Source organism: Manis pentadactyla, chromosome 9, assembly GCF_030020395.1.
Source record: "Manis pentadactyla isolate mManPen7 chromosome 9, mManPen7.hap1, whole genome shotgun sequence".
Lineage (NCBI taxonomy): Eukaryota > Metazoa > Chordata > Mammalia > Pholidota > Manidae > Manis > Manis pentadactyla.
In genome coordinates, this window is record NC_080027.1 from 72,712,062 (window position 1) to 72,784,150 (window position 72,089).

Below are 72,089 nucleotides of genomic sequence, written 5' to 3' on the forward strand. Positions count from 1 at the left end.
ATATTCCTGGAAACAAAGCCATAGCCTCCTCTTACAGTGTCTCTCTTGGGGAACCAGTAATGTGAACCTTAATTCGCCTCAATTACAAACCCCAATATTAATGATCTTCCTTAAGGGTTGTTCAGATCTCCCAGCTTTAATAGAAAAAAAAAAAAAAAACAGCCCAATGTGAGGATTAACCATTTCCTGCTGCTTAGATGTGGTGAACTCTAGACTATGAGTGAGGATACCTGGATTTGAGTCCGGGCTTTGCCACTCAGGCGGTCCTTTGTCTCTTTGTAAACAAGAGGATTGGATTCTAGGCTCCTCCTGTTCTATGATCTTTTGACTCTCAAAATCCTTTCAACTCTGTTTAGTCATAGCAAGTTAAATCATAGCAGCTCCCATCACTGCATGCCTACAATGTGCCACGCAGATTGAATACCTTAAATTTATTATCTTATTTGATTCTCACTACAAACTTATGAGGTGAAGACTATTATTATCCACATCTTACAGAATCAGAGAGATTCATATATAGTGATAATAAAGCCACAGCCATGAATCCTCTCCCCAGATTAGTCACTGACTGTTCCCCTAACCTAATGAATATACTCCAAACAGGGTCCAGGAGTAGTAATGACTATCCACCTACATTGGATTGTCAGCATCGCCCTCCACCAACTAAATGAGGATAAACAATGGGTGGGAGTAGTCAGGGGAATGGTCTCCCTCTGAAGAAGAGGGGAAAAGACATTAAATTGCAAAGCAGGTACTTTATACCCATGGTCTAGTTTATAATCTTTACAGCAACCGGATGAGGTAAGCTTGTTAGTCTCATTATATGGATAAAGAAAATGAGGTTCAGAGAGGTTAAGTAACTAGCATACACTTATCACCACTGGTCAGCAGCAAAGCTGTAATCTGAACATGTTTTGTTTCACTTCTTCTATCATACTGCATGGGGACAATTGTTTGTGAAAAGAGATTTCAGGCTTGAGCAACCATCCACAGATTTAGACCAGAGATTTCAGGACTTGAGTAACCATACACAGATTTATTAAGGCCAAGGCTGTGTCAAGTGACAATGAAATAACCGGTCAGGGCAGTGAAAAGGAAGAAAAAGTATTTCTTTAAGAAGTCAGTCCTTTCTCAACACTGGTTAAGCTGAGACCTCCTGGATCTGAGGCCCAACCCCAGCCCTGCAGGAGGTCTTCCCGGGCAAGTGTTGTTCTCCCTCATGAGAGAGGAAATCAAGGGCATGTCACTGATCGTACTGGGGACTGACTTTAGGTCAGGCACCAAGGAGGCTTTAGACTAGGCATGTGGGAGGAAGTACAGACTATGGTGTGAGGCAGGGACAAGGCCTGCACAAAGCAAGCCATCACCAAAACAGAAAGAATCAGACTGTTGTTTTATTTCTATTTTGACCCCATCTTTGAAGACCAGATGCTAAAGGAGAACCACACAGCTGGGCCTTTCTGGCCAAAGGGCATCATTGAGTACAAAGAGACATGTTGCCCAGACTCTCTTGGGACGTGACCACACACCCACCACCCTGAGTAGCCCACAGTGGTATGCTGTAGACTGGCTCTCTGGAAAACCAACAAAAGCAGTCCTGCTTTGTAGCATTGCAATTTCCATGTTATAAGCATTTCCAATTCAAGCTATTAAGGTTTTAACAACTGGCTTGCAAAATTTCCTAAATATTTAACAAAGACAGTAGAAGTCATTGCTATACACCACTGGGTAGCCAGCTCTGTAAGTACAGCGTATTGAGAAAGCAAGAGGGTCTTTTGGACAATGGCCCATTGCCCTCCTTCCCCACTATGACTCCAGGTATGCTAGGATATTCCCTGTCCCTTTCTTACACCCTATTCTGCCTGGAATGTTCTTCCCTTTCTCTTCCTTCTGAGAAACTCCTATGTATCCTTCAAGACCAGGCTGAAAAATATCCAGGCTGTTAAACATTCCTAGCTTAATCAAGCTCTTTCTTGATTTTTTGCCCATGTTTGTATGATTTGATGTTTATATGCTTCTCCTACTAGACTGGGAGGAGAGGACCCCTCTTTGGGGAGAGGACCATACTCGCTTCATCTGTGAACTAGGAGTCAGACACATAAATAAATGAAGTCACAAACTATTGCTGATTTCAAGATAGGCAGTGAATGACATCACTACTTAACCGAATTTACGTGTCTGTGTGTCCAGAAGGTCCATAACAGCAGTTCTAATGGTAGTGATTGAGCAGCAGTGGCTGGTAGGGTATGTCTCTTCCCTGGCTATGGGCAGGAACTGGTCACTGCAGGGGACAGAGCTCCTTCTGGCCAGCCCCAGCTCTGAAGGGGACTCACCCAGGTGGGAAGGGCTTTCTTTGCCTGCTTGACACCCAGACCACTACAGTTGGCTTCAAACTTTTTAGAAATCAAAAAAAAAAGTGTGTGTGTGTGTGTGTGTGTGTGTGAGATTTTAAGTGCAGAAGATGATCCTTCTCTTGTTACCCTCAAACCTATGAGCATTCCACAGGGATGGACTGCAGGTAGGGAGCATGTCCTCTGGGATGTCCCCTCTGCGATATCCCCTCAGAACTGCCATGAGAACCGAACTATCAAAGGGAAGGGCTTGACTGACTCTATCAAACTGGGGATTTATGACGTGCAAGAGGGAAGTGGGTTGGAAAGGAGGAGAGTGAGAAAGGGTGGAGAACCTGAGTGACTGGGGAGAGCAGTAATGTTCTCTGTGCAAACGGGCAATAAAAGCTGATAATGGCAATGACAAAATTAAGACAACGAAAACACTGCTCTGAAGATTTATAGACCAGCTAACACAGAGCTAAATCAGCAATAACCTGGGCTGATAAACAGCTATAGGGCATCAGCCACATAAACACCAGGCCACTTCAAAGCTTCCGTGTATACTATGAAGACACTGCTTTGTTGACACTGCACTGTCTCCATGCCCCCAGGCACCAGGAGTGGAGCCTGACTCGTGGAGGGAGGTTGTGCAGGGTTGACGCTGACAAGGAGGTTTTTCAGAAAGACAAGTTATTCTTGACTGGATGCAGATGGCCCAGTGAAAAATGAAATCTGCCAGCAGAGGCTGCCTTTATCAGCTGTAGAAGTTCAGCAGGAACAAGACTTCCCCATCCCAGGCTCGTCTGAACGAGCCTCCGGTTTCAGCACCATATCAAAGACTGTCCTAATGAGTTCTTCTGACGGGTTGAAGCCTCCACATATCTGCTTCCAGGAGTGCAACCTGGCAGTCTGGGGAATGGTACCGAACTCGCCTGGTGTTTGCATTCTTCCCACTGAGCTGGGGGAAGGCTTTCGGCAGGGAAGGGCTGTCAGACTCACCAGGACTGAATGCCCTGCCTACACTGAGCCATCTTGCCACTGTCCTGAGCATCTCTTATTAACTTTCAGCTGTAGGGATAGTGGGGGTTGGGAAAGGCCAAGAGATTTCCCACGTGTGTGAAGCCAGAGTGATACCCAGATACCCAGTAGGCGTCTACAATATCAAAGACAAAACACCAAGAGCTGGTGTTTATTAACTTCCTATTATGTGCCAAGTACCACTCTAGGCGATTTGCCTCATTTAACCTATACCGCTATCCTTTGAGGTCAGTGTTATATTCCCACCTTATAGATGAGTAAACTGAGGGTTAAGTCAACCTGTCCAGAGTCCTGGGCTGGTCAGTGGCAGATCTGGGAATGAAAACAAGTATCATCTATTCACAGAGCTTGTGTCCTAAAGGGACAAGTGTGAAGGAAAATAGGCAAAAATGAAACAAAATGTTTAGATTTGGCAGTAGGTGGGCAGACTTTTCAGTTTCATCCAGGTTTAGTGGCATCAAGAGATGACCATAATTTGAGAGATGAAGCTACCATTATGAATTAAAACACACACACACACACATACACACATACACACGCATGCACGCACGCACACACACACACACACTATAAAGTAATTTCAGAAGTTTTTAAGCACTGCTGCTTTTGGTTCCATGAGCCACTGTTCTGCATATCTGGCTACCTACCCAAGAAATGGAGCCAGCCACTTAGGAGGCAAGGTGTCTCTAGGGACCCAGATTGGCCTGCAAACTGAGACCCAAAGATTTTCCAATTTCTTATTGCTATCGCACTTGACGGCACACTCCAGGTTAAAAAAGATATGCCTGTGCCAAGCCGTCTGAATACTTTCTTCCTCTCATTTGAGAAGTTGAAACCATCTGAAAGCATCTTGTTGGGTTCACAAGGACCTTTATAAGAAGAATGCTACAGGACACCTGGGCACAACATCTGATGAGGGTGGGTCCCAGCCAGTCCCTCCTGCCAGGAGCCTCCTCTCTGAGATGACTGATTGGAGGGGAAGTGGCCTTGTATTCCTAGTCCCTTCATCCTCCTGGCTTGGGCAGTCAGACTGAAGACAGACAATTGTGCAACAAAAGGAGTTTGGCAGTGACTGACTTCCAGCTCTGGCCAGCTTCTCCCAGTGCCACCCACCTCTCCTCTGCAGTGAGATGGGACCATGGCTTGCTGGTGGGAGTGGTCCTGTGCCTGGGGGACTCTGCCTCAATCCTTTTAGAATGGCTTTGCCTACTCCACACACAGCCAGAGACCTGGCTGCCTGTGACTGAGGGTGTGTAGGCCCAGCACCTGCAGCCTCCCTGCATCTGGACAGCCCCAGGAGAGCAGCTTTGTTACCTGAGTGGAGGCTCTAAGGTTCAGAAGGTGCTTGCGCCTCCCGGGTGTGAGGGCCAGAGACCATGCTCTTAGCGGCCGAGTCGCACTGTTGGGATGTGGTCCCCCCACAGCCTGTGTCAACGATCCTCATCCTTTGCTCTGCCCTTTCTAGGCTGTCCCCAACAGAGATGAACACAGGGACCAGCCAGGGGCTGCACTGGCAGAAAGAAACCTTGTACCTTGCCTCTGGTGGTGGAACATGACTAGACACTTGGTTGGGGGGCTGGGGAGGAGAGAAGGCGGGGTGGTCTTTCAAAATTCACAGCTTTTCAGCTGCTTCTCTAGGATCCCCTGCTAGAATGGCAGTGGCTTGTCTCTGCACGGCAGCATCGAGTCCTCCCCAGAACATGCTCTGTGTTGCCTACCCAGTGAATTCAAGGACACTTCATCAGGAGGAAGTCGGTGGAAAGAGGTAAACTGCCTCAGTCAGCCTGCCGCTGATGAAGGCAGATGCTCACCCATGCAGCCCCTCTCCGTGTTCTCCCCAGAGATCTCCATGAACCCTGACCAGGGGAGCTGGGGCCGAGGTTTGCTGGGGTCAGGGCTAGAAGGAAGGCTGTGCCTGCACTGAGTGATAAAGGCCACTGACTTGGGTCATATTTTTAGACCTCACACAAATTGGGACAAGAGACACCCATAATAAGTCTGCCTTGTTTGGATGGTAAGGGTCCCGAGACATCTTAGAAAAGTGGAGGCTGCCTGCTGGGATGAGGTGACAGTCCTATTCATGGGACACATCACATGATTCCGCCTACCCTGCCATCACTAGACATGGACAGCTTCTGCCTTAGCCGGCACCCTCTGACACTGAGCTCCTTGGGAAAGCAGGATGCTGCTCTTGAAAAGTAATCATTGACCTTGAACTTTTAAATGTGTTTCTCAATTTTCCCCTTTTATCCCTGTCCGGCTAACATTCTGCTATGTCATTTCTTAAGTTCCGGTATTTAATAGAAAATACTGAATGGAAACATATTTTATAAACAGGCTCTACAGCTAGATATGAGGAGAGCAAACATTTCTCCAGTCATGCCAGTTATGCCAGTCCTTTCTCTGGCACTTGACAAACGTTGCCAGCATCCTAGCAAGTGGGCAAGGTGCTGCTATTGCTCCTCTGGTTTGTGGGGCCAACAGACCCTGGGACAGGGGCATCAGTATAGTACAATGCAGGGGTGGAGCATGCAGATTTTGAGTCACAGTTGGGTTAGAATTTCAACTTTGCCATGTATGAGCTGTATGATCCTGTGTGAGGTACTTTGTAGTGCTTCAGTTTCATCTGTAAAATGGGAATGTTCTCAATAAGAGAATGCATGTAAGTGGCACCAGGTTGCATACAAAAGTCCCATAAATGGTGCCCATTATTATCACTTACATGTTGCTCTTGCATCTACCCCACTTAGGAGAGCCCCGGCTGTGTGTTAACAGAGCTGGTGCAGGTTCGCACAGGGGTCAGGCCCTCAGACAGGAGCCCCCTCTTCCTGTCGGACCTCCAGAACACCCATACTCTATCCTTCATCTGTCTTCATCTGTCCCATCTTTCTTCCCAGAGTTGTCCCTCTTGGTCCATCCCTCCTTCCTTTTTCTCCTGGAGTCCAAATGCCTCCCCAGTGGCCCTCAGGATTCCCATCAGCAGGCAATCCTTCTCACCAGCATCATTGTCACCAGCACTCCTGGGACACTGCAACGGGGAAAAGCAACCTGTCTCAGCCAACCCACCCTCTACATTCATCTCAGCTCCATCCCCCAGACCATCCTTCAATCCTCCCCTGCACCATAAAAATCTCTCATTATCTCTTACACTCACAGTAGCTGATTTGGTGTGCCTTTGCTGCTGACATCCCAGATCTGTCTGAGGCTTCCCCTCATGCCTGGCTGACTGTCAGTCTGCATCTAGAGGCCCTGCTTTGGCAGAGTGCTGGTCCTAGGGGTGTGTGCTCATCTCCAGCAGTGTCTCTGAAACCCACCCTCATTCAGGAGGACCTGACTGCCTATAGCTGTCTGCTGGCTGGTCTGCTGGGCTTCCAGCCCCCCAAGAGATCACCCTCTTCATAGGCTGTCTTGCTCTCTCTTCCTTCTCAAGGCCAGTCTGAGAACTAACAGAACCATTGGAAAATGGAGAAAAGCCCAGGAACCTCCATAAAGCAGCTGCTTTCTCAGTGTGAGACATCAGACCAGGTGTGGTCATCCTCATCATAATCATTCAAATTTATTAAATTTTGAACAGATTTCAATCACTTGATAAATGGTCACTAGAAGCAGACCTGAATTTAAAAGGCCAAGACCTTCATATTTTCTTATAGATTTGTTTTCCTTACTGTGGCTTTTACGCATTTACCTTATTGAAAAGTTCTTATAAGCCACCCTGCCTGCTATGAGGCTTTGAAGAAAAATAGCCCCAGTTGAGGACCCCCTCTCTATTCACACCCCCTCTCCCCGACAGACCTGCTAGTCCATGACCAGAGTTGCAGTCCTCCTGCAGGGAGGACAGGGCTCCAGCCCACTGCCTTTGCCCTCTGGTACCCAAGAGAGCTAAGTAAGTCATTCCCAGTAGGAGGAAGACGGGCATTCCTGCCTACCAGCGAGGCTGCTGGCTCCCAGGGAATAAATCCTCTCCGAAGCCGTAAGATTTCAGTTTGTGGGTGCCAGGGAGGTAGAGGCCTGTTGTAGACGCAAAGTGAGTGAGATGCAAGGATGGGATACGCAGGTGTGACCATGCACCACACTTCATCACTGCTGGGGAGGCCCCTCTGCGTGTGGTAAGTTCCTAACAGAGGATGAGTAAACCGTCTGAAAACAAAACTCCTCGTGGATGAATTTGCCTGGGCTAACACATGCAATTCTTGTGATCACATTCAGCAGAATGTCTTGACCCACTATCCCATGGACCTCTGCAGCAAAGCCCAGGGCCATCTGCACTGGCTGTGGTCTCTGGGCTAGAAAGGTTCAGAGCAGTCCCCAGATTGTCAGGGGCAAATCTCACCAGTTACCTTTCAGTGAGTATTTATTGAGTACACCCTTTAGGTCCTTGCTATGTGAAGTGCGATCCACAGCCCAGCATGGTGAGAATCACCCAGGAGCTTGTTAGAAATGCACGGTCTCGGGTCCTGCCCCAGACCTTCCCATTACAACTATGTGCTTAAACAATGCCTCAGGTGAGGTCTACAGACATTAAAAGTTGAGTGGGCGTGACAGAGGTAACGAACACAGGGAAGGGAGATCTGCTCCTTTCCTCTAGAATCTCACACTCTGGTTGGGAAGATACAGTTTGTAGATATGAAACAATGAAGCAGATTCAAGTCCACATCATCAAGCAGGATTTGGTAAGCAACTCAGATTCAGAACATGAAGACCAAGGCCTGCCTCAGCCACTTACCATCCCTGAGCCTCACCTTCCCCATCTGAACAAGTGAAAATAACATTTGTCTTGTCAACTTTACAGATTGTCCTCATTCTGCTGAATGTCCTCTGATGGGAAAGCACTACTACAGTGTAAAATACTATTTCACGTCACGTTCTTTGAGTGCTACAGAAGTTCAGAAATGAGAGGGCTAGGGATGACTTGGAATGGACTAGGAAGATCCAGCAAGTGGGATGGGAGGAGGCACTACAGTAAAGCAAGATGGAAAAATGCACATTTTGACAATTGCACCTAATACAGCCTCTAGTGTGGACTACACAAGGCTCCCACCAACCAACTTTTACCTTGACAAGCTCATGGTCAACACCATGGGTCTCAGAAACAACACACTCAATGCCACCAGCTTTACAAAAGACACAAAGCAAGCAGATGTGATCTTTGTGGGAAGGCTGGCAAAAGGCCTATTTATTGCTGCAAACCTTAACCCTGGTTTGGGACAGACATAAAAGGATTTGTCTGACACTTTGCAGAGTTGACCTGTGAAGTTGGCTAGACACTGTAAGAGGATACCTGGGGGAATGGGAGGTGAAGGAAATTAGCAGGTGAGTTCTTAGGTAATGATTTTCCTAGAGAATGCTTATTAAGCCTTTGCTATGTACCAGATGATTTCTTTCATTCTTTTCCTTTTTATCATTTAATCCTCACTATGACCCTGTCAGGCAAGGGACTCTTTTGTCCCCTATTCACCCATGAGAAAACTGGGGATTTAGGATTTGAACCCAGGTCAGTCTGCTTCCAAAGTCCATGGCCTTAGCTGCAAGCAAATTGTCAGGGTTGTGTGAGAATCTCTGGTCTTCCTCGTACTCCTGAAACAATGTGGCTTTGCTTTTGTTGTGAAATCTGGCTCACTCTGACTCGCTGACGTTTGCCATGCTTGTCCTGAGCTTCTCCAGAGAAATGCTGTCTTCTGGCAGGAAAAGATAAAAACGGCTGATACAAATGAGTCACTGCACTCACTATAATTAACAGTGATTCAAGAGCCAGATGCAAAACTAAGAGGGGCCTCAAGACCTGACTTTTAGGCTGCCCAAACTTTTAGCTGCACTTCGGTACAGAAAAGAGCCTCTGTGGCTGACCTTCCATCTGCTCGAGATACGTTTTAAATGAAGAAATGAACCTGGAATGTGTGCAAACTCCAAGATAAGGGAGCTAAGAGAGGTGGCACCAAATTAATCTCCTTATTTACAATTGAAAAACCATACACCAGAACCAGAAAGAGAGTTTATAGTTTATAGATAATGTAGATCTTTGCTTTCACCTTTGGCTGCCCTGGAAAGTCTAAGCAGTTTTCAACCTGCGGAGCTGATTTATAAGCTACTACAGTTGTAAATTCCGTTGCACTAGGTGTTCAGCCTATGCCCTCCTGATTGCAGTGTATACCTGTGAACTTTTCAACAAAAACCAGTTACCACTACTCCTTTTATTCTCTTTTGCTAACCTGGAATAAGAAGTGATACAATGAAAGCCTGATTAAAATAAACCCTACAACACAATACCCATGATACTATCCACAAACGCATCTGACCAGCACAGGGACACTCACTTTAGGATGCGAGGCAAAGGCAGCACTCACTGGCTGCTTCTGGGACAGGCAACTGCCCTCTGAGGTTTGACAGAGAGAAACAAACTGTGGTGAGGACCTGGACAGACTTAACTAGTGGCCACTGATGCCTGTGGCATCTTCTTACCTGTTTAAGAGAGGTTTGACTGTCCCTAAGATTTGAACACAACACAAGCTGATAGAATCTTGCCATTTTCCTTTTGAATAGACTTTAATTGAGAGCGAAGTGAAAAATGCAGGTTACATTTTTAGTGTTATCATCAGTACATTTGTAAGATCAACACCAAAACAGTGATGCATCTAACATTTATACATTTCCTAATCTTAGCTGGCAAAGAGCAAATCATTATCAGGCATATATATATATACACAATAATTTCAAGCAACAGTAAATAATGAACTCCCTCCCTTAAAAAGAAAAGGGAAAACAAAACACACACACACACCCAACCACCTTTAAACAATGGATTTCCTCACACTAGTAAGTCCTTTTATTTTTTTCTTCACATATACTATTAGACCCAAAGTTACTTAAGTTATTTAAGAACAGTCTTATCGATGAAGATCCCGGACCAGCCCCTATTTTTAGAGTCACTTTAATTTTTACAACTTAAAGCCACATCACCAGTGTGGTCTGTACACCATAGACTACAGTACTTAGTCATTAAGTACCGCATCCTTAGAAACATCTCAAATGATAAAATGAATTCCACTCCCTTTGTGTGAGGTGATATGTACATCTCTGAGGATGCATCTGATTACAATTCAAAAAAGGAAGAAAATAAACACAAAACCCAAATCACAGATCTTCAAGCACACTTTCTTAAGAGCATTGTGCTAATCTTAACATTTAATGAACCCAGTGGTAAGTTTCTTCTAGATTTCTCTACACAGGAACTGGTTAGTTCTGATTCTTTCTTCAGCTGCTTGAAATGCACAAGTTTTAAATGCAAAAGTTGCCTGGGAGCGCTACATCCTGCCTTCCAGGTTAGCCGCCTGCCTAACCCACAGAATGCCGGACAGGATCACCCCCAGTGTCTTGCTCTCTGATTTATTTCTTGCTGTTGCTGTTAGTAAATGGGAACCATGACAAAGTTTACATTAGCAGACACATACACATGCCCTGGCCTATAAATATTCCATGATGGAAAATGATACAGTGACTCCATTCCTAATGAAAACGAGCATACAAAGAGGAGCAGAGGGTTGGGGGACAGTATCAACAATGACTCTTCTTACAGTGGAAAATCCAGACCAAATGGTGCCGGGCTTTTAACTAACTGGACATTGTGGCCACTTCTCCAGGGCCTTGTAAGCCAACTAAAAGCAGAGCCCAACTTCTCCGGGCAAGCCTGGTAGGATCCAGTAGTGCAGGCATCTTGTCTTGGAAGCTGGATTTAGAAGATCAACTGCCATTTCCTTCTTAGAGAGGTGAGTGCAGAGGAATTTTAAAGTCAGATTTGAAAGGAGTTCACACACTGCCTGGTCTGGGACACAGACCTGTCCCCGGCTCGGACCCCTCAAAGAGCCAGCTGGAGTTTGCTCATGTTTCTCTGGTGCATGTTGTGATGGCGGACTAACTCGTCTGACCGGGCAAACTTTTTCTGACAACTGGGCCACCGACAGCTGAAGGGCTTTTCACCTGTTGACACAATTGCCAGTCAGAGACGAATGCAGCAGAAAGAATGGGAGCAAGTTCAACTCTCCAGGGCCCGAGTTACATTATCACAAGGCACCCATGCAGGTTCCCTCCCGTTCTTTCCCTAAGATAACAAGTCAGGCTTGTTTCACAGGCAGCCTTGAAATGGCAGCACCTCTGGGGTCTTAAGGATTAAAATGATATCAAAATTATAAAGTAATTATTAAGTCAGTAGACTTGAGAAATGGGAGAGAGGGAATGAGTATAGTTCATGGAAATGTCTGGTCAATTCCTATTTAATTAAGGGTGAAAAAACATTTGTTTCAACCTCTACTGTCAGGCTCTTTCATGAGCTGTGTAAATGTTTCCCGTTTGCTGTCTAAGTTGGGAATCTAGCTGAACTGGGCTACAAGGCCTCAGGACCATCCCTAGATATAACTGGTTGATTGCCGTCCAGTAGTAGAACTATGATTGTAGCTGCAGTATTTCTGTTTGCATAGATATTCTGGATGGGCTGGGTACTTTTAAATAAGTCACCGATACCAGTTTGTATGGTATATGCTCCTTTTACCTTAACGTGTTACTCAGTGCATAATCCCTGTTATGCAGAAAATTCTAGTTGAGGCATGGTTTTGAGATTTTTAATAAGCTTGCCAAAAGATCAAGGCTTCTCCATCTAAGGAGACCTCGGAAGTTCCTGCCAAGACTCACTCTGGATAGGGAAGATAATTCACATTTATTAAATGCCTAATACAAGCCACACCTTGTGCTGGCATCATAGTGTAGATTATTTCATGTATCCCTTACAGCAGCCCTGTAAGGGAAGCATTATTATTCCCACTCTACAGATGAGGCTGAACCTCTGGCAAAGGCAGACCCAAGCAGGCCTGAAGCCCAGCTCCATCTGATGCCACAGCCTGTGCACTTTGCTGGATCACTTCTCCTAGGCCTGGCCATCATGGAAACACAGTTTCTTCCTAAGGAAAAATAATGCAGGAGTGGGACTGGCAGTATCCTGAGAAGATCCCCCAGGTCTTCTCAGGATACTGCTGGTGCCACCTTTGCCTTCTCTTTGAACTACTGGTGAGGATAAGCACTGAGAAATGTCCCAGGGGAGGTAATGTCTCAAGGCCAGAATTGAGGGCTGACCAAACACAGCAAAAAACAGTGTGCCGATGACATATGTCACTTTGCACATATGCAGATATGCAGAGGGTGGGGAGTGAGGGGGGCACAAGATGACAACTTTTTCCCACCCAATTATGAACTCAGGACCAAGACAGTGAAGCAGCCCCAAAGGCACCTGAGTAGAGGGGACTGGCTGCCCATCCTGCCAACTCTTGGGCGCCTGTGCTGACTCAGTCTGTGATGCAGCCTGCTTGGGCTGAGAACCTGGGACTGCGCAGTCGCTCAGGACCTCATGTTTTCCTTCTTCCCCACTGGCTGTTCCTCTGCTCTTCCTGATCTGGGCCCCACCCCTCCACCCCCGCATCCAGCCATGCGGTCAAAGGCCATCTCCTAATGGACAAATCCCAAGCTTTCTCTTGTTGGCCATCTCCTCAGTCTCTCAATGGTGTTCAATTTTGCTGACTTTGGCTGTTGTTGATTTTCTACGCTCCCTGGGCTGTGTGGTGAAACCCTGTTCTTTCTCCAACATAGAAGGTGGTGGGATATAGTGGGCTGGGTACAGACAGAATTGGGTTTGCTATTTATGAGCTCGGGGAGTTCAAAACAGTGATTTCATCACATTGTGCTCCATCTCCTCATCTGTAAAATGGGGATAAAACATGCCTACCCTACTCTTCTTACAGGGATGTTAAAGATAAACTGAGATAACCTAAATCCTGGTCCGACTTCCAAAGCTAGAAAAAACACAACAAAGATGGGTGCTATTTTCATTATGAATCACACCAGTCTTGTGGAGAAGCATAAACTTTCAGCAGCCAGTGTGAATAAATGTCTTATTCCCCTCTCTAGACTAATATGAAGGAAGTAATATCCATACACTGATAGAAGTCTGGCAGAAAACATGACGGCTACTGGGACATTAACTTTCAGCAGAGAAAGGATTCAGTTCTCTCAAAATAGTGTCAGGAAACATGATTTCTCAGAAGAATAAATGTTTGGCTTGTTAGAATTTCTGTTTTTCTGTAAGGTTGATTATCATACCAAACTGAGTGATAAAAATGGGATGCAACAAATTGGGGATAGTAGGGACCTAGCTTATCTCTTTGCTTCATTCTGGACACTCACAGAAAGAGTTCCTTTCACAAATCTCTTCTGCTCTGTATTCACCCACCCACCCCACCCCTTTTCAAACAGTGCATCACTATCACTTAAGATAGTAATATGCACTGTTCTCCCTCTTGACTGAATCTAGGCATGCTTAGAACTTTTACACTAGTCTTTTCCAAACTTTCCCATTGCAAACAACTTCATCCAACAGTAGTTTTAAAAAATAATGAAAAAATAAATGTGAAGAAAAGTTTACGCACTTGTTTTACCTGTATGAGTCCTGGTGTGGGTCTTCAGGTGGTCAGACCGGGAGAATTTTCGCTGACAAGTTTTACACTGGAATGGTTTCACACCTAAACGGACAGAGAAGGTCTAGCCGCAACCCCAACAACGTGGGGACATAGCGAGGCTCACAGGCCTGCATCCCGGCAGCCCAAGAAGCCAGGCATTTCCAGACACACCTGCAGTGTTTGCCTCACCCTCAGATTTCCCCACTACTCCAGGCCCAGAACAAACCATCTGATTCTGCACAGCAACTCTTGAAGATTTGCTTCTGTCTTGGGAACAACTATTCCTTAACCACAAAATGTCAAACTTCTCAGCTGTGTCTGAGACCAAAAAAGTGAATCACACACAAGAAATAGAATCTCGATCTCTATCACCCATATTCTTTACTGATGCTCAGTGTATCATCAGCAAATTGCTAGTAGGATCCCGTTGTTCTGTGGTTTGCCAGAGAAATGTGGGATGTTTTGCTTTTCCTTAAGAGAAGGAAAATCCCCAGAGATTAAGGGGAAAAAAAATTGTTGGAAAAACTAAACAATTAGCTAACCCTTTCACATCCATATTCAGTAACAAAGAGAAACACAAAACCAGCCGTCACCCGAAGGAACACACTGCCAGCAAGGAGAAGTGAGCCTACAAACCTGTATGTCTCCTTTGGTGTCTTTTGAGCTGGTCTGAACGAGAAAACCTTCGCTCACAGTCCTTGAAGTCACACTGGTATGGTTTCTCACCTTCGGGAAGATACATACTCCATTTGAAAATGATATAGGAAATGGGGATCTCATTAAAGGCAACCACTCCTACTTTGGGGATGGAAGGGATCCCAAAATGCCCAAAAGGCACTTCAGTGGAACTGGTTAGGATGGTGCTGCCAATTGTAGGGTGAGGTTAAAGGCCAGCCTATATGTAGGCTCATGGACTTGGGGTACAGGATGGGGGGCTAGGTGACTGAGGATGGTCCCTCACCTGCCAGGCAGAAGTGAATGACAACTCATGTTACATTAGAGTTACAGCATTTCTGCCACTTGGAGCACTGGGTGAGGTGCCATCTCCTTATTGTGAAATAAGGCCAAAAATCTGACTACTTCAAAGGTTTTATGAACAGATTAAATCAGACCATCCATCTCAAGGGCTTAGCCCAGTGCCTAGTATAGAGGCAGTGCTCAAAAAATACTGGCAGAGAATCTTTAGACAAATAATAAACTAAAGAGGTCTGAACTCACAGACTGAGTCTGAGGTAGAATTCTGGGATGGGTATGCCTTGGAGCCAGCCCCATGAAATAGTGTTTTATGTTTTATGGCCCAAAGATTTGGTGTTCTTTGCTACTGACTTCTCATTCCTGAATCGAGCATAAACAGCTCCATGCTTATGAGACACTCAAGTTAAACCCAGAGCCAAAGCGTTTACAAAGTTCTTGGTATCCCTTTATCTAAGAGAAGTCAGTAGTGGGATTGCACAACCTCCTGTCTCAGAATGAGGAAGCCCCAGCCCTGTCCTCTCTAGGGAAAGTTCAGCCAAACACTGGGAACTGAGCCCTCTAAATGCACTGAGTGACTTCAGGCCTTCCCACCTTCTTATAAGAATCCTGAGTCACCAGCATTCTGAGAGGGAAGGCAAGCTGTCCCAGATCAGTTGGTCTTTCCGATGCAGGGCAGTCCCTAGTTGCCTTCCCAGCCTCATAACCTCCTCTCTTTCCCCAGTTAATCTGTATTCCTGCTGTACAGAGCTCACCATTCTCGAAATCTGCTTGGCACTTTGCTCACACTACATACCCTTCATTCCTATCTCTACATTCCTACCCAGCAAAATGTCTATTGCATGTGCCTCACAAATGCTGCTTCCTCTGCGTGCCCTTGTTGGACACTTTCTGTTTGGAGTGAAAGCCCTTCCTTCCCTCAGTACAGAACTTAGTACAGAACATCTAATGTGGTGCGCTATGTCCAGGTCTACCTTCTTCCATGGGCTAGAGAATCCTGAGATGAGCCAGTCCTTAGCTTTATATTTATATCCAGCCCGTGCCTTACACTTTGCCTTTCTACTCCTTCTCATCCTTTACCTCCTCTGCTTGACCTCACCAACACTTTGATGGTGAACCCAAGCCCTCCCTCCCTCAAGAAACTTTTGGGGATGACCCTAGCTCAAATCAGCACCTCTGAACAATGTTTCTCAGCTCCTTCAGCCTCTATTTAGTACATTATCACATACTCTCTTAATCCCTTTTCATTTGTGTGTATCCTCGCTCCAAAACAGACCATATCCTCTTTGGGAAGGGGCTTATGACCTGGAGTTAAAAAGCATGAATTAGAATTCTGCTTCCACTATATCCTACCCACCTGGTAATTGTTTTGTGGGTGAGGATGAAATGAAATAATGACACACAGGAAGTATTTAATACAAAAATACTTAATATAATAGTCGGTACTATTATTATAAATCATTATGAAAAGATTGCATTCATTCATTCATTCAAGAAGGGGGTCACAGGATAGTCAAAACCCAACCTGTTCTCCTTCTTTTCTGCAAGGAAGAGCTTCTTTAAGGCTCCAAGAGGCCCAGGGGTCTTGGCTGTCTTGTCCACTGTTTTCCTCACACAGATATGCAACCTCACTGCTGTCTAAGTGCCTCTTTCCATTAGAAGTTTCCATGACCATGTTGCCTTCAATGTATTCCCTTGTATTTTTTCCAGTCAGAATTTTACTGCATATCATTTTCCTTATAATCTTAACTGATATTTTTCAAATGATCTCACTTGGAAAAATATGTAAAAATATAATATGCCACTAAGTTCTCTAATCCTTAGCCTCAAAGCACGTGGTCTGTTGAGTGCAAATTCAGGTTTATTCTAGAATTATATCCTCCAGACACATCTTAGCAAAGTCCTTTGGTCTAAAGAGATCTGAATGCAATTCACTTTCCTTTCCTGCATCCCTCCTGAAAGCAGTCAGCAGTAACAACAAAATGATAGTGGTAATCATAACAGTGAGGCTCTCCTTCAGTTATGGAAAGAATGGCACCAGCTCTCTTGGTAGGAAAGCCTATGCTTCACACCGTTTCCCTGTAGGAAAATCCACACTCCCATCCAGTGCCCACAAGGCCAGAAGCAAACATTTGCCAAATGGCTGTTCACATTCAATCAAGGTGGCCAGCAACCAGACGAGGCTGATGCTCTTTGCCAGAGGCAGACTCCTTGACCTGCAGGAAAATCCAGTTTTCCTCGACACACCATCTTTTAAGATTGAAAACAAAAGTTAAACCTACAATACATTTTTCCGTTCCTATCTTGTTGGGAATTACTAACCCAAACAGTTAAGTTTTTCTTTGGACCATCTCTTCCTAAGTGTTATGATGACCTTGCCTATCACTCTGTCAAATTAGTCTGATTACTAAACTCCAGGATAGCTCCTCACTCTTCAGAGAGGCTAATAGTATTCTGATAATAACACTATTATTTATTCAGACCTACTGACATAGGGTACTATACTACATGCTTCCTATCTAACTCCTTCAATTCAATTTGATTTTAAAAGTTAATCTAGCCTTAACCATTGTATGACATAGGCATCATCATCTCCATTTTCCATATTAGGCAAGTGAGGTTCAAAGAGAGCTTAAGTCACTTGTTCAAGGTCTCACCACTTGGTGGTGAAGCCATAATTAAAACACAAATCTCTAATTCTGTGGACTTTTCTTTCCAGCACCCTGCTCTGCCCTTCCTGAAGACAGTTATCGGCTTCTTTATTAACGGATGGACAATTACGATACAAAATGACCCTGCAGCTTTTTCCTATCATTGAGTCCAGACTATGGAAGAGTGCCTCCTTTTCATCTGCGCACTCTCCCGTGTGCTCAGCGGGGCGGGCCAGGAGCAGAAGCTCCCGAACCACCCTGCCCAGTGGCCACCAGAACCAAGGCCGGGCGGTGGACAGACTTACCAGTGTGTTTCCGGCTGTGCATCTGTAAGTGGGACAGCTTGAAATATCTCTTATTACAGCCCGGGTAGGCACACATGAAGGGGCGTTTCTCACTGGTCTCAGACGCCGCCCGGACAAGAGTCGGGGCTACTCCGGGCACACGTCGCACATCCTGCAAGCAGAGTGTAAAAGAAATGGAGACTTCAAGCCACATGTGAAGATTCCTGTCAGGCCTGAGGAAAAGTGAGCAGTGGGAAACACCCAAAGAAGGGCTGGCAGACGCAGGCCTAAAACTACCCCAGATGCCCACAGCAGATAGCACTGGCAGAGGACAGATCAGGACATTCTGCGAGGCAGTGCTCTAACATGGTCAGCGAGAACCGGTCCTTGAGGTTTGTTTGGGGTTGCTGATTCACAGCAACTGAAAAAGAAACGCTGGTGATGCAAGAGCTCCCAATCCATCCCGTCTCTCAGCTTCTCCACTGGGGGCAGTGCGGTCTGGAAGTCCAAAGTCCCAGATTCTATTCTATTCTCTCCCACTCAGACACATGGCCACATGTCCTTGGGCCCAACCTGCAATGGGTGGGAAAGTCCTTATTAGAGAAAGACGTGGGATATTTAATGAGCCTCAAATTTGGCCAGACCTTCCACATATGAGTAAATGACAAGGAGGAGCCGTGGAGGTCTGAGGGTTTTGTGTGAGAGGGGAGCTCAAAGCACCGGAGTGTAACCTGTGGTGTGGCCAGTGCAGTCCTTCAGCAGTGGCTGTCTTGCGTGCACTCAGCATGTCCTTCACAGGGCATTCTCCTGGCCCCTTTTGTCTTGTGTGAGTGAGTGTGTGTACTGTCCGCCCTCCATGAGGAGTTAGAGGGAAACAGTGAGGCAAACTCCCCTTCCTGCTCTCAGGATCAATGAGTCATAGAGCAGTGGACGTGCCCGCGGGGCCGCCGAGTCCTCCTCATTCTCTTACAGATGTGCAAGTCAAGGCCAAAGGGCACATCCATGTTTTGTGTTAAGACCTGGAACCACATCTGAGTTTAACCCCTTCTCTGCCCTGTACATTTTCCATACCACCCCCATGCTTATGTTCTAGTCCTATTTCACACTGCCATGCACTGTGAGATCTTTTTCAAAGAACAAGCACTGTAGTGACACACAGTTTTGCTGTTCATAGGCTGTAGAGTCTCGAGAAAAATCGTGGCATAAATCTCGTGGTGAGCCAGCCATGTCTGACTGGTACACTCTAGGAGAAAGTGAGAGGGCGGCCAAATGCCTTCTGGTCTGGAGTCTGTCAGAGGCCATGACAGTGAGTCTAACAAACTGGGCTTGGTGGGAAGGAAGGCAAAGCAGCTTTTTCCATTTTCTTAACTCATTCTAAATGCAGTACACATAGCAATAGGATATAAAATGGAACTGTCAGGCAGGCAGGTTCCTGGTGGAAGATTCTGACATTATTTGTTGGAAGAGAAGCTGGATGATTATTTCTGTCCCTCTGTCAGATTTCTGTTTCTGTAACACTTGCCTGTGTTCCCACCCTTGGAAGACCTGGGAGGAGGGAGCACACTGTTCTATCCCTATGACACTTCTGGTAACATTAATCAGAACATCTCAGGGCTCCTTGTCCCTCACATCACGTGGGGGCCTGGCCCACACACACAGCTTCTTTCTAGGATACTGACTATTCTGGTGAAAGTGTCACAGCTGTTATTCATGTTGCAGCCACTGAGTCACATGCAAAAGGCACAAATGCAAACCCTTGATAACTGCGTGTGGCTCAGACCTCCCAAAGACACCCTATAGAGGTGGCCTTCCATTGAGTTTTCTGAATTCTCTGAAATGTCTACCTTTTTATTTTACTTTCTTCATTTTCCTTGGAGATTCCCCACTCCTCCAAAGTGTTCACAGCCCTCTGCATCCCTAAGAATTGATATAATGTGGTGGTTAAAAACAAGGGTTCTGGAGTCAGACATGACTTGTGTTACAAGTCTCCACTCTACCTCTTACAGCTATGCAATTTTGGACAAATCACCTGTCTTCTTCTGGACTTCAGTTTATCATCCATAAAATCAAGATAATAATAATACCTACCTCATAAAAGGGCACTGAGGATTAAAAATTGCATGCACAGACAGGGAAGAACATTAAATGCAAACTGCTAAGCAAGAAGTCAGTCTGCAAAGACTATATACTGTATGATTCCAACTATATGACATTAAAAAAAAAAAGGCAAAACTAGAAAAACAGTAATAATATCAGTGGTTGTAGGAGTGGGAAGAAGGGAAGAGATGGGGAGGGATAAACAGGTAGAGGGCATTTTTAGGCAGTGAAGCCATTCTGAATGATACTGTAATGGTAGATACATCCCATTATGCATTTAACAAAACCCATAGAACTGCACAACACAGAAAGTGAACTGTGGGCTTTAGTTAACAATAAAGTATCAATATTGGCTCATCGATTGCAACTGTAAATATTCTAAACAATGTAAGATGTTACTAGGACAATGTAAATGTATAATACCCATGCAAGACGTTAAATAATAGAGGAGATTGTATGTGGGGCTGGGAGAAAGGAAGGGAAAGGGGGAGGATGCAGGAAATCTCTATACTTTCTGCACAATTTTTCTGCAAACCTAAAACTGCTCTAAAAAAATCAAGTCTATTAAAAAAAGGAGTCCCTGTATAAAGCTTAGCACAATGCCTGGCATATAGAAAGTGTCCAGCAATAACTGTGCTTTTATTGTTGTTATTCCCAACACTTGGCAAGATAGCCTACCTCTGGGCACTTCACAATGCAGGCCAAGTTCTTAGAAGTCAAGGGTCATTTAGCCCAAATACAAGACCTGCACAGCCTACCCTAAGAAGGCAAATTAGGCAGCGAAGGAGGAAAGGGTGGGACTCTGCAGGACACATCCTGGTCTGAGTCAGGGAGGCAGTCGCATCCACTGGCCTCTGGAGAGCAGGAGGCTGCGCTGTCTGCCCCAGGGGAAGAAAAGGGGTACCAGCAGCCTATAAATAAAATAGACTTGCCAAGGCCGCCTTGGCAAGGAAGTGAAAGGCTGTTGAGAGGGAAAGAGGCGGTGGAGTGCGCTTCCGGCTGGGCCCCCCGATACTCACCTGAATGCCCCTGAAAACGCCGTGGGTGTGTATTCTGTACTGGGCACCGCAGAGGATGGGCGTTGTGTGGTTATCGCTCTCATAGCCCGTGCCGTGGCTGCAAACACAAAGGGAGAATAAGGCTCAGGTCGGTCCACAGGCACCATTTGGAAATGTGCATCTGCAATGGAAGGAATGTTTTTTAAAAGCTCACAGGACAAGCGCTGGCTGTGCCTTCCTCCATGGGGCTGCTTCGAAAGCAGGGCCTGGGGGCTGCTCAGTCCCTGTGTCATCACCACATAGCCCTCCCTCAAGCTCAGATTCTCAAAGCGGACCATCTGGGTCTATGCCTCTCTCAGACAAGCTGGGCAAAGTCACAGTGGCAGGGTTTCATCCCTGGCAAGTTGTTTACCAACTAGATGGCAAAGCTGACAGCTGTGAGTATCTCAGGAATGAGCAGATGCCTCAAGTTTCACATTAAGTGCAATGGATTTTTGTCTGCACCTCATGACTCAGTTTTTACCAGATAGCACCAAAAATGTGATGACACTTACAAGAAGAGATGTCACTTCTCAGAAGTGTGGATTACACATCTGTGGCCCCACTCCACTTAACCTCCAGATCAGTTTTCCAGGTCAACTTAACCCTTTGCAGCCAACCTGTGCCAGAAATGGACACTTGATAATTTTCCTCAGACATTGGACTTCCTCATCGGTGCTAGTTGGAGCAACTTCATTGGTTCTTGGGCTAGCCTCAGACTACTAGTGAGAGCTCAGGGATATGCAATGATGACAAGAACAACTTGGAAAGGGTGGGTGTTCTGCTCAGAAGTATTCTTCCCTTCAGGTAAAAGCTGATACCTGTTCTGCAACTATTTTACTTCCAATGAGGCAGAGCATAGATTCTTAAACGCATAGTCAGCACATTATAATCCTATCTAGGATGACCACAGGGAGCTTTAATGAAGTACCTCTGTACAATGCTGCAGCTGCTTTAGAAAATGTCTGGTAGTTCCTCAAAAGGTCAGACATAAAGTTACCTTATCACCCAGAAATCCACTTCTAGGTCTATTCCCAGGAGAAATGAAAATTTATGTCTACACAAAAACTTATACACATGGCTTATTAGCAGCATTATTCATAATATAAAAGAAGTGTCATCAACCCAAATGTCCCCATAAACAAAATAAAGTATATTCATAAACTGTAACGTTATTTAGCAATCAAAAAGAATCAAATGCAGCTGCATGGAAATGTGGATAAAACCTTGAAAACATCCTGCTAAGTGAAACAAGCCAGTCACAAAGGACCGCCTAGTGTGGGAATCCACCTCTAGGAAATGTCCAGAGGAGACAAACCCATGAAGACAGAGAGCAGACTGGTGGTTGGTTGCCAAGGACAGGGAGGGCTGCGAGGTGACACATAGAGAGTGACTGATGAAAATGCCCTAAAATTGGAATAAACTCTGTGAATATACCAAAAACCACTGAATTATACACTCCGAATGGATGAACTGTATGGTATGTGAAATATATAAAGCTGCTTTTAAAAATTACTTCTGGGGACAGGGGCATGTGCACCAGCATTTTTTTAAAGCCTCCATGAGCAATCACCTGACTGTCAGAGAACCTGCACCCTCTGCCTGTTACTCTAGAGATTCCAGGGGCTCTGGTGCAGGAGGCAGGAAGCTTGCCCGATCAGCTGACTCTGTCTGGAGGTATGGGGAGAGCCTGGGGCTGGCTCAACTCTTGCTCACCCAGGGAACCTAATTCCTGGAAGGGAAGATCATCTGCCAGGACGCTTGACATGTCCACACACCCGCAGCCTTAGCTGTTGTGGGGCTTCACTAAGCTTTATGGAAAGAATGGCCTCTCGTTCTTTGCATACAGCAATGATAGTTTGGGGTGGTGGCAGTTCTGCTCCTTCTAACTTGCTACACTTTTTTCTCTACATCCTTCAGGGGATCTCTGACCTATCTGGAGGGAAATGTCACAAAGAGCTAAACCAGGGTCAAATACACAAAAATGGGAAAGAAATGCCAAATCCAGGTAGCACCTCCTTTTCTGAACCTTAGAATGCACTTGCCAAGAAAAAGAGGCTGAGTCTGCCTTCTCTCCAATTGCAGTGGGGAAGTGGGTGATGATGACAGTGGTGACAGCAAGAGGCCAGGACAAGAATGGGGGTGCCAGAACATCTCGCCTCAAAGACTGTGAAGAGGTGCTGCCTTGGCTTGGTGTAGCCTTCTGCAGGGAGCCAAAATACAATTTACACATTTTCTAGGGCTGAGGTATCCCTAGGGACACAGCAATAGAAATCTGAATTTTCATGTTCTGCCATCAAAGAGGAAGACATAGGACTCTCCTGTCTTGGCAGCTAATCTCTGATGTTTTCTGGGTTCTTGGAGGGTGGAAGGCATGGGGCATAGACTTTTCTCAGGATACTCGTCCTGGGAAATGAAGTGTTGCCCTACCCCAAGGGAACGACATGATCCTCAGAGCCAGATGCGAGCTAAAAAAGCAAAAGAAGCAACCAGCAGTACAGCATGGAGAATATAATCGATAATTTCATAACATCTTCCTATGTTGATAGATAGTGACCGCACGAGAGGGGGTGAGGATTTAATAATATGGATGACTGCTGAACCACTGTGTTGTACATTTGAAACTGGCATAAGATTGTATATCAATACTTTAATAAAAAAGAAGATGAAGAAGCAACTAGCAACAAGAGTGTACCTGCCAAATATGCCACTAGATGGTTCTCTCGGGTCCATGAGTTACAAGACAGCCAGGCCCCTGCATCCTGTGGCTCCAAAAGACCAACACACCAGTGTAATTCCATCCTGCGGAAACCCTGCTACCCAGTGTTCTTCCCACTGTGGCCCCCCCAGAACACCGAGCACAACCCATGGACATTTAATATGGTGGCAACTTTCTCGAAATAAGTAAAGGAAAGCAAGGTAGTGCTGTTGGAACATTACACTGATAGAGGTAAAAAAGTCATCTACGCCGACCCTCACTCAATGCCCCTATAGCTCATCTTCAACAGCCGGACAACAGACGTGGGTGACAAGTACTCAAGGCAGCTTGGGGAGCTCCATTTGGGGAGCACTTTAATTGTTAGGAAAGGCCTTTCTGAACTAAGGTGGAACCTGCCTCCTCATTTCTGTCTTCTGGAGAACCAGAGCGAGTATTAATATTCAGCATCCCTCTCTGTATATCTCCTCTGCTCCATGATAAACTTGTCCTTGATTACAGAGACCAACTCACTCCTCTCTGAATCCTCTCAACTTAGTGACTGAAGGAAGATGTATAGCCCATAAATGTTCCACAAGACAAACTGAATCTAACTCCTCCTCACATGACAATCCTTCAGGTATTTGAGGACAGCTCTCCACACCGCAGAGCTGATACCAGAAAGCAGGTTCTAGAGTGCATCGCGAATCCCACCAGACCAAGCGACTGAGAAACCCAAATCTCCCTTAGGGTAGAGATGCACTCAGTGGCTAGATCTACCTCACAACCCAGATTATGAGGGGGAAAGTAAAGGAACCCTGGCACCACACACAGCAAGGCACATGAGCGAAGCCTGGGTGCAGCTGGACTTTCTTACAATAAAAAATGGATACTTTATAAAATGTTTTCGGTTTTTTCTGTTTTATTGCCTCGTAAACTTCTCTTTGATGGATAAAATACTAGACTTAACTGAGTGACGGGGAAAAGCAGTCTGACAGCTCCTTAGCCAAGATAATCAGGGAGATCACAGGGATTTACAGTGAGGCATACTGAGGGCAGCTATGGTTCCTGCAGGTGGGGAGAAGAGTCGGTGGGCTGTTGCAGGCAGGTAAAGATATGGGAGAGGGGGTTCAGAGCAACACGGCCCCTCCTGGCTTCCTGCCACAGAGCACTGCTCTGGAAACCACTCACCAGCTTGATAAAAATAGTTACGACAGCTCCTTTGGTGGTGGTGGTCAACTAAGCACAAATCATTCATTTAAGTGTTTAGCCCATAATTTCCTACCTTGTCCACAAGGACATCAAAAATAACTATCATATGTCTTTTTGCAATAAAGATGCACTTCATTAGTGAACTTCTACTATGAGACTAGTAATTCTACCACAAATATTGACCTGAGCATCAAATGAGTATATGGTTAACACATCTTGGTGATTCCGAATGATCTGTTTTCTTCCCTAAGTGCTCCCAAAGATCTGCTTTAACAGCTCTCCCAAGAACTCATGCTAATGTCACTGCTCTGTGGTTTCCAGAATCCACTGATACTTTTCTACTTGAAAATTAAGACATTTACTTCAACTAAGACAAAAGTCTCAACTTTTCTGTCATTGCTTTTATTCTCCATGAATTTCCAGATTATTGTCCAAGAGACAATTATTTTAAGTCTTCGCTAAACTGGTCAGGATGCACTGACCAGGCGGTGACAGCCACCCAGCCATGCCTCACCCCCCCACAAGAGGCAGCCAGGACTCCACTCTACCAGCCAAGTACTGTCAACAATATGAACCCAATGTTGTCAGTTATTTCCCTTCTCCAGAAGAGCTGGAAGTCAGGATTTTTGTGTAAGATTGCCTGAGCTTTAAATTCTGGCAAATCATTGAAATTTTACAGAATTCATGTCAGGTCAAAAAAAATGTACCTCTGGCCTAAAGGATCATGAGTTTACAACCTGTGCTTTAAAGGTCAAACAGTGAAGTTTAAGCTGCAAACTGGAAAACTCCATTTGATTCTGTTGTCTCCTCCCACATGGCTACAAAACAGAGGTGGGTATATACCTGATTCCCTGAAAACTGAGGGTCAGAGTCTTTCAAACACTTGAATGCTTGAAAGGATGTTATACTTGTACAGCAGGAATAGCCAGTGCTGCTAGAGCAATCCAGAAGCAGTTACCATCTACAGGTGTCAGTGGTGTGCCTCTAAATTTCCCTGGCCCACTTGAAAGTAGGTTTAAGCACTGAAGTTATAAACAGAAAACTGCATGTGCTATGCAGGAAATTCCAGCGTGTCTGTTTCCTACAGATGCTGTAACAAATTGCCACAAATGTGGTGGCTTCAACCACAAATTTATTCTCTTAAATTCTGGGGATGTGAAGTGAAGTCTAAAACCAGCCTGAACCTAAGATGTTGGCAGAGCTGTTTTCTTCAGGAGGCTGAGGGGAGACTCCTGTGTGCCTGTCTCAGTGTAAAGAACTCCCTGGCATTCCTGGGCCCTTCTTCACATCTCTCTGACCTCTCTGCCTTTGTCACATGTTCCATGACTTCCCTGTAGTCAAATGTCCCTCTGTCTTCTTCTTACAAGGCACTTACTACATTTTGGACCCACCCATATAAACTCGGGATAATCTCCCCATCTCAAGATCCTTAATTCACACAGAGTCCCTTTTGCTGCATATGGCACAATTCACAGGATCCAAGGATTAGGACTTGGACATCTTTGGGGGTCAATATTCAGCCTGTCACACAAAGGGAACCAGACTTATTCAATTTCTTACAAATTCATTTGAAAGCTAAATTCATCTGGATCCTTTATTTCCAGATCAATCTGAAAGGCTATGAAAGAACATGGGTTCCACATCTGAAAGCCTGTTTTACAGACCCAGTTCCACCTTTGTTTGCTCTGTGGTCATGGGTGAGTCATCTAACCCTGTCTGTGACTAAGAGATATAAAATGAAGCTAATAGTCTATGTTACACATTGGTTAAGAAATCACAGAGGTAAGCTCTAAGAGGAGACAAAGTCAAGTATCACAAGCAACCTTATCACCACAGAATGCTCAGGTCTGTGAATGCATGCAGGTGAACAATCATCACAGAGATCATTTCTTGTACGCTTAGTATGAGCTTGGGGATCAGGACCTCTAATACTTCATATTTTTTATCCTTAGCATCTTAGGAGTCACTAAGGCATACCACCTTAGACGAATAACTTTTCCCTCAGCTTCATGTAGAATGAGAAAACACACCTCTCCATCAGACACTGGTAGGGTCAAATGAGACTAGGTAAGTAAAGAACAATGCTTGGTATATGGTATGCCTTCAATAAATGCCAACTATTGCTTAATAGGGTTATCCCCGTTTCACAGCAGAGAATACTGAGGTTTGACGAGAGATTGACTTACTTGCCCAGTCAGACAGACAGCATGTGGCAGAAATGGGGTTTGAGCCCAGGTCAGTGCAGCTTTTCTTCCTTCCAAACTAGCCAGACAATTGGGTATTGTAACTGCACCCTGGGTTCACTTCTATCATGACACTTGAATGACTCCCAGTTCTTTTCTCCAGGGGTATGAATGAAATTAGACATGTTGAAGGTTTAAAATATGTCACTGGAGTGGACAGGATAAGAGAATGGGGCAGTGAGAAAAAGCAAGTTCAAAGTAATTCACTCTTTGGTACATTTCAGCCTCTCCTCTGCGGCCCAAAAATTGTTTTGGTATATGAAAAATGCAATGCTAACTGATGGAAATGGCCTGCATATGTGAGATGAAGCAGTCGAAACTGAGCACAATTTGGACAAAAAAAAAGTTCTTTCTACCTACATGGGAAAATAAACCAAGCAGAGCATATACCTCATCTCATGACTTCATTTCTGGTGTTGGCATGGACTGTACATTTTCCTAAACAGCTTTAAAATGCATAAAAATGCATCCTGAGACAGTCTGTTTTTCCTAGACAGTTTCAAAATACATCAATACATGTCCTTAGAAAGTTTGCAAAAAGAGAAAAATGTCCCTTGTGTAACACAAACTATGAAATCTCTTCATGCTAAAAACTTGTACATTGAGGGTTAGCCCAGAAAAAAATTGATGTTTGAAGAGTAGCTTCTTTAGAAATGATTAATTTTGATATTCCACAGGCACAAGAAGATTAATAAAAAGGAATTGAGGTTTTACAGATGAGGAAAACCAGAGCTGCCCTGAAGTCCCTTATCAACAGAAGAAGTTTGAGAAAAAAAAAGTCATTTGAAGGCAATTAGCATTTGCTATGAATATTCAAAAAAGAGAAACCTCCACCTCTAGTCCTCTGTGAGTTCTCTGTTCCCACTTCTAGTCTTCAGCCAGGAGGACATCCCCCAATTTCTTCTGCCCTTTGCAGAGCTAATCAGACTGAAGGGAAGCACCTGAGAAAACTTCAAACTCCTGTGTATCCAGAAAACAGAATTTAGCCACCAACCCCTCTTCTCTCTCCATCCCTGATACTCAGGCTCATATATGACATGCTTAAGTGCCAGACTCCGTTTGTCATCGGAAACCTCGAGAACCATCACCACTGTCTAGGCTGCCACTTTTAAGGGAAGAAAAGCAATGGAAGCATGGTAAGAAAGTGTGCTTCCTTAAAATTTAAACACAAGAGACAAGGCTGAACACTACCACTCTTCAATTATTCTTGCCAAACAAACAAAAAAAAATGGAACCCAAATCTAATCAAGCCTCCAGATCTAAGTACCTACTTAAAGGAAATACAGAGCATAGAGGTCCAAAGTGAAAAGACTGTAAGAGGAAGCAATCTACCAAATCCAGGTTGTGAGATACTCCACTAGTCAATGACCTACTATCTCCACAAATCAATAACATGAGAAAAAGTGGGGGGAGGATGGGAAGGACAGTTCTGGTATAAGAGACTTAAGCGAGGACAACCAACAAATAAAACAAAACCCAACAAAACAAGCCTCTGCACAAAGGCTTACCAAGCACAAGGATGAGCCAGAGCCAGAGACCCAAACTAATTGGCCTAGAGGATTTAGGGCCAAAAGAACCAGGAATTTCCAACTGCAACAACATGGATGGGCCTAGAGGGCATTATGTTCAGTGAAATAAGCCAGGTGGAGAAAGACAAATACCATACAATTCCACTTACTTGTGGAACATAAAAGCATAACAAAACAGAAGGAACAAAATAGCTAGTGGACTCATAAACACTGAGAAGTGACTAGTGGTTACCAAGGGGGAGAGGCTGGAGGGACATTGGGGAGGGGAAAGGGGGATAAAGGGGCACAATAATTCACAATCACAATATAAGTTTGTCATGGGGACGGGAACTGTAGTATAGCATGGAGAATATAGTCAGTGATTCTATAACATCTCTCTGCGTTGACAGATAGTAACCGCACTAGGGGGGGTGAGGATTTAATAATGTGAGTAACTGTTGAACGACTGTGTTGTACATTTGAAACCAACATACGACTGTATATCAATGATACCACAATTTAAAAAAAAGAAAATGAGCACATGTGCCCAACAGAGTTCTGTCAGCCAGAGAACTCTATTTTGATCAGTGCTTCCACAAATCTAATAATGACCTGGAACTTGAATTGCAAATCATCAAAAAAAAATTAAGTAAAGTTTAAAAAAAGAAAAAAAGAACCAAGAGTTTCCCTTAGGAAGTATCAGTGGTCACACCAGAATGCTCAGGCTTAAAGGTTTACTGAATGAAAATCAAATTTCCCTCTAGCCAAGTAATGTCAAAACTCACTTTTATATCCATTGATAAGGTCTGACTTGGGGAAATGAGTAGACACTAAATTATCTTTTTGCATGTACTCAGAGCTGGTGGTGAGGTAGCACAGCTACCTCTAGTTCAACATGAATGTTATTTTATTCTTTGCCTGAATATAATGAGTTAAATGCAATATTTAAATAAAATTCTGCACAAATATTACCAGCAACACCACCTAGTCATTTTCTTTTCTTTGTGTAATTTAATATTTAATATGACAAATCAATGGATATATAAAAACCAAAGGGTAATGAGAAACAGTAAAAGATATAGTATCTTTTTCTAACCCAGCACCAAACTAGAACCTAAAAATAAACAAGCAAGTTAAATTTGATTGAGTTTTTTAAAAAACAAAAGTGGTTTTTTACAGAAAAGTGAATTTTTTTTTATTTTGAAAAATTTACCTTCTTCCTGCCTTCAGGTGTTTCATTTCAGTTCAAACCTTAAGAAAAAGATGCACTGTTTTTCATTTTAACAAAAACATAATATATTTTGTGTCACTTCAAATTAAAAATTGCACTATGGTGATAATTCTATCACACTTTTTAATGAATCCTTTCCAATGAGCATTAGAAACAAGGCCTCCTCCCACTACATCTTTCATTGATTTTCTATCCAGATCTCATACATTCCTATGCTATCCTCCTCCACATCGTGTGTGGAGGGGGGAAAAAGGACTCACCCTATTTTCACTAACTCTTGACTTTAAATTCTTTATTGAGTATCTGTTTTGCCCACTGCACATCCATCCCACCTTCCTCTGGTACAGCCTTCTTTTTTTCAGGGAACCACCCCTCTCTAGGCCTGGCCAATGAGAACACTGTATTCTCCAGCCACATGATCCAATTCAGGCCATCAGATCCTTCTCTAGGTCTTTTGTTGAAAAGGAACTAATAGAGGAGCATTCTCCTTATGAGGTTGTTGGTGCCAAAAACCAGAGGTTTGTGTTTTGTTTTGTTTTGTTTTTGTTACATGGAGAGAATATGTCTGAGAAGGCAGCCAACACAAAGGAAAGCACAGACAAGAGACAATGAAATGTGTTCTAATGACACTGTCTGAGCCCCTGAATCCAGACATGGGGTTTTAAAATAATTAAGCTGCTAAGGTTAAATTCCCCCCTTTGGCCTATACAACTGGAGTCTGCCCCTGTTAGAGAAAAAGTCCTGATTAATACATAATCTAATGGTAATTGGAGTTATTTTTCAGCAAATATATTGGAACATGATACCTATAAATGAATACTGGTCCCTTTAAAGTACCTTTTGTAAGAGCCCCACTTGTTCCAAGCATCCTATTATTACTAAAACCTTGTTTGTAGCTCTTTTTTGAAAGTTTCTTTATAATTGCAGTTCATATGTCTTCACTTCCCATGCAGCCTATTTGCCAGCCACAGGGAGACACGTGGAGTGATTAATAGCCTAACAACACTTGTATAAACCAGCCCTTATGAACCATCAAGCTTTCCTTGCCACTTGAAATGGTACACAAAACTCCCCCAACTGACTTTTTCCTCTATTTCACACTCCCAGCAGAGGTAAAAGATATTTCAAATCCAGTTTCCCACAACAGTTTGGGGAAAGCACAGTCCAAAAAAAAAATCACAATGTTTTCTGGCCCTTACTGCCCAGAAGAATATTTTTAGGAATGACTTTCCTTACTATTTCAACATACAAGCATAGGAACTTACATCCTCATAGACCTCCTCATCAGACCATACAAGAAATATCTGGATCTCCCCTTACATGTGTCTGGTATTGAGGTGCTAGTTCACCAGAATTCCAGTTTCATCCAACTCACTGGGTGCTACATTCGCAATGCTTTGACTCTATTGCCAGAGACTGCTACTGACTCCACCCCAAGAACAGGTGTCCCTAATCCACATGATAGACAAACCCTGCATAAGAAAGATGGAGCAGGATCTTACCAGCTTGGGTAGGGTTCCCAAAGCTCCTACCCAGCTTCCTCACACACACACATTCCTGAATCTGAAAAAGTTGACTCAATCATAGTCAACTACATTTTTTTGAAGTGCTCCCTAAAACCCCAGGATCAAGCACAGAGCTCCTACAAATAAGATGTCTTCTGCTTCTCCAGCTGAAATGGAGGCTTGTAGGTGTGAGGGATGTGTGCATATCATCTCTTCCATAGGCCCCCACCCTCCAAACTGATGTTAGGCCCAAACCACAGCATTTCAAGGTGAAGAAACAAAGGGAAACTTTCTAATGTATTTTTAAAAATCACACTCATTCTCAAAGAGCTTTTGAAGCCAGAGGCATTACTGTTAAAAATCTTGAAAAGGAAGAAATTAAAAATAGGGGCATCTGACATAGAACAAGACTTAAAAAAATATTGATAAATGCCATCCACATTCTAGAAGAGGGTTAGAATTTTTTCAGAAGTCAATCTCCAAAATTATTTTTAAACAGGATGCAATCCCACTCAAAATTCCAATTTAGGCTTTAAAACATAAACTTTCATTTTAGAGTGGTCTTAGATTTATAGAAAATTTTCTAACATAATACAGACAGTTGCCGTATACTCCACACCCAGTTTCCTCTCCTAGTAACATCTCACATTAGTATACTGCATTTGTCACAATTAATGAACCAATATTGATAAAGACTTTCTTTGATATTAACAAAATAATCTAAAGCTCATCTTGAGAATAAACAAGAGACAATAGCAAGAAATAGTTTGGAGAAAAATACAATATTAGGGAACTTTCCTATTAGGTATTTAAACAGCCTGTGAAGTTATAGCAAAGAAAATACTCTGATACTTGGCAAGAAGAGCCAGACTGACCAAAGGGAGAGAATAAAGAGTCTATAAATGGATCCAAAGTATTTGGTAGCATCCAAAGGTAGTATCTGAAGTCAGTGATGAAAGGCTGGATTATTCAAAATAGTTTGGGGATACCGGCTAGTCATCTAGAAACAAATCAAAGTGGAATCCAACTGCCAAATAAATACAGGATGAATTAAGTGTTTAAATGTAAAAAGTAAGTAAAATATACAAAAAAATAAGCCAACAAATAAACATTTTTATAAAAAACATTGGGATGGGAAAAAAATCTGTTTAGGGATGACAGAAAAGCTGAAAATCTGAAACTGCAAAACAAAAACTGACAACTTTTACTATGAAAATAAACATTTCTGGCAGGAAAAGAAATTTAAACAGAATTAAAACACAAACCAGGTAAAATATCTGCAGTGCACATGCAAGAAAATGCTTGATATCCTTATAAACAAAGAATTCTTGTAAATCAATAGTTACTAGATAAACTCTCTCAGCCCTGAGCTAACCAGCCCCCACTTGCCCATGGAGCTCTTATCTCTCAAAGATGTTGTTCCAGCAATTCTACACCTTCCCAACATGAAAAATTTCCTTCTTAATCATTCTCATCAGCAAACAAGCATGCAGGTATGTCTGTCTAAATATAAAGAAATAAAGCAAAACAATACAAAGCTACTTCCTCTTGATCCTCTATCCACGCTGAGCTAAAACCCCGTCTTTGCTCCATTTTGCAACAAAACACCATGAAAGTGTTGTCTTTGAACAATGTCTCCTGTTTATCAACTCCAATGATCTCTTAAGCCCACTTCTATCAGGCTTTTTTGCTCTTTCCCTCTAATCTTTCCAGAAGCAACTACAATTAATAGTTGAATAAACATTTCCAGAATTTTTTCTCTACAGATACAAATACACCCCAATATGTTTAAAAAACAATTATCTCTAGGTGGTGAGATAACAGATGACTTTTCTCCTTTATAATGTTTTGGTACCATCTGAATTTTTTTATTTATAATAAGCCTGTGTTACTTTTAAAATCAGGGGTCAGGGGAAAAAATTTGTTTTCATTTTGATAAAGACACCACCTTAGCCTTAACACTACATCTGTGGCTTTGCTTTTAAAATGATGAATTAGAAATAACGCTAGAATAAATGAACTTGTTCACTTTGAACAGGAGGGGAAAAAAACCCTACTAGAATATGCGGTGGCCCCTGATTTCAGAGAAGCATTTGCTTGGATGACTTTTTTATTAGTATAGCTTCTACACTGATGATTTTCTGCTAGAAGCTGATTTTTTTTCTTGGATAGATGAGAAGGAGAAGGAGAAATGATGAGCAGAGGATCTTAGAAGGGCCCGAGATAGCATCACATACATGAGAGGTCCAAAATCCTCCTTTAGGTCATGAAAGATATCCTCCACTCATCTGATACATCTTCCCAACACACACATACACATCCCTTTATCAGCACGCTGGAGACTTCACTGACCCCACTTCATCTCCCCGCGCTGAGCCCGTCAGGCTCCTCATTCCCAGCTTGGCCGCCTTCACCACCACCTTCCTTTTCTATCTTCCCTGTGGCTCCTTTCTTTCCCTGATCGGAACAAACCTCATTTCCCTCACCTTGTACAAGATGAAAATAACTCTGTGCTTTCAAATAAAACAGTTAGAAACATACTATGGATATAAGTCTCCACGCAAAGCCCCACATATTTTAAGCTAACTATTTCTTAGGTTGAGAATATTTTCTGAAGTATTCTCATGAGGGTAGAAACACAGAACTTTGCAAAATGGCCTGTAAGTATGCACTTGCTGACTGAGATCTGAGCTGAAGCCAGTCATTTGTTATGAAAAAGAAAAAGGCACAAATGTATATGTATGCATAGGCAAGGATCTAAAAGCATATGCCACATAATAGTAGTTCCCTCTGGGCTGTTTAGTTTCATCTGGGCTATTGTGGGGAGTTTTAATTTCCTTCCCTATATAATTGTATTTTCTAACTGTTCTGTAACTTAAACACATTACTTACATAATTTTTAAAAATTAAATACATTAATTGAACAGATGCCCAAAGAGAAAAGGGTGGGAAAGGTAAACTGCCGCGGAGAGGAAATAAGTAGCAGGGAAGTGAGAAGTGCAGGGAAAGCAGCAGCTGAGCCCACTCTAAGTGCCAGGAACAGGGAACAGAGTTCTAAATCAGAATTTCCATCTCCACCCTGCAAACTCTGCAATCCCAGGCTTTGCTCTGGCAGCATGGCTACGAGACCCTTGTCAAGTACAAGGCAAGGCAAAGAAATGCTGAGGCCACAGAAATGTAACCATTTAAAAGAGGACATTAACAACTTTTTGCTGGGGGCAGAGGTGGAGGGAGCGCACGCAGGAGTGCGGATGTTCACAGCGCTGCTTCTCTCCACCTTTGCTTTGCTTCTCCAGGTCCAGGAGTCACTTAAAAGCAGGCTATCTATTTTCAAGAGGTAAATCTCTTGGATGAGTACCTTATGTTTATGAGCTGGAGAAGGAAGGTGCTGGGCTGTGTATTGGAACTCCCAGCCAGAGAAGACAGTTATCTCTTTTGGCACAGGTTTGCAGGGATGAGACCATGTCTAGCGGGGATTTTCTCCAGATTCGACAGCCTTGGCGCTGCCCAAATGTGCTGCTTTGTTTTCACCATACATCACTCATCCTGAGTCTTTCGTTTTTCCTTTCAAGCATCCACAGGTCAAATACTGTGCGTTCCTAACAGTCTGTGAACTTCTTGGACCAGCAAAAGGACATTCATTTTGCTCAGCACTCCTTTAACATTTCTATTGTGTTCGATTTCCCACTCCCCCTACCCAAGTCCCCAGAGAATAACTTCTTCCTTGTTTTAATAACTTGGACCACAGTCAAGGTTGATGTGTTTCTCCATTTTGCAGGATATGTTCTTCAGAAGAGACAAAACAGAGGCTAACAGAGTACCAAGGCTTTTAAGCCACCTTAGGAAATCAACAGCCATTAAGAACACACAGAAAATGTTTTTAAAGGAAATAAAAATCAGACAACGCAAAGGCCCCATAAATAGAATTATTCATAAAGGCAGACCAATGCTTAGAAAGAGTCCCCGGCAATTTTTTCTTCCAGTGACCCACTTTAAAAAATCTGATTTCATTTGTTTGTGGGTGAGGAAAAGGGTCAGAGTGAAGAAAGTGGTTTTCATAAAGTACCTTCTCTTTGACTTAACTTGAAATACAATATGCTCTCCTTTGAGGGCATAAAAGTAGTTCCGATCCCAATGGGCATGCAGAAAAGAAAACGAGTTAAAGGGAGAAGGAGAGAGGAGTAAATCAGTGGGAGAGTACCCCTTCATCCCCATTATGTCATGTGTTTAGTCTCATCTTGCCCATGCCGTCCCTAAAATCCTATCCCCCCTGTTTCAGTAACACTGCTCCCTGACATCTAAAGAAAGATGTCTCCATGAACTTGCTTAGGACAGACACCAGGAAACAAGCCTATTCTTTTTCTTTTTTTTAAGTAAAATGTTCAAGGAAAGAAGACATGAACAAATGTTTAGTAGGAGTTAGTCTGAGGTACAGGGCCATGATCTTTCAATAAAAACTGAGAATGCTTCATTTTTATGAGTGATAGGGAAATTGTACCCCTTTTGTCTAAAACGTGTCAAACCTCCAGTTTTTCTGTGTAGATCTACTATGTCACCACAATTTTTCTTTACCACCAATTTCAAATAGTGTCAAGATACTAGTTACGGGTTAAAGCAAAAAGAGAGTTATTTATCTTTCTTCACAGAATATCTTTACTCAAATGTATTTTCCACATTAACAGTGTTTTTATACAATGGCAAAAGAAAGTGAACTTGGCATCAGAGAGAAGAATAATGCCTTTATCCATATTGTCTCCCCTGGAGAAAAACCAAACTTTCTACTGGCATAACAGATCCACCTGAATCCAGTTCCCAGCTGTTCATGGGCTTGGAGGAAATTTCTAAGGAGTCACCATTTTTAAGAGCTATAAGAGAGGCAAACTGCATTAGTGGTTGTAAAATCCATCTACATTTCACAACCAGCATCTTAAAAAATGCTATGGAATGGTGTAGAAAAGATCAGCATGTACCATGTGGAGGAAGAGTAAATACTACTGTGTGAAAATGTGTCTGTGTGTGTGTGTTCATATTAGATTCCAGTGTAAAAGGTATTTCTAACTATGTCAAAATTTTGAAAGTTAAACTGTGAAACAGAAGTGGGTTCCAGCCTGGCTCTGCTACTTACTTTCTAAGTGAACTTGGTTAGAGGGCCTAATCTCTTCACCCTCCTCGTCTGATACTATGGACATGACTATACATCCTAGGACTGTCATGAGATCAAAACAGGGAACATTGATAAAGCCCCTCACACAGGGCCCAATCATGTTGACATCCATCCTTAGATAAATAAATGCTTAATTCACAAATGGAAGCACACATTTGTTGACTTACAATAAGTTCCAAAGGGATAAATTCTAAAGCGATAAATATGTGAGAGAGGATGTTATGAAATCAGACAACTGCATTTTTTTTTGCTTTCCAAAGACAGCAAAGAGAGGAGCCTTCTGTAGGACTATCTATTGGGGCCATTTGATTCTTTTCATTGGACTCTTTGAATAAAATTAGTATTCAATAAGTACGTTTTGGTTTCAGAAGTTCTTTTCCAAAATGTAAGCACCAGACCAATGAAAACTCTTTTAGTTTTTTTTCTTATACAATACTGAATAAAACAAATGGTTCACACTTAGTGCTTCATCCTTATAATACAGCTTCTGACTCCCAAGCAAGTGACTATTACCACATGTTAAGGACCTCAAAGGTATCAAAATTATCTCAACTGTGGAAAGACCCATGTTCAAACACATGCCAAGATTCCTTATCTGTCATTTTTGTTGTTAAGCAACAAACAAACCCTGTACTCTAGTGTGAAGAAATTTTAAAAATTGAAACGTGCAGCTCACTTCACAATCATGTTCTGTCTATTCTTGGTGTTTAGTTTAGGGAGCATCACCTAATTCTGAGTAGAGGAGACAGAAGAAAAGGAAGGGGTCCAGAAAGAAAGGGTGAGACCAAGAAGCCAAGAAACTTGAGCCAAGTCCCGAGGAGGCAATAAGGCAGAATGCTGAAACTGTCAGCAGCCCTTGGACAGAATTTGGAAGAGAACAAATCCAGTCAACAGAAGGCTTTTTTACTTTTGTGTCTAGAGAGAGGAGTTGGAGACCTGAATAAAGTAGCAGAAAAATGGTGGGAAGGGGTGGAAAGAAGGATCTAACAGTAAGTCTTGGAAGATGAAAAACAACTCTGCTGATCATCGAAGGATGATCCAGAAACCAGGACTGAGCCAACAAAATAAAGAAGGATGAGAAGAAGGAGGCTGGTTCTGGTGTTTAAGCAGAGAGAAGAAAATCAAAAGAAATAGCTATGGGGATGTCCCAGGATGCAGGCTACACGGCTGGGGAAGGCACAGATGTTTGGGAATGAAAAAAGAAGTTTTTGCAAAAAGTCTGGCCATAAACTTGGTGTTGAAATTGAGTTCTCCCTGAGATATTTAAAGGTAAACAGAAAAAGCAAGTTAAGTATGAGTGAAAGATTTGACTGATCTAACAGGAATATGCGTATTACAATTTAGTATTTTGTGAAACATTTGAGAGGAAATGAGCAGGATTCCTACTGCATCATTAAAAAGTATGTTGATGAGAAATATCACCCCTCCATTTTCACCCACAGTATGTCTGTGATAAGTAAGAAGAGGCAGGAAAGAGAGAGAGAGAGATGGGTAGATTCTTCCCATCCCAGCTCACCAACTGCTAACCCTGATTACCCACTGCCATTCCTAATTCCTGCACTGCCCAGGTGCCAGTCAACAAGGCCTACGTCATTTGCTTTGCCATCATCGCATTGTACACTCACTTGCTCTGCCCTTCTGTCCATTTCACTGAGCTGGAGCTCCCAGCAGCAACTCTAGAAGAGAAGAAGTGGGGAATGGGGAATGGAGCATGCATGGCTCTAGGAAACCCCCCAGATCCCAGAATCCAATGAGAAGCCACTAAATATACAGAGATGTGAAGTTTGCTGTCTAGTCAAGAGTGCTGAACTAAATCCCTGAACCCACTGGGTTGGGGTGGAGGACGCCACAGGGAGACTGGAAAGAGTTTGCTTTGGAATCAGATCTGGGGTTGGAATCCCAGCTCTACCATTTAACACAATAATAACTTGGGAAGTTACTTAACTCTCTGAGCTCAACTTACTCATTGGAAAACAGGGTAACAATACTTAGGCCTTATAATGTTAGGGAATTTAGATGAAGAGACCTAGAAGATTACCTGATATATCTCAGGGACTTCGTGAGTGTCATATCCTACTGCCCTTTGATTCTTAGAAAACTAAAATTGAGTTATTGTACTTATGACAGTAAATTCCACCTGTTCTCTTTTTCATTTTCATGTACAAAGAATTGTCCCTACCTATGCTGTGCTCTCCCTATTGTGACTGTATATCAAGTGTGAAGAAAACCTGTTGGTACAACCGCGTATGAGCTTTAAAGTGTCCAAATCATTATCACTCAAATACAAGTCTGGATCCTGGACATTGTAAACTGAACATATTTCTTGATAAGATAATATAATAGTTACTCTGTGATATCACTAGCAAAACAAACATCAAATGAGGTTGAATGGACAAAATTTTGAAGAACTCTAAAACATTCAATATTCCCAACTTCTTGCTCCAGGCAAAAACATTCCGTATATATATTCCTGAACATTTAATACTGAACACCACCTAACAGGGAAGAGAGAAAAGCATCTTAATTCTTCAGAGAGCCATGCCTATCCTTCTAAAACTGCACTCTCTTTGTAAGTTATAAGCAGATTTAAAATGGCTCAAATAGGTGTAAGTTACTGTTCAAAGGCAATGGAGTAAAGAAGATCTTACCCCTTTAACGTGGCTCCCAAGTTCATCTGATTCCAGGTCATGCATTCCAGCTGGGAGGTCATTTGGTATAAATTGTCACTGTTAGAGAAACATCCAGAATTAGAAGCACATTAACAACAACAAAAAATGCAATTGTGTCAAAAAGCAATAGACTTTTAACTATTTTTTACAATGAAAGCCTCCATGTTTTTCCAGAATGACAGAATCATGAGTCTGAAATGATTTTCATTTCATCCCACCAATCTCTGCACAGTTATTCACCTCACACATAGCAGAAAAGATGTGAGAGTAATTTGGAAGTCTTTAAAAAACCTTAATATAGCAAACACTGTATTTCTGAAGAGGTATTAAACCTTTGAGAGGAAGAGGCTAAAGGGAGTGAAACGTTGAATGGCAACACAGGCTGGATAACTCAACATTAAAGTTAAGAGCCTGGAGCTGCAAGTTAAAAGATGGCAGATTAATTATTTGTGAAAAGGCCATTAAGTAGTTTTAATAAAAAAGATAAGCATCATGTGGATTACGAAGGCCCGAAGAGTCAAAGAGAGTGATGGGTGTGATGCTCAAGGATGTGACAAGCAAAAGAAAGAGGATGATAAATTCTAGGCATAACTGAAGGGATCATTTTCTATAAATTATATAGTCCTGGTACAAGTCAAATGGAGTTTTAATAAATAGCCCCCAACCCCAGTTCTATGAAGTTCTATGAGGGAAAATAATGGCTGATCATTTACATTTAAGACCCCAAAAAAGAAAATACACTATCATGTAAACCAACCAAAAGTTGTTCTATCCCTCTTATATTTGTCTCATTCCTAGAAACTAGCACATAAATCAGTTACCAGAAATCTCCTAAATGACCAAGGTCTATTAGGAATGAATTTAGTCCTGAACTGAAATTGTTAATTATGAAATTTGAGACCTAAGAGATTAATGGTTTGTCTGGGGATCCTTGGTCTAAACATGCAGCAAAAGAAACTTTCACTCTACCTTCCTGGCAGAAGTGAAAGAAGGTAAGCAGTTTTCAACCTCTAATGTTTGTTATTGAATCCCAAATCCTGGACAATCTGTCTTGTCATGACATTCCTTCAGGCTGCTTCATCAGGCAATGGCAACACCAAATTTTAATTAAGAGGTTTGTCAGACCCACCAACCTGGCAACTTGTGGAGGGGTGAGGTGAATTACAGCAACTCAGAATAAATGAATACTGTGCTCTCTCTCAGCATAGCTTGATAAATCATGGTAGAGTCCATCTGCCTCTCATAATCACTTTGAAATTTATTTGGAACTGCTCGGTGGCGGGTACACAGGATAAGGAGGAAATCAGATTCCAGCAGGGAATTTTACATATGAAATGTGAAGTGACTTCAAACTCAAAGTATGTGTAGTTTCATTAGTCAGTGTATATCTGGAGCCCATCATTCATCCCTGTGTCTGGCTGGCTATTATGCTACTACAATATCCTACATATCAATGAAAAAAATGATTAGTTTCTCCTGCAGCTTCCCCATTTGCAGCAGCGGCCCGTGCTGGCCTGTGCCACTATGTTTCGCAATTCCACAAATTCTTGCTGTAAGGCCAGTGTAATTAATTCCTGAAGGACCCCAATTTTTATTAGAAGTGCCAGCCTGCTGCATTTAACACAGGAGAGTTTCTTGAACTTTCTTTGTACCGACAGTTCATTAATAAGCAGCCTCCTCCACAATCTCTACTGGTTTTTGTTCTCTTGCACCTTTTCATCAAGCAATCCATTTATTAATCTTGCCATTAATCTCAGCCAACAGCCATTGTATCCCCCAGGCAGCTCTGTATTTTTGTCACCAATTTTTAAAAAATTGTTCACCAACTAAAATCACTCAGTCCCAGTTGACAATTTTCCTAGGCCCTATTGGGATGTGGGATCTTTCTGAAATTATTTCCTCCTTGCATAATTTTCAAGGAGGCTGAGAAGTAAGATGAGTGACAGGACTTTACACACAAAGGTTAATGAGCCCCAAATATATAATATTATGATGTAGGAATTTTCTCACAGATTTAAAGAACAGTCCAATAGATTCCTAAAGGTCTCTATAAGGAAGTACATCAAAGAAAAAATATTTTTAAGGACATTTTCTTGGCTCCCCAGAAAACAAACCTTCTAAAATGCAGGGCCTATATCCTACATAAATGTATTCTCATAATGGTGCTTAATAAATATTCTATACTGCATGTCCAATATGGCAGCCACTTGTCAGACATGGCTATTGAGCACTTCAGATAGGGCTAGTGCCACACACTGAAATAAGATTTTGGCTATAGACTATTTTCAAAATTAATTTCACTGTGTCTTCATTTTCTGAACATGGGTACCAACAAAAAATTACATATACTGTTTCATTAGGCTTCTACTGGACAATACTGCTGTGACCTTGAGCCAATCAGGTGAACTATCTGCACCTCAGTTTTCTCATCTGCCAAATGGGAATATTAATGAATACTAATCACAAACAGACTAACTTTACAGGGATATTGGAAGGCTCTGATCATCCTTTAAGGGCTACACAAATAATATATTTTCATTTTCTCCTAATTTAGCGATCCTATTTTACACAGCCCTTTCACACATCTCCAATCCTCAACAACTTTATGAGGCAGGCCTAACTATGATTCTCATTTATCAAAGGAGGACTGGGGCTCACAGAGGTGCCTGCTGCTGGCTTGCCTGGTGGCCCACCCCAACCCGGTCCTGCCCCTTTGAAAACATCTGGCACTACTGGGCCTCTGAGCCTTGTCCTCTCACTACCATTTAAGTACTGGTAATAATAATACAATAATGCAGACCACAGTCTGGAAGTGAAAGAGAACATGCTCAATGGAGCATCATGACCTTCTCAGTCACCAGAAAGTTTCAAGATGCCCAACACATCCTCTTTAGCTAAGAATAGTGTGCCAAGATCCCAGTAGAGGCCCCACGTCCTGATTTTAGCAGTCCTGGTAGCTCAGCCTGCAAGTCCTCAGAAGGGGAGAGAAGGTGGGATGAGCCAATGAGGAGGACTTTTAGAAAATCCCCGAGCTACTAATAGGTTTCCTGAGTACAGTGATAGGATCAGAGCACAATTTTAACCACATCCTGCCTTTTGCTGGCTGGGGCTTCTCAGTGGCTCCGTCAGCGTGGCTGGAACACCATTCAACTGGAAGTCAATGACAGCAATGACAATAACTGCTGCTGGGGAGGGGACAAAATGTGAACTCGAGCTAAAAATACTGGGCCCAAGCATGTTCAATCTCTGATCTCTGGGTAATCAGTCAACACCCAGCTTTCATCATGAAAACTCATGGAAAGAGGCTGTACCCTTCAGGGAATATATGGCCTCTGGCAAATAAAGCATAATTATTAAATAACCACTGTTAGGCGTGGACCACATCATTCCCAGAGAGATCAGAGGCAGGTGGTTTGGCTCACAGAAACCACACTGGTCATGTAGGCATTTCAGCTCCCCATCTAACTCGGTCTGTGCAGAAGTGAACTCTGAAATTGCAGGCTCCCAAAATATATTCCAAAAGTCATGGTGTCCTTTATATTTTTTTACATAGATCTTATATAAATTTTTTTTTAAGGCACTTGTTTCCTATGTGAGAAATGTTTGAAGTTGGGGGCAGGAGAGAGAGAGAAAAGAAACTTCTGTAACTGGGATTAATGCAAGTTGGAGTAAAATAAAAGGAAGTCAGTCCTAGCAAAAAGAGGAACTTAAAAGGAAATCAGTAGTAGATCATATAGAGTTTGTTTTGGCCTGGACTGCAGTATTACTGAGTTCTTGACCTCCGCACAAAAAGAAAGGGAGAAAAAAAGCTATTATCTGGGGGTAGAACTCCTCCACTGTTCAAATGTATGTGTAATTCAAGTTTGTTTTCATCTTTAAGTGCATTTACTATATTCAGCAGAAGAAGGTAGAAAAGTTCACGTCACTGCTGGAACAGAGCTGTCGAACCAGGCTGAGATTGGAGTTACCTCTGCCAGATGGTTGCCAGCTGGCAAAGGAGCATGTGGTGGAAGAAAAGAGTTTCCCCATTAGATTTTAAAAAGCCAACCAAGAAAAATCTGGATGTAACTGACATCTATGAGCAGAATTCAGGATGTTTCCAGGTTTTGCTATAAAAGCTCTGCCCCATCACAACAGAGGGGGCTCTGTAGGTTTACCTCTAACTGATAACCAAGGCTCATGCAGAGGCTGCAGCCAGACTTCCATGCAGCCTTCTTCCTGCCTTCTTCCCTCAGAGGCGCCGTGGAGGCTGCCTGCTGAGAAATTTCTGCCCAGCAGGCCATGGTGAATGATTATTTTACAGTCAATCTCTTGGTATTGTAATTTCTCTCAAGCTCACCAGTTAACTGAAGAAAAACCCACTGGGGATTCAACTTCTATTAATAAACACTCAGTCAGCACAAAAGTAGCAGGAATATTTGAAACTAGATTTGTCCCCCTCCCTGGAGACAAGTCCATTTCAAGCCTTTGGCTTTGATAACACTGCCCACCACCCTGCAAACCATTTCAAACTTTCAGCCTTCCTGCCTGCCTATGTGAGAAACAAATATCAGTAATGTCTTAAATGAAACTTGCACACCAGGTAAAGTATATGTAGATACACAAGGGAAGAGAGGCATTATTAATTATGATTTTATTTCCTTGGACATGAGCTGTCCTCTGATTCATATCTATGTTGAGGGCCAACCTAAACAGTATATGTATGCACTTCCCCCTAACACAGAGTCCCCAGAGACTCTATAGCTGTGATGGAAGTTTCTCTCACATAATAAACAATGACCTGGTAACAGGTTCCACTGTCCACCTCACCATTTTTGAATCAACGTTCAATTTAAAATATTCAAATCAGCAATTGTTGCTTCTCATATTGGGATAGTTTCACCTACTGAAGAGCAAAAGGAAATATCCTCATTTAAATTAATAGCACAGTTGCTAAAGAAGGATATGCAAACCTAATAAAAGAGCAAAAAGAAAGGGAAATGATTAGAATAGCTTCAGAAAAATAGTGTGCATGGACCTATTTTTCAGACAATACACAGCACTCCCTTTCAAAGCAGCTGTAAGAACCAACCCCTGAAATGGGCACAGTTAGGGACGAGGGACTCCAAGGAAGTCAGCAAGCAGAGGAGGCAGAGGGGGCTGTGGAAGAGGATTCAAGGGAAGTGAGCAGGGAAGGCCCAACCACCTGCCTGTTCTTGGTAGAAATCAGGGAGGAAATCGTGCTTAGTGAGGGTAGACTTCAGTGCTCTCTCCCCTCAGGGAAGTGTGGGTTCCAATCTTCCCTGGGACTCTGCTTCTGAGCAAGCACAAATCAGGGTGTCCCTGCAAACTTCTGTTCTCCTGGGTCTGGATAGAGAAAGGAGAAAGGTCTCTGCCCTGGGATTCTTTAGGTGCCTGGACTGAACAGCCCAACAGTTCTGAGCAAGCACAAATCAGGGTGTCCCTGCAAACTTCTGTTCTCCTGGGTCTGGATAGAGAAAGGAGAAAGGTCTCTGCCCTGGGATTCTTTAGGTGCCTGGACTGAACAGCCCAACAGTTCACACCTAGCAGTAAAGGCAAAGCTAGAGGAGTTGGGAGTTTGAAACAGAGACAGCTGCTTTGTGCTTTAGGACTTCAGGAGACAGCTCAAATCTGCTCCTGATAATACATGCCAGGAAAATACTGCCCCAATCCACTAAACAATTTATATTGAAAGCCATGGGCAAAATTAATGGATACTGGGAAGTCATTCATAATGGTGCGAAATAAGACCTTTCTCCAGTGAGACCTAAGGCAGATGCCACCTTTGGAAAGAAAAAGGCACTTATCCATCAGAAGAGGCAGCAGGATGCAGTGCATAAGCCTCACTACCTGAATTTGAACACTAGCTCTGTCCCTTACTATGTCATACTGGGCAAATTTACCTCCCAGGGTCTCAGTTTTCTCCTCTGTAAAAGGAGGGTGATAACCTATAGCCTACCTCAAAGAGTCGTTGTGTGGATTAAATAGTCAATATTTGTACTTTAAATGGTACTGAACAAAGTAAGTCTATATAAGCATTTGCTCTTAACATTTTTCAGCAAAAGCACTGGCATGGACTGTATAAGGGGAATATTCCAGGTGGAGAGCACTGAGTGGCCTAGAATTCTTCAGTGATTAGAATGCACATGGGCTTTGAAGTCAGAAAGACTGAGGCTCAAATCCTGCCTCTTATTCTCTCTCGCTGTGTGACTTAAGCAAGTTACTTTGAGTCTCTGACCCTATTTGCTCTTCAGTAAAGTGGAGATTAAAGTACATACCTCACAGCAGAATTATTAAATGAGTGAACTGACTGAACTACTTAGCGCAGTGCCCAGGAGCACAGCCAACACACAATAAATCCTACTTATTATGTTACAGGAACTCATGCTTTAACCCAGCCATGATCACTGGGTTCTATTAAGGGCCAAAATCTAGTTTGAGAAGCCTTAGTGACTTTTAGACAAAACTCCACACACCTTCAACAGGTTGAGGGGGCAGGGAGTATGGGGAAAACCATCTCCTATCATTTCCCCTAAGTTGAATGGGGCCATTTCATATTCAATACTATTCACATCTACCCACAAATGTGTACAGCTCAGATCTGTTACCAGAGAGGTGAGAATCACTGCACAGTTCTCTCGTAAATAGGAGAGAATTTTGAGAACTTCTTCAAAGCAAATTCACATTGTGCACTGCTCATTTAATGTCAGTATAGGTACTATTGCCTTTATTTCACGCTGGGAAGGGAGACTAAATCCAAGACGGCGGTGGTCGGGGGGCGGTGCGGGGGAAAGTTGGGCAGGCTGCCTCAGGGAGTCAAGTGCAACAAGACAAACAAAATACAAACAAGCCTTTCTCAGGAGGTCCCAGTTTTAGACAGAAATGGGAATGGAGCCAGGAACAAATAGAAGCACGACTGAATATCTAAAATCCAAATGTTGGGCCAGTAAGCCATTATAAGTTTAGTCCTGTTTTCTATGTTTTTTCAGTCATTGCATTCACAAAAGCATTTAAGTGGGTGCAATAGGTGAAGGGGGGAAGGTTAGCAAGAATAGAAAAAAAATACCATTTCAAACCTTTTCAGGATTAGGAAAGAAGGAAATTACATAATTGCAGCAATGTTAATGCTCAAACCCAGTATAAAAACATCCCTAACACTTGTCCATTCGTCATTACTGCAAGGAAGTATGTGATCTTTGAAAAGTGCTTAGAAATGTGAATTGAGGGTGGATGGAGCTTCAAAGACTCAGATAGTACAAACTTGAAGGGAGCAAACTCTCTTCCTACATGGGTCACAAATTCTTTTTTAGGAAATGTTACTGCTTAGGATGTTTTCTCTAACAGGAGAAAACGACATTTCTATGAAATTCGTATTAAAAATGAAGAGCAAAGGAGTTCCAATTACATGGAAGGAAGGGATGAGTAAATATTTCCAAAAGATGAACCTGACAAAGTCATAGTATATAGTGGCCAATTAATGAACCTGACAAAATTGCTTTACATAGTATGCAGTTAGAAGCTGTATTAAAAAATGTGAAAGCTTTATGTATAAAATACAATTCAAATGACTCTTCCTACTTCCATAGCAAACACAAATCCAGCCCTAAGTCAAAATCCTCTGCAGGGACTCGATTTGGGGAATTGTTATTAAACCAGTGGTTCTGAACCCTTTATCCCTCTTTCTTTTTGTAAGCTGCTTAGTCGCTGATGGGCCCCTTCTCGGTGTCCCACAGAGTGGGTTTAGGCTTCGGAAAGAGGACAGTAAAAAATAATGTGTATCTGTGTGTCACTACTGAATGGTTTCCCAATTTCCCAACCCCTGAGGAAGAATCCTGGCCCATCTGAACAGCATCCACTCTAGTATCAAGGTCTTCCTTCCGCCTGAGGTGAGGCGCCAACCAGAAGCCAAGAGGGAGGAGTAGGCCAAGGTCATTCCATAGGGAACCATTCCAGCTGCACCCCAATTGCTACTAGAATAACAGTACTTGACTGAAAATGAGCAGGAGCAGCTCCTCAAAAGGACCTCAATGGCGCCACCCCCCAGTTTTGGTGGAAGAGGGAGTTCCCAACAGAATGGTTGCAGATTCTGTACCCATTCCTGAGACTTGTGGCACGCAGGGGAGGCCCAGAGATCGAGCTTGGGGCAGAACACTGAGCCGGAGGTGGCAAGGCACAAAACTGGTTCGAACTAGGGAGGGGAAAAAGTGAGGAGGTGTTATCATTCTACCTCTTTCTGGGCAACCTGAGTGCATTTCTTTGCCCCTTCTCTCTCTCTCTCTCTCTCTCTCTCTCTCTCTCTCTCTCTCTCTCTCTCTCTCTCTCTCTCTCTCTCTCTCACCCTCTCCCTCTCTCTCTCTCAAAAAATAAAAAGTTAAGGAAAAAAAAAGTGATCTCGAATACAAGATCCTGCTAGATACGCCGGATTTTCTGATCAAAAGGAAAGGTTTCCAAAGTCCGTGCACCTCCAGTGTACAGAAGGGGATCGACCCTTTACCTCCCAGAACAGGAGAATCGGACTCAATTTCCTACGCTTTCCGGGAAACCGGGATGTGCTGCTGCGGGCTCCGAGGCGAAGACTCCTTCCCCTCCTCCACCTGTGGGACTGGAGGTCGCCCAGGCGCGGCCATTCCCCCCACCCAATCTCCCAGGGCAGGCGCTTTTCCTTCCTTCATTACCTCACTACCTCCTTCCCTTGACGTCAGCCCCGGGTTCTCGAGCGGAGGTGGGGAGGATGGAACAGGGTTTGGGGGCAGTCGGTATCAGGATCCCCGCAGCACCGGGGTGGGGGTAGGGGTGGATTATGAGGTAATGCGCGCCCAATCCCGGGCCTCGAAGGCCGAGAGCCGCCACTGCCCTCCCCCAGCCCCACCTTCCAGCCCCGCGCAGGCCCGTGTGTGCACCAGTAACTAAGCAACCCTATCGGGGACGCGGGATGCCGGCCAAGTTCACCCAAAGTTGAAGAATAAATTTGGGGGAGAGAAGGTGGAGGGTGGAGGAGAGCCGAAAGAAGACACAAGGGTCAGGAGAAAAAAACTTGTAAGTGAGAAGCTGGTCTTCCGCCTTCAGGAAGAAGGGTCCGCCCGGGCTGGAGTGGTCTCTCCGCAGGACACTGCGGCCACCCCACCAGTCCCGCGCCCAGTCCGGGGTTCCGCCCCAGCATGTAGCCGGGCGCGGCGCGCGACCCCCACAAAGCGCTGCGGCCGCCCGAGTCTCTGGAAGACAGGGCTGCGGCCCGAGGGTACGCGCCCTCGAGTTAGTCCCAGAAAGGTCTGGCCCGTGTGGCCAGTGGGCAATGACGGGTTCGAGGAGCGAGAAGAACGGAGTGGGAGTGGGCTCCGTGTTTAATCTTGGGTCCAGAGGACGCGAAAGTCCTCCCAGCAAAGGGCCTTTCAAAAATATTCTCAAAGGGCCGCCTTTCTTTTTAAGCTCCCAGCAGTAATCTCCTTCATTTATATTAAAAATGAAAACATCAGGAAACTAGGAAATCTGCGTGTTTCACACTAGAGCTGGGAGATCTGCTTTAAGTAGTCCAGTGGTCAAGCCTGTTACCTCCAGGACCCTGCACGCCCGCAGTCCCGGCTGCCCGCGTCGGACGTTCCCGCGCCCGCCGGCTCGCGCGCCCCCTCCAGGGTCCCGGGGACCCAGACACTGTGGGGAGCGCCTTCCTACCTGCTATAGGGCGTCCTCAGCAGCAGGGCCTGGCTGCCTGTGCAGCTATCGGTGGGGGTGTGGCAGCCATAGACTGGGGGCGGCACGGAGTACTGCTGCTCACCTGCAGAGAGCCGAGGAGAGCCGAGTGAGCGAGCCCCAAGGCTTAGGGGTTGGGGGTGCGAAGCCCCGGACAGGAGAAAGAGCATCCTGAGCTGGGCTCCGAGGCTACATTGGGGGCAATGGGGCCTGGATGCTGCAGAGAGAGGTCGTCCAGATCTTAAGGAGTTAAGCGTCTCATTTGATATTCCCTTAGCTGTCAATGCATAGCACACCGAAAAGACCCTTGGGACGTTTGGAGACCTGGTTGAGTGGGGCTGTGCCTGATTTCGTAGGGATGGGGGTCTCAATCTTTTCTTTTAAATTGACTGAGATTAAGCTAATGATTTATAAGCATCCCTTCAGATGTCCTCTTCACCCTTCCCCAGTTTGCTGTAGGGTGGGAATTGTGGTGGGGGGAAATAGCGCAGAAGAAGGGTAGAAGGGCCCCACGTCATTCCTGCCTGCTTACCCAGCGAGCCCTGCTGGCCCATGGGGTCCTCGTGCTTGAAGGAGTGGTTGGTGAACTGCGCCGCGTGATGCGTAGGCGTATGGCCGTAGCTGGGCGTCCCATCGAAGGTGACTGTGCTGTATCCTGTGGGCACGGTGGAGAGAAGCACAGCGTCAGCGAGGAGACAGGGACTGTGGGTCTGCGCCTGACTGAACCCGGTGGAGGAGCGCTCGGCCGCGCATTCAGATCCCTAGTACCATTATGCCACTCCACCAGCTTTTAGCGCTTTGAGAGGGAAGCCGTGCCCAAGTCCCGAGGTGTGATCTGGGGAGAGGCTCCCCGCCCTTCCCCCGCCCCCCCCCCCGAGTAAAACCCTGACCTCGCTGTTTCCCAATTTATTTACGCCCTCGTCCTCCACAGTGTCTGCCACTTCTGCGCCGAACCTCCGGCAAGTTACGTTTGAAAGCCTCCAACCGTTCGGTGGAGAAAGTTGTTCTCCCCACAAACAAACACCGCGGCTTTTGCTCAGGGGCAGCAGCGGGCGAGGGAAATGAATCTGTTCCGCTGACCCCGCGATGACTCCGAGCCGTAAATCAGGGTACTGCTCACCAACTTCCATTAATTACTCTGAGCCTGTTAAAAGGCATGGGCTTTAAATGGGGAGGGTAATTACCGAGTAATATTCTCTGTAGAGTCTGTGACACCCTATACCACTCTACCCTAGGCCCTCGGGAAAGCTGGTGAGGGGGGAAAGAGGCGGCCCTTGCAGTTGGGCCCACCGGCCTCGACTGAACACCCCCCTCCTTCTCCTCTATGGTCCACCCCACATCAACTCTCCCAAGGTGAAAAAGAATGGGATGTCTCAACTGAAAAACCTAATCTCCTTCTGTGACTATTGCTATTAAATTGCCTTAAACATATACCCCACCACCTCCTGGAGAACTGTTGCCACCTCAGAGGAAAAGCATCCTCCCGCTACAAAAGGTCAGTCCTGGAACAAGTGGTGGGGTCCCCTCTCCAAAAATGCACAGCTCCGAAGTCTCTGGCCTGCGGTCCATTCCTAGCAGCACATGAGATCGGCCAAGATGTTCACATCAGCTCCCTGCCAGGCCACTGACTCATCTCGACCCCAGTCGTCTCCTCGCACCTCCAGCAACTATACTGGGTTTCCAAACACCCCTCAAATGTAGGTAGTGTGGTGGGTCAGACTGCCCCTATACCCCCAGTCTTGCCATGAGCAAGGCTCTGCATCAAGTGTGCACGAAGACAGGACGGCCTCATCTTCCATATAGTTCCCCAGTACAAAAACAAAAACGGAACTTCTACCTCCCACTTCGGAAAGGGGGTGGTGGGCAGATGGCGATTACAGGATTGCACAGGGCAGACTAAGTCTCACGCACCGTTTGGCGCCTCAGGTTGACAATTTAAGAAGCCACCACCAGCTTTTATAATCTGCATGACCCCAGAGGCCTCCTTTTCTCCCCTGCTAAGTGGGAAAAGATAACCCCCGCCCCGTTAGATGTCAGGCGTGGGTGAGCACACTTCAGCTTCCAGGCACTTGCTTTTGGGAGTGAAAGCCGGGCCCTGCTTGAGGCCTACTAATCAGCTTACAAACGAAATTTGGCTCTGAGCACCCAGTTTTGGAGAGGGAAGGCCTAATTTTGAAAGGACATTTTTTAAAAAGGAACAGAAGCAACAAAGAAATTGTCATTAGACAAACCCTTCAAACCCTTCTCCATTCCTGAGAGGATGAGTAGGCAATGGCCAGGGGCACCAGAGTGTCCTCGGAGGACTCCGCAACTGTCAGTGCACAGGGAGAGCACGGATGGCCGGCTGCAGTCCCGCACCAGCTGCATAGCCACTGCTCTCCGCGAGGTTCCCAAGGCGCCCCCCCCCCAGACACACACAGACCCCTGTGGGCAGGAGCCAGCTTCCAACCCCTTCCTCAGGTCGCCTTGTAGGGTCAATGGTGAAAGGGCCTGCGGAGAGGAGGGAGGGATGTTTTAATTAGAAACTTGTCGCACGCGGGACTGATGAGAGCATGCTGTCCCAGGGCTTGCGTTGGGCCAGAGGTGGAGAGCTCAGGGGCGGGGGCCCGGGGAGGGACAGCTGATGGCAGAAAGGGGCAGCGTGTTCAGACTCCCTGTACGGGCCTTAGAGGGAGAGACTATAGTGGCCAAGGTAGCGCTTTTCCCACGGTTTGTCTGAGCCCAGGAAAGGAGCGCAACCTTGACCGCGCAGAGAAGTGAGTTGTGATCTGTGCCTGTATCCTGGCCCGCCACAGCAGAGGAGCCCAGAAACTGCCTGGCCGGACCATACTTCCTGGCTCAGTCAGGAAAGTGGTCAAAAGCCTGAAAATGATGACTCCATAGCTGAAATTTATCCACAACGAAATACCCTCTCCACTGAGATCCGAAGGGTGCGCCTTTGGCCCTTGGGCAGAATTGGTCTCCCATGTGACCTTAGGGTGGTCTGGTGATGCCCAGGCCTCCTTCTGCCCTAGGGTTCTGCGTGTCAGCAGTGCTGGGGGAGTCTGGGACTGAATGACTTTTTTTTTCTCTCTTTATACCCCTCATTCAGTGTGGGGCTACCTAAAGCCTCATCCCATTTCTGCCCTGACAAACCCTCCGACCCTCACACACAGATTACAGTGGGTTCAGTGTCCATCCAGCAGGGCAGAAGAAATCCATCTCAACAGTGGGGCCAAAATCCTGAAAAAATTAGGTATAAATAGCCTAGATGGTCTGGGTTCCAGTCCCAGCTTTGCCACAGAGAGAGAGACCTCTTGCACACCTGATCTCTTAGAGCCTAGATTTCCTCATCCAAACATAAGGGGCTCCTTCAATATCAGACTGTGAGCTTCTTGCCAAGGCAAGATGCACTGTCCTAAATTGATATTTAATCCCTAGTATCGGGCAGAGTAGGTGTTCACTAGGTATTTCTTGAATTGATGGCTACAAGATAGTACACACCAGCTATAATATTTAAGAAATAGGAAAAAACATTAAGAAGTGTGATGCCCTTGGTAGGGAGAAGAGGTCCAACTGTCCTCTCTTGTGGGCCATGGCTAGGCTGCCCTGCCTGAGCAGAGAGGGCCAGAATTTGAACTCCTCCCAGCAGGATTTTCTGCCTGCTAACCGCCATTCCCAAACTCTGGGGAAAAGCTGATGTCTTTGCTTTCTCCAGCGCAAGCTTCCGGCAATCCTGGATAAGGTGAGGAACCTTCCTGCAATCCTGGATAAGGTGAGGAACCGCAGAAATCAAAAGAATAAACCCAGAATCTTCAGGTCTCCGGGCTCACCCTGGTTGCCAATGCCAGGACTGAATCTGGAGCAGCTTCTGAAGTCCATCAGCTCCCAGCTGCCCAGGGAGGCCCAAGGGCTGGGCAGATATGGCCCATTTATGTTTTCATTACAAGAGCAAACTTAAGTGTAGTACCTGCTGGTTAAGGAGCCCAGTCTCCCGTTCTTACCCCAGATGCTGAGTTTGTGGGGATCCTGGGCACTGACAGGGACCCAAGCAAAGTGACAGTCCAGGTTCTAAAACTCCTCACAAAACCCAGATGGACTCAAATGATAATGGTGCAACAGTATTTCGTGCCCAGCTGACTCAGATCAAATGGCTTCTCAGGCCTCTCCAAATGGCGCACACCCACCTCACATCACACTCTTGCTTGCCAGTCTTGTCCTTTCCCACCCTGTCAAGTTTAGGTGGGCTGCAGCCTTCGGAATTTAGAATCCCAGTCCTGAGGGAAGTCGGGCTTCTGTTTCCGTGGCACAGAACTTTAAGCCAGACCCAACTTCCAGATTGCCCATCTCAGCTCTCCTCTAGCAGATAGGGAAACTGAGACCTGGAGATTTGCCAAAGATAACACCAGTCTGCTAATGAGAGGTGACATGATAAGCAAATACGAGCCTCTGAGTCCCCATTGAGCTATCCAACAACCCTTGAGTAAGAAACACCAATTTCATTTAGCAAAGACCTAGAGCGGAAGGGCTCAATGGGTCGGCTTGCGATTCCTTCCCGGGACCTGGATTCCAGATTTCCCGGACAAAGAGAAGAGGGCGGTTTCGGTTTCACCAGGGCTTCTGGTGGGCCAGGTGCTCCAGGCTGGCTAAGGTAAGGAAGGCCTTAAGATACGCATTTACAAGATGCCTGAATCGGCATGAAGAACAGAATCCTTCTTCCGCCCCTTGGAAGCCCGGGCACCTCCTGCAAACTACACACACTCTGCATCTCCCACCTCAAACATTTCAGAAACATCCCACACAGTCCCTAGGCCCGCGCAAATTTTTGCCCCAGGAAAAACAGCGTTTGTAAAATATCTCAACTATCGAATCAACCCGAAGTGGTTTACCTCAACAACGCAAAGTCCAATTACAGTAAATTCAGAAAACCAACTACAGGAGCTCGGCATGATTGGTTCAGCTGGTCCCGGAAAAAAGAGGTGTGCGGGTTCCGGCGCGGGATGAGAAGCTACCCTCTGTGTCTGTCGATGTGCAATGACTGAAAATGGCAAGAAAGCCTGCATTTGTTCTAACTTCCAGGTCTTGAAAAAAATCTTTCCTCTGCTGAGCCCCCCGCGTTAAACGACGAGAAGGCGCCCGAGGCTCGTTGAAGGAAGGCTTATGCTTGGCTCTCATTCCACCGCCAATGACGGTAAGACCTGGTCCCACCCAGCCTGGAATCAGATAAATGGAGTCCTCTTCCAGCACGGGAGCCCCCCGGACGCCGCCTAAGCTGCAACGCGGGAAAGATCCTCTTCTATGCTACTATACGCGGACACGTACGTGGTTCAAGGAAAGCCGCTGTTCAGTTGCCAGCCGGTTCATTTATTCATTCTGTTCTCCATGTCACCCATTGTACGTCTAATGTGTGCCAGCACTGGCATTAAGGGATGGAACAGCTCCTGGATGTTTCGGGCGCGTTAGAGGAGCACCAGCTGCTCCACCTGCGCTGGTCTAAAAAAGTCCAATGCCTTGTAGCAGTTTGGTGGTGTCTTAAACAACAAAATCTCTTTCCAAGGCAGAACCAGATACTGCACCGGTTCCCCCTTCCCACTCCCACTGGGACTTGCAATCCCGGAATCTGTCCGGCCCGAAGGGCCCCAGATGACCTCCCGGCTCATGCGAACAGTCCGGCTCCAGGCTCTGGAAGAGGTCAGGAGCCTCTTGTACGCCGGCGTGTACCTACTCTCCCGGGTCTCCTCTCCCCCAGCTACCACTCCCGCTACCCTAACAGTCTTACGGAAGGTAGCCGGGTAAGAGCTGGAGCCAGGAAAGGGGGTGATAGGGAAGTGCCCGCGCGCAGTGACAGCCCTGGCACCACCGCCCCGCGTGTAGGGGGCGCTCCCTGGCCTGCTTACCCTGGTTGCGAATAGCGGGCTGGCTCTCAAGACAGCTGGGCAGGTAGGGAGCGTTGGGGAACATCCTGGCCTGTCCCGAGGATGCCTGGCTGGGTGGAGGAGGACCGAAAGGTCCGTAGCGACAGGCTCCAGCTGTGCCGGTGAACTGGCCAGAGAAGTGGACAGTGAAGGCGCTTAAACACTGCTCCTCGTGCGGCTCCGCGCCGCCCCAGCTCGGCTCCTGTTTGATGAAGGAGTGAGGCGGCGGCGGCGGGGGTGGCGGCGGAGCGGGCGGCGGCGCAGGACCGCCCAACGAACCGTAAGCCGAGGCGCCCGGAGGCGCAAAGTCCAGCACCGGCGCCCACTGCGCGGCGCCGCTCACCGGTAGGGCGCAGCCACCGCCGCCACCCAGCGAGGGTACCGCTGGCAGCAGCGCGTTCAGGTCCCGCACGTCAGAGCCCATTTGCTGCGGCTCAGCCCCGGACGCCCCGCGGCTCCTCCGGCCTTGCAGAAGCTGGGAGCTCGACTTGGCAGCGCCTGACTTTGTCCAGAAGTCGCCCGGGCTCCGGACGCCCAGCTGCTCCGGCTGCTGAAGGCACCCAGGCCCAGAGCAGAGCGTGTGCGAAAACGCCGGCTCTGGGGCACACGTGGAAGCCGACTCCTGCGGCAGGAGGAAGTCCAGGATCGCGGCGAGGAGGCGGCGGGGCCCGGGTTTCTGGGATGCCGTCCCGGCTTTGGGTGGGTGGGTGGGTGAATGAGTGGGAGGGAGGGTGGGAAGGGGGGAGCGTATAGGCGGTCGGGTTGCGGAGAGCCCCCGGGTGTGGGCGCTGCCTTGAACTTCTTACCCCAGCTGCCTGGCTGCCCCCAGCTTCCCAAAGCTCAAATAAGAGGGGCCGGCGGCGGGGGAGGAGGAGCCAGGAATCTCGGCAGCTCCATTCACACCGCAGCCAACCCAGCCGGGCGCGCGCTGTTCCTTAGGGGCGCCCTCGCAGCGGGGGTGGGGGGCGGATCTGAACCAGCGTCCCTCTCGTAGACAACCTCCTCTCCTACCCGCCACGCGCTCTCAGCTGGCCAGTGGGACACAACCCTACCCCCCACCTCCCTTTCTCGGCCTTCGAGAGTATGGACGCCACGGGGTTCCTCGTGTCCCTCCAGGTGAGCAGTGAAGGTCCGCTCTGCAATCGTCTGTGCTGGAAGAAGGGAAGGCTTTTATCAATCTGAGAGGGCGGGTTAGAGGGAGGAGCAGGTGGGCTCCACGAGGGCGGGAACTTCTGAAAAGCACAGAGAACTTTCCTGGTCTTCGAAGAAGCGGATTCCCTTGCTCTGAGCCCGCAAGTCCGCTCTATTGCTTCTAGAGCCATTGGGCTGGAGTGGTGTCCATAATCTCAGGGTCACTGGGGAGGGGTGTGGCCCCTTGTGGGTTTCGGAGGCCAGACTGCAGGAGAACGTGGAGGGACCTGGAGAGACTGCATCATTTACGATAAACTGTCGTATTTCAGTTGTTTAGTAGCTGGCTGCTTGATGAGGTTGCACCCAGAGGAAAGCTACTGTCGCCTACCTAAAACCAGTGTCAGCGGCATTTAATCTCCCTTTCTAGTGAGGGGTTTCTAAGTCTTCTAAGTCTTCTTCTACGGTGAAGCCGGGAAAACAGCGGCTAGTTTGGGAGGGAAGGAATCCTTTAAGAGTGAAACCCTCAGAGACTGAAAATATTCCGACCAGAGAATACTGGAGCCCAGTTTCGGGGGTGGGGGGGGCGGGGACTGAGTGGAGGCTGGGGAGGATTAGCTGGGAAGCCCGAGGAAAGAGGCTGGCTCCTAGAACCGCTCCCGCTGAGCTTCGCCTTCGCTCACAGTCAGGAGCGCCCGTCTGGATGCGCAGTGAGTGACCGAGCGGCGCAAGCCAGTGAGGCGGACAGAGGAGGAGAGCCTCCAGCCGCCCATGGTCCAAGGCAGTGTTCGCACCGTTGGGAACTCCGAGAGCCCGGCATTCACCAAATCAGACTCCTCCCTCCACCTAGTTACTCTTTGGGAGCCCCGCGCCCCAGCACAGGTGCTTGAGTTTTGTTTACTTTTTGGTTCTTCCAAAGTAGTAAGAATCAATTGGCAAATGGACCCTAGGCAAGGAGAAGCACAGGAAACCCGAATAGGAGTGTGTTTCAGCGGCACATTGAAACGCGCGGCGGAGCCGGGAGGCATCCGCGACGGCGCAGCCTGGGACTGCCAGGAGCGCTGGGCGGGAAGCGGCCGGTTGCCGTCAGGCCTCTTACACCTGGCTGGCCCGGAATGGGATCCGCAGCCTTCCAGCCAAGCCCTTGTGAAGCGACAATCAAGATAGTTGCAGTTTTCCAAAGAAACCGAGCGTTTGAAATGCCTTGACTTACTCTACATTTCTTAAGCTTTGATTTAGTTAACTTGCACTGACTAAACGAAATAGCTTTGAGTTTGGTCTGCGGACGCAGAACAAGTGCCGGCCCCGGCCCCGCAAGCTAAGTGGAATCCCCTCCTCTTGGGGTCGCTGGTCCTGGAGGCGTAGGATCCGGTGAGGGCAAAGGTCGGGAACATGCGCTACCCGCTTGCTCTCCACGCCGCCTTGGTGATTGATGCGGATCCTTTTCTGCGCTACTTTGGTGCTTGACTTTGCTTTGTCTCCACTCCGAGGCTTTTTTTTTTTTTTAAGAAACTTAAAGACTCCTTCTACATTCTCTGTGGGCTGCCCACTCCTGTGCTGCAGCACTTCCATCTCTAAACCTGCAGTGGGGCTCGAAGGCTGGGCAGAAGAGCACTTAAGTATGGACTTTTTGGTGGAAGAAGGCCCTGCGAGGCAAATTTCTCTGCCAAATTGCCCCTGGAACGCCCCAAACCCTGATCAATCATACCCCCCCCTCCACTTCTATTTCGATTTTAAAGTAAATACTCTTAATTAGGACTCACTGCCAGGGAAGGTGAACCCTTTGTGAAAAGCCAGATATTTCCATTTCCAAACGGAAAGGTCGGAATTGTTTCTTTCATCCTCCTTTGCAAAGTTTTATTTTTTTAGGGGATGGGGTGTTTTGAAGGAGGGTGGCTTGAGTGTGGTTTTGTGTTTTTGAATTCCAGCTAGGGCAATAGCCTTTACGTTAAAAAAATTTTTTTTTCTTTGCTCGGGATGGGGTGGGGTGAGAGGAAAGGGAAGCTGAGCATATTTAGGACTCTCTCATCATTTGTTGCTTGAGAATCCTTGAGGAAGGGAAGAGCAATGGAGCCATCCCCATTTCAACTCCGGGGTGCCCCCCACCGCCCGCCCCGACCGCGTAGTCAGAGGCAGTGAGAGGAGTTTCCTGCAACCCGCTGGGCGACGAAGAAAGAGCTGTGCTTCTGAAATCGGAGGGTCTCAGCTCAAAAGGAGGTCTCTGAAAGCCCTGCATCCATCCCCATGCCCGGGAGCCCAGGAGCTCTGGGCCAACACTGAAGAGCCCGAAAACTGCGGTCTCAGGGTGCCCATGCTCCCCACTCCTTTATTCCCTGGGTAATGTTCTTTGCTGGAGCTCTGCGGTACCCAAGCGGACGCGCCCGCTACACTGGCTTCCGCGCAGTGGTCTGGGCCCACTGGCAGACAGCCTGGAGAGGAGTAAGGTCTCCCTTCCGCCTGCCTAGGTAGGCAGGCGCTCCCGACCGCCGAGGAGCTAGAGGCCTGTCCGAGGTCCTGGGGAACTGAGGGCTGCAGAGACTTGGCCGCTCCCATCTGTCACCCATTTTCCCACCCCCGTCAGCGCTGAGACCTGTGACACAGAGGATCTGGTCTGAATCACTGATGGTAGAGCTGGAAATTCAACTCCTCGTGTACAGAGAAGGAAACAGGCCCAGGCGAGGAAAGAAAAAGCAGCTGTGGAGCGCAATGGTTAAGAGCAAGGAATGGAATCACATGGTTAAGGCCAGAGAACGGAACCACAGCTCCACCCAGGTAACCAACAGCTGTGAAACCCTAGATGGGTAGCCTTTCTGAGCCTCGGTTTCTCTATTGGTCAGATGGGATAGTGGGATACTAGAGTCCACGTCATGGAATGATGAGGATTAGACACGAAGATCGTGTTGTCCTATGCACTCACTAAACGTTACAATTTTTTGTTATGATTACTGCTCAAGGACACAGCAAGTTAGTGGCCAAAGTCGAGCTGAAACCCAGGTCCCAAGGTCAAGCTTGGGGCTTTACCCACCATCATGAACCCCTTGCCTCTCTCTCTCTAAAATTATTAGAATGGGAGTAAAGAAAGGAAAAAGGGAGCAAGCGAGCGAGAGACGCTGGAAACCCATGTGACTTTGGTACAGTGGTAAATCTCACCCTGGCCTGGAAGGTGCTTAATTACTGTTAAAGAAAAAAATATTCTGGCTGAGAGGGAGGAGACACTGAGGACCTCTAACCCCCCTACTCTGACCCTGGCGCTGTGAACTGTATCTGACCAAGCGCGGAGCCGGGTCCTGCACCGCGGCCCCAGGGACCAACCAGAGCGTACTCCCGGGCTGAGCTCCGGGCGTCACCCCCGTGGCCGCCAGCAACTGAATAAACACACCGAAGCGCTGCGATCTGTCAAGGGCTGTAAGCCGCAGACGGCGAAGAGGAGTGGCTCGACCGCCAGCCACCCGGGAGAAACAGGCGCTCGAACTGCGTCTAGCGCAGGGGCCAGTGGCCAGAGCTCCACCCGCAGGACCCGCAGCCTGACCGCTGCTCCCCACCAACTCCAGCTCTTAGGAACATGCCTGCCTCGGCCGCTGGGCAGGTGCTTCAACTGGTCTCCTACCCGATGTTCCGGGTAGTAATACCAACTTCGTTTCTTTAAATTAGAAAAAAAAATAGTAAGGCGGGACTTTTGTTAGAGTCCATCCCTCTACCTCTGTTCGTTAGAAAATTCAATCTTTTTAACCAATCCATCTCGGTTCAGACTTGATTCTCTGATCAGGTTTGGGGTCTCAGGATCCGTGCTCACCGCTGCGTGCGCGGTACAAAATATTACCCTCTTTCTGGTTCTCCGTGCCTTTCGGAACCGCCTGGGTTACCCGTCTGTTCTGATGCCACCACGAAATAGTCCCAGAGCTTCCAAAGAGTCCCCAGTGAAAGGATTCCGCCGCGCCGTCTATTATTATACCGTAAATCTTTTTAAATTCTGGAACTAATTATATAGAGGATATGTCTCAATTTGTTCTGCATTAATGCCACAGTGGGGATGGAGGCCGGGCCGTGGCCAGAGCAGATATGTAGGCCCATGAAATTGATGAACTGAGAGTTGCTTCCAGTACTGAGCGCACCATCTGGAATTCCAGTCTGAGGTTACAATTAGAACTCCTGACCCCTGATTCAACTTTGCAAACAACAGGGGGAAAAATGGGAAAAAGAAAAAAACCAGAAAAAACCCCAACTTATTCGCACCTGTAAAAAAAAAAAAACCACATAATCTTAAAATGTTTACATCTTAGAAGATTCTGTCCAAGTATTTTGTGTTTTTAACCTATCAAAGATAATGGAGTCTGTTTTATAGACTGTATTTTCTCTTATTCCCTCTCTTTCCCTCTCCCAACTGCACATGTTTAGTAGTTGTCAGTTTTTCCTCAGGGTTGGATATAATTACATATAAGACCAAAATATTCCTCAGTAAAATAGCTTGCTAAATATTCTCTTTTGTGAAGACAGCTTTGTATTCTCAAAGCTGTCTTTGAGAAACAGTTTCATTACAGAAATCGATCTGAATCTTGGAACCTTTTTTTTTTACCTTACTGTTGTTCCAGCTTAACTGTAATCAGAGATTTTATTTGTGTTGTAATTTTGTTTGTGTTCTAAATCAGTTAGGCTAATTTCTTCCTTCTTTCTTTAGTAACACGCTGCTTTATTTCCCTCTCGCTTTGACCCTCTGAAGAAAACGAATGGCCAGGCAGTACTGGAGAATCTGCTAAATTTATTAGCATAAATGCTTAGACAAAACGAGATATAAATCATTCAGATATATTAAGCCATAAAGTATCCCAACGAAGTCAGTCCCTTGCCAGGGTCCTGGTGTATAAATGTTCGTACAAAACAAGTTATCAGTATTATCTTTCAAAGTGGATATATGTTGTAAAGATATCCAAATGTTGAGTTAGGAATATGGGGGTGGTGGCAGGGCAGGAAAGGAATATCCTTTAGAGCAGCCTGTTAACATTGCAGTGGCTCAAAAATTATGACAGAAGGAAAAATCTCAACAGTTTGCGTTTGGAATGTTCAGTGGACATTTTTCTTTTTAAGAAAGGTGTGCAGGATATGTTTGATGGAAAGCAAAGGAATATGGAAAGAAAGAGAGAACTGGACAACAAAGCACTGCTTTCTGTAGAATGCATTTTTTTCCCCTATAGGTCAGTTTAGCCTCAAGGAAATCTACTCAGAATAAGGCACTAGCTCTCCCTACAGATAACAAAGGAGCCGTTAGTGAGGAGCCACCTGGGCCTTGGTCTGTAAGCCCGGGTATGCAGTCCGTCTCCCGGAGAAGGATGTGGATTCACTGGAGGTGAACAGGGAGAAGAGGGCTGGAGGAGTGAGGAAGGAGAATTGCCAGAATTCCTAGCAGAGATTTAGCAAGGCAAAAATCAGACAAAACGTTTAAGGAGCAATATTTTGCAAAGCTCATAATCACGGCTTCATAAATCTTGGCAAATCAGGGCATTCTTTGCCTTTTAGAAATAATTGTTCTAAAAGCCTCTTTTTTTTAAGACATCAAGTTGTCTACAGAGGAAGTGAACAGTCCTTTTTTTTTTTTTTTTCCCAGCAGGGGCATCTTCATCCTTTGGGTGTCATCAATTCACTCATCATGTGGCCACTATTTATTGGCACTTCCTATGTGCCAGGCATTATGGCAGGGACTAAGACTACAGGAGTAACAGGACAGACTCTGCCCTGCTCTCATGGAGTTTACGTTCCACTACGAATGACAGATTACCAGCAGCAAGTCAGATCCTTTCAGATAGTGATAGCTGCAGTAAAGGAGCAAGGAGTTTGGCCAGACCACAGAATGACTACAGGTGAGATGGGAATGGGAGAAGCATTCACTTCCTTTCCATTTTCTGCCCACCCTGCCACGTTTTAAATGTGCTTAGTAATTATACCATCCTTCTGTCGAGACACAGGAAGGGTTTGAAAGCTTTGGAGCCAGTCGTTTGGATAAATCTCTGCCTATAAGGCAGCTGGACTTTATGGAATCAGAAGGGCAGCTGTTTAGATAGAGTTGGGTTAAAATCACCACCACCAGCTGAGTGACTATGAAAGTTACTTAGCTTTTGCAAAAGGAGTTTCTCCTCTTCAAGGTAAAATAATACCACTTATTCAAATTGTGAGAACTAGATGAGATAGGCATATAAATTTGTAGCCCATAGAGGAAGCACTCAATAAATGGTGGCTGTTATCTATATTGACATGATTGTTTTTCTTTGCTTCTAATTAATTGATAAGTTCTAAACTTAGTATCATCTGGTGTGTTTAAAAAAAGGTAGCAATCTTCATTGTTGTTGGATCAGGGAGAAGGGCAGGAAGAGAAGCCCTTTACCAATGAGTATGAACTTAAGCAAGATTGTTGCCACTTTGGAGTAAATTGAACTTACTTTGTCTTACACTTCCTACCCCTCATCGTCCCCCCACTCCACCTCCTGCCCTGAAACAGGATATAAGTGGCTTTTGCTTCAAAGTCAAGCTTAGTTTCTTTCCCTTTCATACAGAAGGCTATGGGTTAACATGAGCTTGAAAATTTAGGATGGCATGGTTCCTTACAGCCATACTTCAGATGTGCAGCCTTATACAGAATAAAGAATCCTGGGCTAGGTATAAAAACACCTGGGCTCAAATCCTGTATCTGCCAAAGACCATGGCCTTAAAGAAGTAACTTAAGCTCTTGATTTTTTCAGTACCCTTATCTGTAAAACGAGTATAATGATAAAAATGAAGTAAAGCATACAGAGTGATTTGAAACCTATAAAGTGCTAGGCAAAACAGAACCTTCAGGATGGTCTGTAACATAAGAACCAACGATGGACAGGAATACTGCTGGGGTCATGCATCGCTTACCCTCCTGTTTCTTCATCTGTAAAGTGGGCATGGTGCGTTTCTCATGGAGCTGTTGGAAGAATTAAATGAGACGAATAAACTTTCAGAACACTTGGTAGAATGTGTGCTGCATGAGTGTTACTGTTACTGTTAGTGTTACCTTTCTCTGGCCATCTTAGGTTTTTACAGTGATAGTTTTTCACTCTGGAAGTACGGAATAGTATAAAGAACAGGGGTTAGGAATCAGATGGCTGGGGTTTAAATCCTCCTCTGCTACTTATTTTTTATATGACTTTGGGTGACTTCCTTATTCTCTCTGAGCCTTGATTTTCCTAACTGTAAAATGGGGATAATGAGAACTTCACCTCACAGAGTTGTGTTGAGAAAAAAGGAACATGGATAAAGTGCATATGTGGTGCCTGGCATGTAGTCGGAAATAAATAAATGGTAGTTATTAAACTTGTCTAATCAGAGACTATTAACTGCCTTTAGAAAATAGAACAGCCACCGACAACTTGAATTACAACATGATTCTGAGCATGTATAGCAAAAAATTCCCATCTTCTAAACTCACGTGTACCACACTGAAATCTCCCTTTCATATATGGAAGACTTTGCCATCAAGGCATTGACAGAGTTTCCTTTTTGACTATAAACCCTTTAGGTTAAAAATTATAATCCCATTTATTTTCACTGGGTTTCTTTTCAGAGTATCCAGCATATATCTAGGATTTTGGTAATCCCATGTTTTTCAAAATCAGCAGGAAACTGTTTTCAGCCAATGGAGAGAAAAAGCAGTTTGACTCTTCCTGGAGTTGCCACACAGCATTTATTAATAGCTCTGTAAACAGGCTTGAACACAGTATCAGCTGGCTGCTCAAGATATTACAAAAGTTTATGAGAAGTTGCTTAGGAAAAACAAGATAGAGTCATTAGAAATCTGATACTGGTCAATAGTGCATTTATCCAAGGCTTCATAAATCACAAACAAATGAAACTTCTATTGTGATCACTGTTCCAGATCTAAAGTATCCCCCTCTCCCCTTTAGTAGAAATTAAATACATTTTTAAAAGCCCAGGATTTTTTCTCTACTGATACAGAGGCTAATTACAAAATTTCCCAAGAGGTAATAAATATTAAATTCTAATCAACAGATGTGACACATGATAAATAAGAAGCACATAGCTTAACTTTGATTCTGTCTTTAGGGTACATGTTTATCTTTAATTATCCCCAAACTGGGAATGGAATAACGGTTGTTCTCTGTTACATTTATTATTTATTTCTGGAGTGACACCATATTTTTCTTTTGCCGAGGACAATCTCAGTTTAAGCTGTTGTCCCAGATTAATTATTAATTGCTCTTATTTTACTCCTAAAAGTGTCCTGGTATTAATGGTAAATGATAAGGACTCCACTTGCTAAAAATTTTATTTTATAAATAAAATGGATTTAAGAAAGCCATTAGAGCAAAGGTGAAAAATGAGAGTTAAGTGGGGCTAGTAAAAAGAAAAGACTGGATTAATCCAAGAAATCAAAGGCTGAGAATAGTTACTGTAATTGAACATAAAACTTAGTTCTGAGATTCCTGACAGCCAAGTCAAAAAGGGAAAATAAAACTAGTTACAAAATATCTCATTTTTGAATGAAAGGAAGATACCCAGTTTCTTAGAAGAGAAAAACTTTTCCAGTACTAAACTCTAAATAAGAGTTTACCTCACTGGCTTTTCTATAAGGGTCATCCAATGACAGTTAGTGATTTCAACAATGATGTTTAAAAAAGTGCAGAGACATTCTCTTCTCATTTCAACCCAATGGTGTAGTGTTAAAATTATAGTTCTGTAGTTTTTTCTAAGAGGAGAAAGGCAATAATTTTTTATTTTTGGGGGGGATCTGACTTGATTCAAATCAACTTAATGTGTTAATTTTCAGACACTCCCGACTGATCATTCTTAAAAACATCTTCTATTCGTTAATAATCATATAACTTTGAATATTATCCAAAACACTAAGGACCAGAACATTGTTCTCCAGATTCTGTGATTTGATTTGGGGAGAGTCCTAAGGCAGTGGTTCTTAACTGAGGCAATTTTCTCCCTGGGTGTGGACATCTGGCAATGTCCAAAACATACATGGTTATCACAGCTCAGTAGGGACAGGAAAGTAGTAGATGTTATTGGCATGTTTCTGAGTGGAAGCCACGGGTGCTGTTGAACATTCTTTAATCCACAACAGAGACTCATCCAACCTAAAATGCAGCAGTGCTGAGGTTGAGAAACCCTGGTTATTATCATTAGAAGAGATCATCATTGCTAACTAGGATAAGAAGAAAGAAGCTTCACGGAGGAGGGGCCTTAAACTAGATCTCCCCACTCCAACCCAGTGGAAATAGCTAGGGAATGCTTCTTCCCAGGCTTAAGAAATGGGGGGAATGGCAATAGGCAGGTGCAAAGAGGCAAGGCATGTTGTAGGAATGCCATCCACAAAGGGAACTGTGGCTAAACCAATTTAGCTAGAAGAGAGGGAGAATCCATGTGGAGCAATAAGAGAGAAAGCCAGAGTACATGCAAATTTAGGGCAAAGAGTTTCTGTTCCAACGTTATGCTCCAAGATCCCTAAATATTGCTAGTGTTTTTTTAAAAACCACATAAATCACAGACAGCATAAACTTTTATGTTCACAAAGACCATCTTTTGTATACCAACTTGTGGGTATATATATGGATAGGCACATATTTTGCTTCCTCTCTCCCACATCATTTTTTACCACTTACATATAAGAGATTCCTTAGAACTCAGTTTTATATCATACTAAATTTTAAAAATGTGTGCCTACTTAAAAATACAACCTATCAAGGCACAGAAAATTCTGAACCACTGCTGTAATTAATAGAACATTGTAGGAATCACCACTAAGAAATATTATTCTGACCTAGTTCGCTGTGTCATGCTGCAAATCGTCCTTTCCTTGAATAATGAAACGCTTTGTGAGAAACAACAACAAAGCTAGGTCCCTCGACATTAGCCATCTCACCCCTCAAAGTTCAGCCAGGAGTGGGACAAAACCATCCTCACCATGTTGATATGTTTACTTCGGGTGTAGGAAAATATTACTGTTGCCCAATTAGGTTTTCCTGTCCACTCACTTGCCTGGAGACATACATTTTATCATTTCCTTTGATGATTTACAAATAAATTAGCATAACCCACTAAGGTCTGCCAACATATATGCATTACTGGAGAAATCTGAGAGCACCGAAAATGATTGCAATTTATCATATCCCAATACGATACTTTCTTCTTAAGGACCAAATAAATAGCATCAGCTAGTTTATATACCTAACATATTTATTGCAGTATTCCAGCTGAACACTTCCCATTGTCATGTGTTCTCACACACTGTTTTCACAAATTGTGTTTTGAAAGAAGTCAAGGGAAATTCAGGCCAGAGAAACAAGATGTTATCTTTTGGAAAGGATGAGCCCACTCTAATGGAAGAGGATAATCCACTCAGAGGTTTAGAAAGCCAATGTCCTCCAGTGGGTGTGATAAATTCACAGGATCTGAATCCAGGATTTTGCATTGGGACCTTGAAGTGAGCAGGAACAATTTGTGTTCCAAATAAACACAGTGTATCATTATTATTATTATTAGATAAGCATGAACATCTGTTAGGTCAGTTTTGCCCTACTTCCTTGAGGCAATTGGATTCAGTGAACACCATTCTAATTACATCCACCACAAACAGATCTAAGATGGGTGTATAATGCCAAAGCTTCTTGATCATCTCTATGTTTCAAAACCAGATTTAAAAAAGAAAAATATTCACCTGCTCATATCAGACAGGTTATATACAAGGAGAGCCTCATGGAGACTAGTTCTTTCTGAATCCCATCAACAGAACCATTTGAAAAGATGAGAATATTTGAGACAGCTGGCTACCTTCATTTAAAAAAAATGCTGTACATGCTCTAAGCAATTATCTGGAGCAAGAAGAATCTAAATATGACATATTAACAAGTTCTTCATCATCTCCTTTTCCTAACTCAGTAAGATGCCTTCCCAGGTACTGAGTTCACCCAGGATGTGTAAGATAATTTCTCTCCACCAGATTTCAGCAGCAGAGTACTTTAAAGAGTACCCAGTCCTACTCTTCATTTTTCAGATAAAAATTTATTATATGACTTGCACAAGATTACACAGCTAGTTAGCGGCAGAGCTTTCCCCAATGCCCGTCCTGTGGGAGGCAAGAACCATCTTCCTGTAACAACATTCACTCATTTACACTTACCAAGTACATATTATAGGCCCAATAACTGAGTTGGAGATAGGCAGTCCTTACTCCCAACTTCCTCACAGCCTAGCTATGCTGGAGGACTTGGTCACTATCGAAGCAGGTTGTGGAAGATCTGCTCTAAAACGTGTTCTTACAACAGCCCTCACTTATCCCAGGTCCCAGAATTCTCTTCAGTTCCTCCATATGGTAATCAGGGAGACTAAAGGCCACTTCATTAAGTTTTGGAGAGACTCTGGTGAACCTGTAAAGAATTAGCTAACCACAATATTATTAAGTTAGGAAAGCATCATTGTGCTTTACAGAGAACCCAACGTAAAAAGAATACTTATCATGCTGACAACATCTTTTTGCTTGAATTAGTCAACGACGCCTTGTAAAGGTTTCAGCATCAAGGATACCCGAAGGGGGAGCTCTTCCGGCTTGGAGCTGAATGAAGGGACTGGCCAAGCAAACCCCAAATCACCACAAGCCTTTCAGAATCGCATTTAGTAGCTAGTCAGAGGCAGATAACCAGAAAGCCACAAAGAAACCGTTCATCCTCTCCACCCTGTGTTTGTGTTGCCTGTAAACACGCTGATGAAATCCTGACTGCATTTGGGACAGCTGGAGGGGTAGGGGGGTTAAGTGTTACACAATGTGCAAACATCACAGACGTTTACCAAAGATCAAGTTCCAAGATGTAAAACAAAGTAAAAAAAGATTTTCTCCTAATTTGACTCCAAAAGGATGTGTCCAGTAAAGCATTAAAAATAATTGTCCCAGAGAATAAGCACTCCCTTGGTTGTTTTAATGTATTTTTGTCTACATACAAGAGAAGTTTTCTGAACTGCTTCATTGGCTTCCTTTGAAAGGTCTCTAGAACAAAAGTACTTTGGGTGACCCTAGGATACCTGGCAGCAGTAACCAAGGATGTGGATGAGGCTGAGAAAGATAAAAACAGATGATGCACTTTTTGAAGTCAAACCTAAAATATTGTATAATTAAAGCAGAATAAAATGCTGAAGCTTAGAAACAAAGAAGTAATCACATCAGGAAAATTAGCAAGCTTATTTAAGAGAATGTTAAATAAGATTTCTTTAAAGCATACTATAAAATCACTCTTATGCTCCCCAGATGGCCCTGTGGGGTGACTTCTTTATCTAATTAAAATTGACTTTCCTCCTCCCTTTCTCCTTCCTTCCTCCTCCTCTTCTTTTCATTATAATAGTTAATATTATTAGCCATCATTTATTCAGTGGCTAAGCTCGCTCATACATTCTCTTTACTTCTCATCACCATTTTCATTAATGGTTATTACCATCATTGCTGAGATGAGGAAATAGATGTTGGGAGGTTTGGATTGCCCACTGTTAGCCATCTAGAATGTGGTGTAGCCAGAGCAGTAGTCATTGCTCTGTATGGTATAAGCATCAGGATTCTGGAAGGAAGTGAAGTGGGTCAATGTTGGGGATTCAGTCAGCACCAGCCCTTGAATAGCTTATCCTCAGAATCAGTCTTACTGTCCTGCCCAATCATAACAAGATCCACAGGCCAAATTAAATTGAATTGCTTTTGCCACAGAATCTGTTTCCACCACACCATGTTAACTAAAGTCTGACCCACCCACTTCCTGTTTGTATCAAATTCTGGCATACCTTACTTCATACAATGGCTGTGTCCCTGAAATTACTTTTTTTTTTGGTTAAATACAGTGAATAATAGTGTCAACACATTGTGAGGGAGTTACAAAAAGAATTTGCTATTTCAAGGAATTCCAAGGTGATTTTTTTTCCCTTCCTAAACCAGTCCCTTCTCTTTCTCCCTCTCACCAAATTTGAATTTTCATATGCCAGGATGAATAGAGAGGAGAGGTGGAATGTCTGAGCACACCAATACTGTGTCTGTTGAAGGGTCCACCCCCATTTTTAACAAGATAGCTCTCAAAAGAACTCAGAGCTAGGCCATTTCTGATTATCACAGAAAGAAAATCAACCTTTATAAACTCAGAAGCTCACACATATATGCATGTTTGCCTATGTGTTCATGCACATGCACACACACACAAGTGCACACCTTTCTGACATTTACTGAGCTGGGCCTGCTCATTTTTACCTCTTCCAGCAAAAGCAACTTCTGTTTATACCTTCTCTCCCTTCCTTACCACCCATTTACACAAATAATCCTGAAGGCTTGAGCTAAAGGAATATTGCAAATTTAAAAAGGAAGATGGCTTCACAGGGGCAAATTGGAACCTTCTACTCACACTGAAAGACAGAACCTCATCAAGATTGGCTTTCTGGAGCTGACTTTTTAGGAGAGAGGGGTTAAATATCCCAGGCAGGGAGTCACGTGCTCGAAAGCTGAAACAGCTCTGCCTGGCTGAGTGCCTTAGCAACAACCATGAATCCTCCGTCAGGTATTTGGGATCGCAGCTCTGCTCAGAAAATGCATCCTGGTTCCAATTTCCCCTTTATCTCTGGCAAAGAGCACTGTGATCCTGAACTAAGGACTGTGGGTGGAACTTCGAGCTGGCTGCCAGAGGATACCCCACCCTGCCTGTCAGGGTACAATCCAAAAGGCAAGAGCAGCCCTAAGTCAGGCTTTAGGGGCTGGGCCCAAAGTTTTCCCCCTTGGCTGAGTCTCTTTTGCACTCCTCAGGATTCCCACGTGAAGCCCTGAGGTTTGTGAGGGTGGCATCCCAGCCATTCGGGCCCTTTGCTCCTTTGAAGAGCGAGCAGCTCTTGGCAGGCTAGCGATGGCACAAGGATAATAATCATAAACAATAATAAGCACCTCTTACTGAGTGCTTGTTAAATGACTGGCAGTGGGATACGTGTTTTTTTGGATTAGTTCATTTGATCCTCACAGAAACTCTGGGAGAAAAGTCATAGAAAAATTCCTTTTTATATCTGAGGCTCGGAAAGCTTGTCATTTGTCCAAAGCCCCACAGATAGAAAACGGCAGGGCTAGGACACATTCAGACTGATGTGATTCTAAAGCATTTCATCATAACTGTACTGCCTTCAAGGGGTGAGTGAAACCATCTACTGGTCATCCAAGCATCTGTTGGTCAGGGTCCTGCAAGAAACAGATGACACGATCCGCTGGAGAATTGAGGAACGTTTAATGAAGACCTGTTTTAAAAGATACGGGAAGGTTAAGGGAAACCAGCAGGGGCGGGCCCCCTGACTTCAGCCCCTGCGGGGAGCCTTTTACCTCCCCTGGGACTGAGAGGGGAGACAAGGGGGTAGTGCTTCCTGGAAACCAAACTGAAGAACTGAAGTTTTTGGAGAGAGTAGAGAGGCCCACCTTCCAGGAATGCTGACCTTCTATAAGAGGATCAGCCCGAGCTAACTTGGCAGGGAGGGAGCCAAGGAATAAACAGTCTGATCTTATTCTTCTTTCTCCCTCCAAGCTCTGTAGGAACTTCCTATTGGCAAATCCTACTGGAAAAGGAAGGCAAAGGAGTCCATTGGGACAGTCCATACAGGTCAGGTTCCTGGGGCCCAGACTGGGTGAACAAAGGTGGAGATGGACTTGGAGGGGGCTCTATGTCTGAAAATTATTTTATCCTAGGCTTCTCTTGACTGATATTTACCTGGCTATATAATTATAGATTGGAAATCATTTTCCCTTGGAATTTTGAAGACTGCTCTTTGCCTTTTAGCTTCTAGCACTGCTTTTGAGAAATCCAAAGCCATTCTGATTCTTGATTGCATATGTGAAATTAGCCTTTTCTCTCTAGAAGCTGATAGGATCTTCTCTTAAGGAATCCCCTAAACTGCCCAATTCAATTCCCAATAATCCTTGTTAAAAGAATCAACCTATTAAGTAAATTGTCCCAACAACTATGTTGGAATGACAATTTATAGAACAGAAAAAAGGAATTACCCATTTTTGGATAAATCACTTCTCCCTTAAGGAGCACTTAGAGCCCAATATAGGTATTGTATTTTAGATTATGTTTTAAAATACATTCTCTGGGAATATCACATTAGAAATGGGGAGGAAAAAATTCATGATAGTGTGAGAATCTGAAATTGGAGTATTTCTACTCATCATCTAAAAATGTCTGTAACCTTAATCCCACATGAAAATTGCTGTTGAATAAGATTGGCCTAGATTAGCACTCAACAGTGTGTGTCTTTTCAATAATAAGTTGGAGCCACAGACACTACAAAAAGCAGATTTACCAGACATTTCTCTTAGAAAAATGATATGTTTTATTCTTAATGAACCTACTATTTTTACATGAAGATATTATAGCTAGGAGAGGAGATCACCCTATTATAGAAGCCACCATCCAATAAACTGTGGCCTCAGCATGGAGCAGTTGGTGACAGAAATTCTTGTGTGGGTTGTAGTCTCCTGACGAACCAAAGTTAGTTGATAAATCAGATGATTTCCATAGTCTGATGGACACGAAAGATGAGACTGACTCTTCTCGGCCACAAACTAGACTGTGCAGTCAATAAAACCTACTTCCATCAGCCAAAGATTGCTCAAACTTCTGATATTTTTTTAACAACAAAAATGAAACTGCCACAGGGAGGAGAGAGAACAACGGTGTTTTGACAAATGCAACAAAGATAAAACTTGACTGACAGATTGGATCAGAAAGAAAATAGAGGCACAGAAGACTGATGTTGGTCAGCCTCCTTGCTGGCAAGCAGACCCTCCGTGGGAGGTTTCCACTCCCATGACAACCTGGCTCAATGGTGGCCTTTCAGATTCGGCAATTTTGTTGGATTTTTTCTGGTGAAAGGACACTTCTTCTATGACTTCAAATATAATTAGAGTAAAAAACACGATTAAAACATACAGGCCTAATATCCTTGGAGCCTGAGAAAAGATGAGCCAGAGAGCTTGGGGGCTCACCGAACACTGCTATCCTGTTTCCTTGGAGGTCTACCTGCTAGAATGGTTCAAAGAAAGAGTTCTGGCCCGTGGAAGGGGCTAGACTAGGAATCCTCCAGTTGCCCTTCCTAGACTTCTAATCCTCTAAAAATGGAAATTAGGAAGTGTTCATTCATGACCTTGAAAAAATTGTTTATAAAAGTATGTTATAATGTATCAGTAAAACCAGCTGGGAAGAGAGTTTATGT

The 72,089-nt window shown here is 44.7% G+C and overlaps 1 protein-coding gene across 1 annotated transcript; it reads right to left on the bottom strand.

Moving 5' to 3' along the window:
• Window positions 1-9,892: 9,892 nt before the first annotated feature.
• Window positions 9,893-59,802, bottom strand: WT1 (WT1 transcription factor). The gene is made up of 10 exons (XM_057507532.1): window positions 59,662-59,802; window positions 49,352-49,474; window positions 48,802-48,904; window positions 39,112-39,189; window positions 38,089-38,139; window positions 20,888-20,984; window positions 17,793-17,943; window positions 14,501-14,590; window positions 13,835-13,927; window positions 9,893-11,342 (listed from the first exon to the last, which is right to left on the bottom strand). The coding sequence occupies exons 2-10, from the start codon at window positions 49,371-49,373 to the stop codon at window positions 11,221-11,223; spliced, it is 807 nt and encodes a 268-aa protein (XP_057363515.1). The 5' UTR covers window positions 49,374-49,474; window positions 59,662-59,802; the 3' UTR covers window positions 9,893-11,220.
• Between the last annotated feature and the right edge of the window lie 12,287 nt (window positions 59,803-72,089).

What these genes read in the sequence shown, in the direction of transcription:
- WT1 (XM_057507532.1), bottom strand. Translation starts at nt 49,373, where the DNA reads ATGGGCCAGCAGGGCTCGCTGG. An exon ending in ACACCAAAGGAGACATACAG is followed by an intron (nt 13,928 to 14,500) that starts GTTTGTAGGCTC and finishes CTGTCCGTTTAG; the next exon opens with GTGTGAAACCATTCCAGTGT. An exon ending in GACTCATACAGGTAAAACAA is followed by an intron (nt 11,343 to 13,834) that starts GTGCGTAAACTT and finishes TTGTGTCAACAG; the next exon opens with GTGAAAAGCCCTTCAGCTGT.